We start from the raw sequence: 66,534 nt of genomic DNA on the forward strand, positions 1-66,534 counted from the left end.
AGGTGCCACAGGACCCTCTGTTGCTTTCTACTATTAACCAGTGAATTTAGCGTATTAAGCTTAGGTTGCGTGTTTTGTTTGATTTGCTCAGGAATCTGCTTTGATCTGTTTGCTATCCCTTATAATCTCTTGACATTTACCTTTTGTAGTTAATAAACTTGGTTTTGGTTTATTCTAAAAACCAGTTTGTGCAATTCATAACTGGCGGGGGGGGGGAGCTATGCATATCTTCCTCCACATTGAGGGAGGGAGAGAATGTCATGAGCTTACGTTGTATAGGACTATTGGGGCTGGCAGGTGTGGTGGCAGAGTGGGATCTACAAGGCACCATATCCCAATGACTGCTGCTGGGCTGGGCAGAGAACCAGACCCAGCAACAGCACTTCTATTCCTTTGTCAAATGGCATCTCGGCAGCCTGGGGGCGGGGGGGGGGGGGGAGCTGGATCAATGTTCACATTGGACTCCCTGACCCCATCAGTACCCAGGCTGGGCTGGGGAAGCTAATGATCCAACCAACAGACCAAATTCATTGATGAATCCTGGTCATGTGCCACTTGCGGCACGTTGTGCAGACGCTAAGAAGCAGCAGCAGCAGCCTCAAATGTTAGATAGCGGCTTTCTCCAGCCTCCGGGTCAGATGCCACCCCTACCTGCAGGACTAGCCTAGTGCTGGCCACCAGAACCAGCACCACTCACCCCAATGGGCCTGAGGATGATCCTAAGGTCGCCATCAAGAGCCCATCAGTGCTCAGCAGCTCCCAGGCCAGTGGGCTGAACTCATGCCAAACTCGTTTTTTTTTGGCGGTATAAAACAGCTGCCGTTTAAGGATGATATAGGGGTTCTATCCGCACTTCTTTGGGAGCATTTGCATAACGCATTCATGGCTCCACCACTCAGGAGTAGCATGGCCATCCCAAATGCAGGCAGATAAAACCCCTCTCTCAGGCATTCCCTAAATATGTATAGATAGGAAACACTGCTGTCCAGATGTCGGATTTCTCCCCCATGCTCTGAATTCGGTGCATGGTATATGTGGTTAGCTGCATACCCTGCAGTCCTTAAACCTGCAGAGTTTTAGAAGCTCTCTCCTGCAATGCTTCTAAACTCTGCAGGCTCCTGGTACCAGCAATCCCTGTTCCTCCAACCCCTGGATTATCCCAGTGACCCCTGGTATGGGTTGTGCTGTGTGTCCTCTATTGGCTGCATCATAGGAAAGCACAATGCCTACCCATGATGCCTCCTAGTGCAATACTCTCCCACAAGGAAAAACTGCCCCCTGGCCCCACATGGCAATCACCTCTGGCTCATTGTTATCCCCGTTTTATTGGAGTTCTCTAACCCTGCTGCTTTCTCTGTGTGTGGCAGGCTTCTCCGAGGAAGACGAGGCACAGGGATGAAAGGAAGAAACCGAAAGGTAAGCAGCCCCTGACCCCACAGCTGCGGTGGCAGACTCGGGCCCCACGCAAAGCAGAGAAATAGGGTCTATTCCCCCTCCTGCCTCCCCTCTTCCTGCGAAGGCACAGTCATGCCCACAGTCGTGCAGAGGCCCCGGCTGGGGCTCCGTTCACAGGCTGCCCCTGAAATCTGGGGCTCTGGGGCGCTAGGAAGCAGAGGGTGCCCAAGCAGCTCAACGTCTCCTTTGTCTCACCTCTGGCAGGTTTTGGACCCTGTGAGGACGAGTTCGAGGAGGCTTGTGCATCCCTAGAGGCATGGTAAGCAATGCCCCCCTCCATAAATCTGCAGTGGGTCAGTCCCCTCCTCTCGCGTCATGCAGCTCAACCCCCCCGCAGCCCCCCGGGGCAGTAGCCCTAGTAATCCCTCCCCTGCCCAGACCTATAGACCAGGCAAGCAACTATTCTCCTTAGAATCATGCAATTCTTTCCCACTCAGCAGAAGTTGCCATCTCTAATCCACCTCCATGCATCATACAATGGGTCATTCCCTCCTTGAGCATCATGCGGCTCATTTAGCCTGGGAGGGGGGCGGTAGATTGTGTCGACTGGACTGGACCATCCTCCCCTCCCAAGAGGGCGAGAAAATGTTTTATGGTAGCAGCCCCGTGCACACCAGGGAGGTGAGGTGGAGAGTTCAGGAGGAAGGCTGGCTTTTCTGGTACGGTGAGTAGGATCCGGCAGCACCTGTGTAATGGTACCATCCCCACCTCCAATCCCCCAGTGGGATTTGAACCCTGGACCTTCAGCTCTGCAGCACAAAGCACCCCTTAGAGCCTGCACTCAGCTACCTGCTCTCGCTGTTCCACAGCCTCGGCAAGCTCCTGGAGCAGCTCCCCTTGGCTCACACCCTCAGGATCGCTGAGAGGAGGCTAGAGTACGTGGCCAGACACCTGGATGAAGTTCTGATACCGTAAGGCAACAGCACAGGGGGCACCAGACTGGGGGCTGGGTGGGAGGGGATAGTGCATGGAGAGAGGAGGGAGCAGGGAAAACCAGACACTCCAGGATCCTAAAATAACAGGGGAAAAGTCACTTAGGCTACGTCTACACTATGGGGGGGGAACGATTTCAGATATGCAAATTCAGCTACGGGACTAGCGTAGCTGAATTCGACGTATCTGATCCGACTTACCCCGTTGTGATGACAGCGGCAAATCGACCGCCGCAGCTCCCCCGTCGACAGCGCTTACTCCTACCTGGGCTGGTGGAGTACGTGCGTCGATTCGGGGATCGATTATCGCGTCCCGACGAGATGCGATAAATCGATCCCCGAGAGATCGATTTCTACCCGCTGATCCGGGCGGGTAGTGAAGACAAGCCTAAAAGGCTTTAGCTTCCAAGGTGAGATACCAGTGACAGTGAGGTGAGGGATTCTCAGAAATTAAATGCAGAGACCACAAGCTGGGTTGTGAGTAGGATCAAATCCTTCTGTCCGGCAATATCTCCCAGCAGGCGACTGTCTAGAACCTGCCCCTGCTCCCTGCTGTGTTTGAAAGAAACAGCAATCAGATGAGCCCCTGGGGCGGGGTGTCCACCCCACACAGGACTGGAAGGGGCTAAGGTGGCCAGGCAGACCCATTAACTCCACAGGTGCCCCTGGAGGAAGAGCCAGGGAGCAGGGAATTGATGGCAAGCAGGCTCAGCTGGGCAGGAATAGGCGGGGCCCATAAAGCCAGGAAGCTGGCAACAGACAGGGGCTGCTGCTGGGAAACGGCAGCCCCTCCCTGGGCAGAGGGGGACGTGTTTGGAGCTGGTGCACCCAGAGCAAGGAGGGGAACCAGGAGTGGCAGGAAGCAGTCCAGGGAAGTAGCAGGGAAGGCTGGGAGAGGAAAGCCCAGAACTGCTGGGTTGAGGGTCCCTGGCCTGGAATCTGCTTTAAAGTTCTTTTTTGACCCCTGTTTATGGTCTTGGCCTTCACAACATGCTCTGGCAAGGGTTACACACACGCTCACATCTTCCTCACCCAAACCAATTTTTGTTAGCTAATCTTTCTATTAAAATAGCACTAGGTCCCCAATCATGCTCAAGGCCCCATTGTGCTAGGTGCTGCACATGTGCGTGTGACGAAGGGGTTATCGTTATAGATCAAATGAGTGCCAGCTCCCCCTCTCAGTCCTTCGTCAGCCAGTTGATGTCCTTGTGTCAGAGTGTGGTGTGCCATGCATGCCTAGGCACTGCCCCATTGCACTACAGTTGGAAGGCTGTGCCCAAGCCCCGCCTTTGCTCAGCAGGGCCATGTCCCATCTGTCCCTGTCTGCTCTCTCCCACAGGCCGAGTGTGACGACATCTGCGGCCAGCCAGTTCTCCTCTATGGAATCCATCCCCTCTTCCCTCTGGAGTCACAGCTCCTTTTCCCTGGGAGAAGCCTCCGTGACTCGGTCAGAGCCCCTCTGCCGCACAAGGGAGATCATGCCTGCCGCGGGCTGGGAAGGATCCACTCATCCCATCCAAGCCCAGCCTCTCCCCAGGCCTCCTGCCCACAGCAGACAAGACCGGCGAGAGCAGATCACCCCCCAGAAACCCCACATGGCTCTTCTGCCTCCAGCTCCACAAACAAAACCCCTGAGATCCGACACCAGCCCTCAGCGTGCCCAGGAGATCCAGGAACCATGTGGTTCCTGCCCCTTGGGATCCCTGCCTCAAAAGACCGACAGAATCATGGCATCCCCTGATGTCATCCTGGCCAGGCTTGTGCCCACGGCAGTGGTCAAGCTGCAGGAGCACGTGGCTCAGAAATGCTCTGAGATCCAAATGCAGGCGTTTCCTAAAATGGTGAGAGAGTCTCACAGAAATGCTCCCCTCGTGAGAGAGACTGCCCTGCCTGGGCCACTCAGCCCCCCTAGGGAGCCAGGCAAGCCCAGGACAGCGGCATTGCCAATGATGGGACAAAAGCCTGCCCACCGCACCGAACTCCACATAACGCGTGAGCATCTCGTCATGCAGCGGGGGCTGCTCACCCTGGACACAGAGCCCTCGGCAAAGCTGCCTCACGCCGTCCCAGCCAGGGGAGCTGGGGTGGAGTTCAGTGAGATGGAGACCGATTTCCTGCTCAGTGAGGTCAGGGAGAAGTTGGACTGGCACACTGCTGAGCTGCATGGTCTTCAAGACAATACGGCTCCGCACGGGTTCATTGGAACTGTGAATTCAAAGCTCTCCAGGGACCAGCCACCAATCAGAGTCTGCAAGAAGTGCAATAAGGTTCGACAGAAGAGACCAGCTGGCTCTGCAGGTGCTGACTTGCCCAGAATTCCACAGCAATGGACTCCAGGAGACTCTACAGCATCATCCAACCTCAACAAGATGCCAGTGGTGTGGCTCCTTCCAGCAGACGGGAGCAAGACGCAGGATGGAATGGGGAAAATGGCTCCCACCAAGCAACCAAAGATGGTGTCCATTGCTACGAGTACAACAGGGCTTTCGCAAGCTTGGGAGAAAGCAACTGGGAGTCCTGACGGTTCTCCTCCAAAGCCAGCAAAGTCCTCCAGAGCTAGGACACCATCCCCTTCAAGGAGCAAAGATCCAGTTCTCAAACGGATCTTAATGTGTCTCAAGAAAACCTTCTCCAAGCTAAAAAACAAAGCGAAGTCCCAAATGTTCAAGGACCCTCGTTCAAGAAGACTTGATACTAAATTTACAAAGCCACCCTTTTGGAAGGCAAGGGCCTCCAAGGGTGTCTTATAGTAGTATAAAGCCCTACTGTCAACCCTGCCCCTTGACCCCTTAAGTCCCACCCATGGGGGTATTACTTCCGGTCATGTGTCCGCCTTGACCGCGGAAGCAAAGTGTGTCATGTGACCCCTATAAAAACTCCTCCAACTGCCCTCTACCAATCAGGATGGGTTTCGCCCGCATAGGACTGCCCCGAGAGGAGATTTGACCAATATGGGGGAGTTCCAGGGTGGGTGACCCATCCGGAAAGGGTTCATGTGACCCCTCTAAGAACTCCTCCCACCACCTTCTACGACTCACGATGGGTTTTGGTTGCATAGGACCGCCCCGAGAGCAGATTTGACCAATCGGGGATGTTCCAGGGCGGGGTGACCGGTCCGGAAGTGAACAACGTGACCTCTCTAAGAACTCCTCCCACCGCCCTCTACCAATCATGATGGGTTTTGGTTATATAGCACTGTCCCGAGAGCAGATTTGACGAATCGGGGTGTTCTAGAGCAGGGTGACCCATCCGGAAAAGGTTCATGTGACCCCTCTAAGAACTCCTCCCACCGCCTTCTACCAATCATGATAGGTTTCGGTCGCATAGCACCGCCCCGAGAGCAGATTTGACCAATCGGGGATGTTCCAGGGCGGGGTGACCCGTCCGCAAGTGGATAATGTGACCTCTCTAAGAACTCCTCCCACCGCCCTCTACCAATCGTGATGGGTTTCGGTCATATAGGACTGCCCCGAGAGCAGATTTGACCAATCGGGGGTGTTCTAGGGCGGGGTGACCCATCCGGAAAAGGTTCATGTGACCCCTCTAAGAACTCCTCCCACCGCCTTCTACCAATCACGATGGGTTTCGGTCATATAGGACTGCCCCGAGAGCAGATTTGACCAATCGGGGATGTTCCAGGGCGGGGTGACCCGTCCGGAAGTGGATAATGTGACCTCTCTAAGAACTCCTCCCACCGCCCTCTACCAATCCTGATGGGTTTCGGTCATATAGGACTGCCCCGAGAGCAGATTTGACCAATCGGGGATGTTCCAGGGCAGGGTGACCCGTCCGGAAGTGGATAATGTGACCTCTCTAAGAACTCCTCCCACCGCCCTCTACCAATCGTGATGGGTTTCGGTCATATAGGACTGCCCCGAGAGCAGATTTGACCAATCGGGAGTGTTCTAGGGCGGGGTGACCCGCCCAGAAGAGGGTCATGTGACCCCTCTAAAAACTCCTCCCAGCGCCCTCTGCCAATCAGAGTGCAGCACCATTACCCCATAAGTCCCACTGCTGGGGCAGAGGAGGCCATCTTTTACCAGGAACGCGTGCTTTAGAAATCGTGGAAACATGGACTCCTTCACCACGCCCGTGAGAACTTCGGACTTTGTTTTAGCCCTGAGGGCCTTTGACCATCCGCGGAGAAAGCGCTACATCAGCGACAGTTCCGAGGAGGAGGAGGGAGCGACCGAGGAGGGCCCTTTGGCAGAGCCCTTGATGGATACGCCAGAACCCGAAACCCAACTGCTTGTGAGACACCCCGATGAGTGTGGTGGCCTCTTGTCGTCCACCCCCTGGAGGAGGAAGGCAGACACAGCTCAGGGGATTCACCGGAGGACAAGGTGAATGGAAAAGACGTCGCTCAGGTAAATGAATTATTAAGAAGTGATGGCTGATGATGGGGTATAATGGGGTTAGGAACCAGCGGGTTTGTGTAAATTTAAAAACAAGCAGTGGGAATTTACACTGTTTCTTTTCTGAAAATCTCTCGACAGCTCGACGATGCCTTTCTAGAGGAGCAGGAGGCCCTGGACAGCGTTGCATCAAGCAGCGAAGATGAACTGGGCCCACCTTGGTTCTGCTCAACGCCGATACAAATTGTTGAAGAGGACTCCGAGGATGATGGCTATGAGGAGTTTAGGAGGAGGCTTGGCATGGAACTAACTGAGCCAGTGCCACGTCGTGAGCGTTAAAAAAGTCCTGCGGACTATTGTATGTGTTGATGTTTATGCTGTCCTTAATCACTGCCTTAGGGAAAAGCTTTTTGAAGATTGTGAGGGCTGTGTCATAGATGCACCAGCCCAACGGCACCATGACTGTGTGACTTGGACTTCAGTGGATATAAACTGCAAGCTCCGGGGCCTGTGTGCTGAGCTGTGTTTGGAAATACTATTAAACACTGTTATTGCCATAGGTTATGCTATGCAATGTCTGTGCCTAACCCAAGAACATTTAGCGCTGACTATTTTGAAACAAAGAGTTAGGATGGTATAAAAACCTCAGGGAGCTTGGAGCCTGTCTCTTCCAACAGAAACGCTCTTGAATTGCTGCTGGACTGCAAGAGGAGGTATGCGCCCTGTTTTGAACTCTGAAAATAGATATTCTATAATGCCATTCTTTGGCCATGCCGTCTTAGTAAATAATGGTGCCTGGCTTTATTGCAGTGTGTTCTGTTTAGCATGGAACCAGGAACTTTAAGCTGCATTTCACCACCTGGCCAAGGTAAAAACCATTTTAACTATAGATGTGCTTAATACTGTTAAATTAAAAAAAATAAAAAAACCTTCAGGTATTACACAGGTTGTATAGGGATTTGGGGGTAATCCTAACTTAACATTTTTGCTTGTTCTTTAACCTGAAGGCCCAAACACACATGGCAGGGGTGGGGGCGGGGTGGTGGTGGACAGAACAACCATGTGCCTTTTAAATGCATGTGGGTTTATTGAAAAGTATTTTCAATGGATTTTAAAAGCAGTTTGGATTTATTTTGCAAAATGAGATGTCTTTTTAAAAATGTTTGTGGGTTTGTTTTTTAAATCGGTAGAAATAAACTCGAAACCTGTGTTTGTTGTACAGCCTGAAATGGATTATTTTGTGTTAAAGCTGTGACTTTTCAAATGGAAAAACACCCTAACGAATATTTTATTTTTTTAAGTTTACAAGACAGTTTCATGTGTTTTATAATGTTGTTTGCTTCACAGTACGGTCAAAACACGAGAGGGTAAACAAGCTCAGAAGAAAAAGGAAAGAGACAGCTGAAAAGGAAAATTCACCAGCATCAATGACTAATGGATGGATGAAGCCCGGTAAATATATTTTGCTTATTTGTTTGGTTGTTTCATGAGGTTTTGTATTTTAAGTAAATCCATAGGTGTGGGTGAGAAAGATGGTAAAGTTCAGTTTTGTAAAATGTCTTTTCTCCCCCCTCATAGGCACGGGCAGCTTTCCTGACAATGCTGTAGTCGAAGCTACAGGGACACCTCCACCAGAACCGCCAAAGAACCAGGAATCTGCGTTGAGACCTTTAACAACGCTAACACAAAACAGCACAAGCAGGAGCGCCGCCAGCTTTTCTGCCGCCCTAGGCGGCGGAAGGTCCTGCCGCTGAAATACCGCCGCAGTCGCCGCCCCCCCAAATTGTAGCGCCCTAGGCGACCACCTAGGTCGCCTAATGGGTTGCGCCGGCCCTGAGCACAAGAGTGCAGATGAAGCATCAGGGCAGTCCAAACCTCATATACGTCAAACCCAAGGACAAAACAAAAGACTCTGGTAAAGACCAACCACGCAAACACAACTCCAGTTCCTCAGCGGCCACCACCACACCAAGCCCTGAGAAAACTGAGCAAAAACACACACATTCACAAACCCGGAGCACGCGCTCTAGGGGTTGTGAATAAAAAACCAAGGACTGACAGACCATTCTCCCAACACCATAAGCTCGTCACAGCTCCCCCATATTCTAGTATTTGGGAAAAGTATGATGCTTCATTCAGAAAACTGATGAAGATTTGGGGAAAATATGAGGCTTTGTTCAGAATACTGGTGGCTGCTATATTGTCAGGGGTCTAAAAGAAAGGAGAGCTGGAAACCACGTCAAAAATGCAAAAGCTCTGGTGGGTGACTTTTTGAAAAATACTTCCATTTTTCCAAAAGGTGGCTCTGAGCAGGTGTGACTAGCCGTGGAAAGGGGCCTGGGTAAAAAGGGCACCCTCAAGGGTACACATCAGCTCAGGTGTAAACAAAACGGGGGACAGCTCTTGGTGGACAAACAAATGGCGGCCAAAAAGTTCCAGGCCAGGGTCTCAGTAAAAATTTTAAAAAAGGCTAAAGAGGTAATGAGGAAAAAAAACAAAAAGAGATGCCCCCTACTGGAGGCTCTCAAACTGGCTTGTCTGAAAATGGGGAGGTGGAACCCGACTCTCACGCAGAGTCTGATTTAGAAAATTCCCCAGAGGGCTCTCTAGAAGGTCCCCGTCTCCTCCTGATAACCCTTACGGAGGCCCCTCGAAGTCTGACTCTCAAAGAGCATCTGATGTAGAAGATGCCGCTGACGGTCCCATAGAGGAACCCCCAAGTAACCCTGAAAATGCAGAGCTGTATATGGAGAGAGTGAGAAGTTGGCAACGTGAATTACCTAGATTTGGGGGGTCGGTGTATTGTGAGGAATTTCGTTTTGTCAATCCTGAGGGAATAAATTCAGCTCAGCAGGTTGTTGAAGCCATACACAGGGGAATACAGTTAGTTCTGGATGACGTTAATGGTGATGATGATGATTATGTTCAGTTACGTTTAGAGCCGAAATTTAACTAACCCTTTGTTTTCAGTCAGAAGAACTAGGGATGAGCTGTCTGATGAGGATTTCTTAACTCAGGCCTCAAAGCTGCTACAGAGCAATAGAGAGTTGCATCTCGATGGGACGTTGCGCCTCGTTGTGACAGTTGTAAAAAACAGGGCTGGGGGCGCTCGTAGAGGTTTAAATTCTATCCGCGGTAGTCAAATCCTCCATAAAAAGAGACAATGCTTAGTAGACCTGATTTACACCGGTACCAATCTGTGTTTTGCGGGTGGGCTCTTGGCCGTTATGTCCGACCGTAAACCTACGGACGCAGAATTGTTAGCGGGGGCGAGAAAGTTGCAGGAGAAACTGGGGGGGTCAGATCAAAAAAAGGTTCTGCTCAGTGACGTAGCAACGTTTGAACAGCATTTAGGAGTCAATATACAGGTGGTGCTGTATGCGGCGAAAGGTGGATGGGGCTTTTTTAAAACGGGGGGCCCAGTGTACCCCAAGACTTTTTTCCATCCTGTTGCACCATGATCATTACTATGGGGTTCCGGATGTGAAAAAGTTGTTTGGTGTAAAAAATTATTGTGAGTTTTGCCACACGCCGTACAGTCACAACTACTCTTGCAGGTATCATTGCCGCCTCTGTTTGAGTGTAACGTGCTTGGACAGCATGGGCGTGCAGCTGAGGTGTCCTAGCTGTAGACTGTATTATCGAGCCAAAGAGTGTTTAGACGGACACGTCGACTGTGCATCGAAAAAACAAGTCGAATGCCTGTCTAAAACTTTGTGTGAGAAGTGTCAGTCTTATGTGGACAAGCGGCACAGGTGTAAAGGGAGGCGCTGTAAGCAGTGTCAGGGTTTGATGGCTGGCGATGTAGACAGTCACCTGTGTTTTATGGACAGCCTTAGAAAGCCCAAATCGTCAGAAAAGTATCTTTTTTTATGATTTTGAATGCACGCAGGAGACTGGGTTGCACATGCCCAATTACATTTTTGTTATGTCCCTAAAGCCGGGAAAATCCTGGGAATTTAAGGGCGACGAGTGTCTCTCTATGTTTGTTGAGACCTTTATTGGCAAAGAGTTCTGGGACTACACGTTCCTAGCACACAGTTCCAAAGGTTAGGATGCGTACTTCATCGTTAGACAGTTACTGAAGGAAAAGATGTGCCTAGAACTGGTCACTCAGGGTACCTCTTGGGGCCAGATTCACCAAAGGGCTTAAGTGCCTAACTGCTGCTTTAGGCACCTAACTGCCAGAATCAGGCCACACTGGGATTGCCAACTGTGACGTTATTGACATAAACTAGGATCGTCTAGATCATTGTTGCAACCAAGGTCCTGTAGTGGCACCCAAATCTTGTATAAAGGGGGTCAAATGGGGTGTCTAGGACAAGGTTATGGTTTACTGGTTATGATTATGCTGTCTATATGTGTGTATCAGTTTTGTAGTTAAAGTTATGATTATTGGCTCTATACTGTCTGTATGGCAAACTTATGCTATGCTTCTGGGTGACATCCCAGACAAGCTGAGATTAGTTCTGCCTAGCCTGCTTGATGGCCCATTAAGGACCATCAGCTGTACAATGGATCCATTGAGAGAAGGCAGATACGCCTTGTAACTCAGCGAAGTATGCAAGAACTGGCCCATGTGACTCCAGACTCCATTTGGCTGTAAGGAGGTAACAAGGAGGTGTTCTTACTCCTGGAAAAGACTATATAAGGCTGATGCCTCATCTCCATCTGGTCTTCAATCCTGCTTCACACCTCTGGAGGAACTTTGCTACAAGCTGAAGCTTTGAACAAAGGACTGAGGACCCATCCCAGCGGGGGATGTATTCCAGAGACTTGATTTAAACCTGCAGTTTATTCCATCGCTGCTGCAAGCCTGAACCAAGAACTTTGCCATTACTGTATGGAATTGATTCCATTTAACCAATTCTAACTCTCATCTCTATCTTTTTCCTTTTATGAATAAACCTTTAGATTTTAGATTCTAAAGGATTGGCAACAGCGTGATTTGTGGGTAAGATCTGATTTGTATATTGACCTGGGTCTGGGGCTTGGTCCTTTGGGATCAGGAGAACCTTTTTCTTTTACTGGGGTATTGGTTTTCATAACCATTTGTCCCCATAACGAGTGGCACTGGTGGTAATACTGGGAAACTGGGGTGTCTAAGGAGATTGCTTGTGAGACTTGCGGTTAGCCAGGGGGTGAGACCGAAGTCCTAGTCTGGCTGGTTTGGTTTGCCTTAGAGGTGGAAAAAACCCCAGCCTTGGGCTGTAACTGCCCTGTTTGAGCAATTTGTCCTGAGTTGGCACTCTCAGTTGGGTTCCACCAGAACCGCATTGTCACAGTGGCGTAGTCGTGCTTGGATCCACAGAACCAGGTCAATCAAGCTTTGGGTCAGAACCCCACGCTATCCAAATTTGAATTTTGGGATTGAGAGTTTGTTGGTTAAAGAGCTGCTGCAATGGGTGAGCAAAGAGCATATACTTTTACCAAGTATGTGCATCACAGAAACCTGAGCATTATGTTTATAGTTCAAAACGTATTTTGTCAGGGGGAAAAGAGTCACATGATTAACCTAAACGCAAAAACCCCAGGGATAAATTACAAATCGCTACGCTCGCTCGGCAAATGTACCCCTGCAAAGCTGAATTCTTTCTAGAAGCTTTTGAGGATGCTACCAAAAGACCTTATGGCTACCTGGTGGTGGATTTAAATGCTTCCACACCAGAAGCTTATAGACTAAGAACTGGTGTTTTCCCTCCAGACTGGCTGGTGGTTTATACTTTGAAAAGAACAACAGCCGGGTATAAAAAGAGATGAACTATTGGCAGGCCCCTTTGTAACAGCTGGGGTTGCTGACCGAAAACATGTCTAGCTGTGTAAAGAGAAACCTGGGCCTTTTAAAATTACTTAGCAAATTGTCCCCGCAGCAAAGGAGGGCTAGACTATGTTCGGCCTCTGACGATTTAGTAGCGGCCATCTCAGAAATAGCGCTCAAGCTCCCAACTTCCCTGGGGGTGTAATAGATTTTCTTTAACAGAGCTGCCTAGACATGACTTTTACTGGTACCGTCTTTTACTAACACAAATATGAAAGGGGACACATTCATATTGACACATTTAAATAAATACGTTTTATTAATCGCCTGGTTTAACACGACCTTTTACAGCCGCCTGTAAAAATGGACTCCATAAGGGAGTCTGAGCTGGTTCATTCTTCCATTTTCTCCTTTTCCAGATGTTCGTCTTGATATCTGTGTCTCATATCCTGCATCAGCTGTTTTTGCTTATGTCTATTTACTCCCACGGGGCTACCGATGTGTAAGTTCTCAAAGGCCTCTAGAAAAGCATCGTCGAGCTGTTGAGAGATTTTCAGAAAAGAAAGTAAGCATCCCACTGCTTGTTTTTAGATTCACACAACCTGCTGGTTCCTAACCCCATTACACCCCATGATCAACTGTCACTTCTTAATCATTCATTTACCTGAGCGACGTCTTTTCCATTCAACTTGTCCTCCGGTGACTCCCCCGAGCTGTGTTTGTCTTCCTCCTCCATTGGGGTGGACGACAAGAGGCCACCACGCTCATCGGAGTGTCTCACAAGCAGTTGGGTTTCGGGTTCCGGCGTATCCATCAACGGCTGGGCCAAAGGGCTCCCCTTGGTCGCTCCCTCCTCCTCCTCGGAACTGTCGCTGATGTAGCGCTTTCTCCACGGATGGTCAAAGGCCCTCGGGGCTAAAACAAAGTCCGAAGTTCTCACCGGGATGGTGAAGGATTCCATGTTTCCATGATTTCTAAAGCATGCGTTCTTGGTAAAAGATGGCCTCTTCTGCCCCAGCGCTGGGACTTATGGGGTGATGGTGCTGCACTCTGATCGGCAGAGGGGGCTGGGAGGAGTTTTTAAAGGGGTCACACGACCCTCTTCTGGGCGGGTCACCCCGCCCTGGAACACCCCCGATTGGTCAAATCTGCTCTCGGTGCAGTCCTATGCGACCGAAACCCATCACAGTTGGTAGAGGGCGGTGGGAGGAGTTCTTAGAGAGGTCACATTATCCACTTCCGGATGGGTCACCCCGCCCCGGGACACCCCCGATTGGTCAAATCTGCTCTCAAGGCAGTCCTATGTGGCTGAAACCCCTCCTGATTGGTAGAGGGAAGTGGGAGGAGTTCTTAGAGGGGTCACATGACACACTTTGCTTCTGGTCATGTGTCCGCCTTGAACCCAGAAGTAATAACCCCCATGGGTGGGACTTCAAGTGACAGGTGGTCGGGGCTTAAGGGGTCAAGTGGTAGAGTTTAAGGGGCCAAGGGGAGGTGTTATGGTTTGATTGACAGTAGGGTCCTTATACTACTTCCGTTCTCCATACTACTGAATCCCACCCTGCCAGCATGCCCACTAACAGAAGGGGCCCACAAATTCCACCATCTCCCTAGCATCCTGCGGACACCATCAACACAGCTCCGTGTCAAGGCATCACCCATCCTCCGTGGCCTGCCACACCCCTGCTAGTCCAGTCCAAACAATGCACCTGGAGGGTGATGGGCTTGAACACACAACTCTCAGTCCTGACGTGCAACTGCCCTCTGCTCTGCCCCTCTCCACTGAGCTCTGCTGCTGCATCCCGCTCTGCTCTGCTCGGCTCTGCAGCACCCTTGGCGACTCTAGACCTGCGCAGGGGACAGATCATCTTGCCGAACTGCCTGGTATTTTTTATGATGAGAACGTACCTCAGGACTGTTGCCCTCAAACCCAAGTCACACATACGCCTGCTCAGGCTATAATCAATCCAGTCTCAGTTCCACCCGCGTCATTCAGTTTTCTCCCTCGAGTGGAAGAGTTTCTTCCTGTAATTGAAGATTTGTGGTCCATGGATTAACTATGGAGTTAAATTAACTGCAGATAATTTAAATCACCCACTTACATTTTCTGGTCCTCTGAATATCCCGACAGAAACCCGGAGCGGATAGGAATGGCTTTTGCTACATTTCATCCCAGGGTTTATCAGTTTTATTGTTTTTAGACTGTTTGGCATTTTCCTGCCATTAATCAAGTTCCTCTCGAACCCACTGCTCTGCAGATCCATTCATAATGCTCCATGGATGGATACACAGGCGGCATCACACTCGTTAGCCACCCACTTACCTGTGGCAGTTGGAAATGGGGCCCATGACCCTGAGCTCCGGAAATGCAGCCCTTGAGGAGGGAAAGGAGCAGCTCCTCCGCTATTCAGAGGAAAACAATAAAATCTAATAGATACTTAATCTGGTCTGATGTGCTTTGTGCAACAGAGGACAGCAGTGCATGTCCATACACAGTCCCCTGGAGATGTAGGGCTGGGGATCATAGCTTGACATGGCTGACTATGAATGGATTGCAATTAGGACTGGGTGGGGTCTTGTTACAAGATTTGCTCATTACTTTGGGGTATGCTCATTTATTCGGGTTACTCTTATGGGGAAGGGTTTCTGTAATTCTATCAGTGTACTGTTTGTGTCATTTGTGTTTTTATATGGAGCTCTACTTCTCCCTTCTGCAAGTCCCCTCCCAATGGAGCTATCCTGCAGGACCTAGGTTCCCCAGGGCTGGGTTTCTCCAGCCCCAGAACCGGATGAACACACCCACACCCACACATACATTAACAAAGCAAGTCTGAGCAGACCGGGTCAATCAGCACTGTCAAGCTGACCCCTTATATGTCTCTGGACTCACTGGGCTGGATGAAGCAGCACTTTCAAGCTGTCCCCCCTTATATGCCCCTGGGCTCCATGGACTGGGTCAAGCAGCACTTTTGAGCTGTTACCCTTATGTGTCCCAGATTCAGCACGTCCCTATCCCCAATCTCACAACACAATTGCACTGGCAGTAACCTATTTGATGAGCAAACCCCACAGTATTTTGGGCATTGCAGGGTGTGACAGGTGGGATCACAGAAACCCCCTTGGGAGCTGCCACCTAATATACCAATTCTACCCCTGCTCCTCTTGTCCCTGCCAGCTCAGGACTCCAGCACCCTGTCTTGCTGAGCCAGACACTCCCGTCTGCTCCAACACAGACCCAGGGTCTGAATCACTTGTCCCAGAGCTGCAAGTTTACCTGAAAACAGCTCACAGAAGTGTGCTTGTCTTTAGCACTCAGATGCCCAACTCCCAATGGGGCCTAAACCCAGATAAATCCGTTTTACCCTGCATAAGGCTTATGCAGGGCAAACTCATAAATTGTTCGCCCTCTATTACACTGATAGAGAGATATGCACAGTTGTTTGCTTCCCCAGGTATTAATACATACTCTGAGTAAATTACTAAATTAAAAGTGATTTTATTAAATACAGAAAATAGGATTTAAGTGGTTCCAAGTAGTAACAGACAGAACAAAGTAAGTCACCAAGTAAAATAAAATAAAATGCGCAAATCTATGTCTAATCAAACTGAATACAGATAATCTCACCCTCAGAGATGCTTCAGTAAGCTTTTTCTCAGACTGGACACCTTCCAGGCCTGGGCACAATTCTTTCTCCTGGTACAGCTCTTGTTGCAGCTCAGGTGATAGCTAGGGAATTCTTCATGATGGCTCCTCTCCCCTCTGTTCTCTTCCACCCCTTTATATATCTTTTGCATAAGGCGGGAACCCTTTGTCCCTCTGGGTTTCCACCCCCCCTCACTGGAAAAGCACCAGGTTAAAGATGGATTCCAGTTCAGGTGACATGATCACATGTCACTGCAAGACTTCATTGCCCACTTGCCAGCACACACATATACAGGAAGACTAACAGGTAAACACAGCCATCTGCAGACAATGGTCCTTGTTAATGGGAGTCGTCAAGATTCCAAACCATCATTAATGGCCCATACTTTACATAATTACAATAGGCCCTCAGAGTTATGTTTTATATTTCTAGTTTTAGATACAAGAGTGGTACATTTCTACAAATAGGATGATCACACTCAGTAGATTATGAGCTTTGTAATGATACCTTACAAGAGACCTTTTGCACGAAGTATATCCCAGTTGCATTATATTCACTTATTATCAAATCATTATAAAACTATCCCAGTTACATTATATTCACTTATTATCATGTTTCTATAAAACCATATTGTCAAGGCTGGATCCCCACTTTGAACTTTAGGGTACAAATGTAGGGGCCTGCATGAAAACTTCTAAACTTAACTACCAGCTTAGCTCTGGTTCCGCTGCCACCATTTCCCAATTAGATTCCCTTCCTGGGAAGCCCTGAGAAACCTTTCACCAATTCCCTGGTGAGTACAGATCCAAACCTCTTGGATCTTAAAACAAGGAGAAATTAACCATCCCCCCTCCTTCCTCCCACCAACTCCTGGTGAATCAAGATCCAAACCCCTTGGATCTTAAAAACAAGGAAAAATCAATCAGGTTCTTAAAAAGAAGGCTTTTAATTAAAGAAAAAAAGTAAAAATCATCTCTGTAAAATCACTATGGAAATTAACCTTACAGGGTAATCAAACTTAAAGAGCTCAGAGGACTCCCCTCTAGTCTCAGGTTCAAAGTACAGCAAACAAAGATAAACACTTTAGTAAAAGGTACATTTACAAGTTGATAAAAACAAAGGAAAACTAACACGCCTTGCCTGGCTATTTACTTACAAGTTTGAAATAGGAGAGACTTGTTTAGAAAGATGTGGAGAACCTGGATTGATGTCTGGTCCCTCTCAGTCCCAAGAACGAACACACTCCCAAACAAAGAACACAAAACAAAAGCCTCCCCCTCCCCCAAGATTTGAAAGTATCTTGTCCCCTTATTGGTCCTTTAGGTCAGATGCCAGCCAGGTTACCTGAGCTTCTTAACCCTTTACAGGGAAAAGGATTTTGGAGTCTCTGGCCAGGAGGGATTTTATAGTACTGTACACAGGACAGCTGTTACCCTTCCCTTTATAGTTATGACACATATAGACTGCACAACGTCACACAGGGATCTTTAGCTTAGGTAAAAGAAGCGTTACTGTAGAGTGAATGGGGGAAGCTAAAAACACAAACGAGTAAAGTTCAGCAAGAGAGAAAGAAGCAACCAACTTAACCATAAAAGTTATTTCTTGAATAATAGTGATAACTACACAAGGAGGGCTAAACCAACATAACATACATGATTAAAGGTTAATACCTAAGGTAGAAAGGAAAACCGAGAGAGAGAAAGAGGGGGAATCTCACCCACTCTATGAGGCTTGAACTGGTCGGGGTTCCCAGATGATGGTGGTAGCTGAGGGTCCTGAATGCTGGAGACAGGCAGAGCCCCCAGCACGATCAGTCAGGAGAAGATGGAGTTCCAGTGGAAGTGATGCATCGTTTGGATCTAAGCATCAGAACCCTGACTGGAGGGTGAGTAGGGATTTTTGTAGAGAAAATACAATTATTCAAGGGAGAACACTAGATTTGTTTATAGGTAAGCTGATGACTCAAGGGTTTTCTTTAGGCTAGACAATAGGAGCTGATCACTTTTGGCTATGGGTGGTGTTTTCTTCCAGGGAGCTCACAATGCAACTAGGCTGCTTCAGAACAGATTGTTAAGCATAAGGAGTTAAGTTGCAAGAAACCATTACAAATTAGATGGGCAATTAACACGCTACAGTCCCAGGACAAAGGAGAGCTAGTGGGTTACAGACTGTTGTAAGGAGACATAAAACCGGTATCTCTGTTGAGTCCACCATTTTGGTTGTCTACCAAAGTTTTCAGTTTAAGCTTCCAGGCTCGTCTTTTGAAGGTGCTGTGCAGGTTTCCTTCCTAAACCATCAGCATAAACGTGACTGAGAACTAGTGCACACTCAGAAATCACTGAGTAATACTGGAACTCTATTTGCATTCATTGGTCCCTATTGTATTCAAGTGATGTTCATGGCTCAGAATTCTTCACCGGGCCAAAAGGCTGCCAGCTGCCACCCCGTTAATCTGACTGCAGCCTGTCTTGATGGACGTTCTCCGGGGAAGGCCTTTTGACAGAGTCTCTATCCAGTGGGTAGCAGGTGATCCACTGTGAGCTACGACCTGCTCAGAACTCAAGCTAAACAGGTCTGGGCCTGGTTAGTGCTTGGATGAGAGACCTCCCACGAAGACTTAGGATGCTGCCTGGAGTGGTAGGCGGGCCTGGTTGCTGAGGCACTACTGAAATGATCCTCCAGCATCGTGCAGCGGGCACCGGGCTGCTAAACATGCCGTTTTCTATTTGATACATAAACCTAGGTCCTGACAGCTCATGGTAATTACACATCCCACGGCCCTTGCCACAAGGGTAGAGGTGCAAAGCCTGGCTCCAAATTCCAAACCCAATCACACTCCTCCCCCCTTGTTGTTCCCGCCGGAGGGGGCATTCTGCACTTCTTGTCCTTAGCTATTGCCGGCCGTCACTAAACAGTTGCTGAGTCCCGCCACTGCGGTGGTGGGCGAAATGACTCTTACAGTTACATAGGACCCAACCGAGGCGTGACCGAGTCTCTGCGGCAGAGCCCACGGATTGAGGAGGGGCGAATCCCCCTAGAAAAGCCACACAGGGCTTACGTAATCATGCAACTCCTCCCCATTTCCAGGGGCACCGTCAGATTCCAGCCGGCCCAGGTGCTACCTAGGGCACGCAGGGGCTGGGGAATAGCATCATGCAGACGCTGAGTAAGGAAGTCAGGAAAGAACTGCCCAAGGTCCATGTGATGCCTCCGGGGGGACCCACAGACACACTGCCACCCCCAAGCGTCTCCCTGGAGTCACCAGCTCCCATTCCACTGGACACTCACAGCGATCACAGATCCACTGCTTCCAAAGAAACATCACCCCAATCTCAGTGACACCTCAGGTCACCGCTCCGCTCCCCACACGGCACTTAGAGACGTTTACAGTGAACTCACCAATTGGCGTGTTTCCCGAAGCACAGAGATCCTACATGATCGCAAGCAGAAGAATGGAAAACCAGTGGGTACGTATAAAATCATGACACGCATTCCAGAGACTAGACTTAATTAACAAGATACTCTGGGGGCTAATAAAGTTTGCTCACCAGCGCGATACAGACTGGCTCGCCGTGACCCCTCTTTCAGGGGACAGAACACGCCGTCAGCTTGTCTAGGGGAAGCAGACGGGCACGCACATCCAGGGACCTTTTACTTCATCACCGGCATTTGGCCCAAAGTCACCCCGGGGGAGATTTCCCAGAGTGCCTCAGGGACCGCTGGGAAAGGGAGGCGCCAATCCGTCTCTCAATCAGCAGCACCAGCTGAGGGCGGGGCGGGGAGCGACAGCCTTTCCAGAACATTCTGAGATCCACGGCAAAGTGCTTTACACCAGTGGCTCTCGACCTTTCCCGACTCCTGTGCCCCTTGCAGGAGGCTGATTTGTCTTGCGCACCCCCAAGTTTCACCTCACTTCAAAACGACTGGCTTACAAACTCCAACACAAACGTGTCCCCACCCACTGCTCCTGGAAAATGGCTGACTTTCTCATTTTTACCATCCAATTATACAATACATCAATTGCAACATAACTCTTGGACTTGCGTTTCAGTATAGTACATAGAGCAGTATAAACAATTCCTTGTCTGTATGAAATGTTAGTTTGTACTGACTTCGCTAGGGCTTTGCATGTAGCCTGTTGTAAAACTAGGCAAATCTCTAGACGAGTGGCTGTACCCCTGGAAGAGCTGTGTGCACCCCCCAAGGTACGAGTACCCCGGGTTGAGAACCGCTGCTTTACAACACGGATTTTCTGCCTAAGGGCCAGCGCTCTGGGGCTCTCCCCGATCTGTCCCACTCCCACCTAAAGGCCTTATGTTGCAGTTGGACAGTGCTCCATTCCCAGCCTATGTACTGCGCTCACAGGGAACGCCGCCAAGTGTCACAAGGGCCCAGGGCACACGGCTTTCTCAGCGCCCCTAGCTAGGGGCAATGTGTGACCAACTGGGACTGTTCTTAATGTGTTCTTTGAATGCTGAGGGGGAAGTTTGGCTGGGACAGTCTGCATTGGGGGATGGGAGACTGGCCTTGAGGGACAATACCTGAGCATGTAACATGAGAACCCAGGAAGGGGGTTGGAGGCGAGATGACACCTCTGCCCGGGAAATGGAAAAAAGGCTGAGTGAGAGACGCTGGAGGGAGTTAGAGTTTTGGAGCTGGCTGGTGAAATGGAGGGGGGCCCAGACGGGGCTCTGCCCCCCACCCCGGGGCTGTGGTGTCTTTGGGTCCCCTAGATGGACCAAACTAAGGGGGTCCTGTTGTCTGTATCTGCAAGACCTGTCTTGGATTGTGTTCCTGTCGTCTAAATAAACCTTCTGCTTTACTGGCTGGCTGAGAGTCATGGTGAATCGCAGGAAGCCGGGGGTGCAGGGCCTTGTGTCCCCCACACTCCGTGACACAATGCAAGACCGATGTTGCTGCAGCACCTCGGGACAGGTACGTCCGTATGATCTGGCCGTTCGGCCCCACTCTGACAACTAAAGCTGCGTTTATGGGTGGCCTCACCAGAGTGGTTCAAAGCAGCCAGAGGGAACCGGGGAATCTGCTCACAGCTGCTAAGTACCAGTACCAGTCAGAGGAATACTAACCTATCTGGGGGGTTATCTGCAGGACCAAAGAGGACCACACGAGCCAGTCAAAGAATAGGGAAAAAGGTGAAATGTCCACAAAACATTCCGGAACACGAAAACACAAACACACACACACACACACACACACACACACACACACACACACACACACACACACTCACACACCATTTTTCATTGAAAGGTTCTCACCAGCACCATAAACAAACTCCAAGCTCTGGGCACAATGAGGCTGAGCAGAAAATGGACTAGCTGCCTTAACTCCGAAGCTACTGTCTGGAAGAGATTTAAATTGGGCCCTTCGTGAGATTTTCCTGCCATTTCATCGCCCTGAGACTTCGTTACATTTTCTCAATTGGCGCTGAGCCAAAAGGCCTTTCTCCAAGCGGCGGTCCCATCCCAGGGTGCCCAAATAAGAGGCAAATGTTTTGATTATAAAGTCTCCACAGTGGATTCTAAAACATGCAAGCGAGTAAGTTTCAAAAACAGAAATTCCCCCTTTAAAGGTTGTTTAGAGCGGAGCAGAGTGATGGAATTACAGTCCATACAAATACTGGATGTGCCACAGACAACGAATACGGAACACCCCCATTAACCGTGTGAGGTATTTTTGCAATCCTCAGCATGTATTCTATTAGAAATGCCTGTAAACTGTAAATCTTGATCAAACGGGAGTGCTGACATTTCATTCTTGGTCATCCGTACGCTCGTTTATCTTTTCCCTCTTTCTTACCCCTGTCGCACACGGGCAGCTAATCATTCAATGAAAATGGGTTAATGTTATGGGTAACGGAGAGTGGCTGTAACAGATTCACACTCCTTGCCTGCCAGCGCTGAGACTGTCAGAAAAAGGCCCGCGCAAGAAGATGTTTGATTTCCCGGCCATCCCGTAACACCCTGCATCTGGCTGCTAGTGACCCGTCTGCACCACGCCATGCTCTGGGACGGGGAGGCCATGCATGACCCCGAACGGCATGCAGGCTGCACCAGAACATCGCTGTGTCGTAAGCCAGCCTGGAGAGCCGAAGAGAGGAAATGTATAAACGCTCCTATAGGGCGAGCATGTAAAATCCAATAACTCATTAGCCCTGCATGGCGGAGCGATTGGGTGCGGCGAGTAGTATTCCTTCAAGCTGATTTCAAAGGCAAACACAATATCAATAAATTATTAAAGATTTTCTAAAGCCAGCCTTCAGAAAACCAATTAGCAGTGAGTTACAGTCTATTTCAAAGTGTACAGGGATAGCCCCGGGCTGGGTTTAATATCCTTTCTTGCAGAACTGGTGAAGAACCCAAACTAGCCTCTATCAGGTCCCTTGTGTATTTTACTGCTGAACGGAAAAGTAAGTAAATAAATAAAAAAAAGCCCAACAAATGAAGTTCAGCTTTTTTCCTGAAAGACTTGATTTGCCGTACTCGGCTGAGCAGAACGGCCGTGCTTCGCGGAAATCCATGTCACCCGAAATACAACGAGAAGAGCAGGGAGGAGCCCCAGATTTATTCTCCCTGAGAAAAACACACACACACACACACACACACACACACACACACACACACACACACACACACAGACTAGGTTGGGATCCATGAAAGTGTCGCTCAGACATTTGTTAAATGCTTTTACTGGCACTGCTGTTAAAGCAACAAACCGGAAACTAATGCACTTGCTTTTAATTTTAAAAAGTACAGTTTGATGACCAAGTCCTTACGGGGCAGTCTCGCCCCCTCCTCTGTGGGCACACAGAGCCAGCACAGCCCCAAGGAGTGGGCACAAGTCTACACACCAACACGCAAGTGGGGGGCACCCACTGTACATTGCAGAGCCCAGTTCCACAGATGCCCAGGGCATCGCCACATCATAGACTAAGGCCTGACGGGCCCATCGTGATCATGTAGCCTGACCTCCTGCACACTGCAGGCCACAGAACTTCACCCACGCACTCCTATCATAGACCCACAACCTCTGGCTGAGTCACCGATGTCCTCAAATCATGATTTAAAGCCTTCAAGTTACAGAGAATTCACCATTTACACTAGTTTAAACCTGCCAGTGACCCGTGCCCCATGCTGCAGAGGAAGGCAAAAAAACCTAACAATCCCGGGTCTCTGCCAATCAGACCCTGGGGGAAATTCCTTCCTGAGCCCAAATTGGTGATCAGTTAGACCCTGAGCATGTGGGCAAGACCCACCAGCCAGCCCCCTGGGAAAGAATTCACTGTAGCAACTCAGAGCTCGACCCATCTAGTGTCCCATCACTGAGCCGTTGGGGATATTTGCTGCTAGCAGTTGCAGATCGGTTACATGCCATTGTAGGCAGCCCCATCGTACCAGTCACTCCATGAACTTATCAAGCTCAGTCTTGAAGCCAGTTCGGTTTTTTGCCCCCCACTGCTCCCCTTGGGAGGCTGTTCAAGAATTTCACTCCTCTGCTGATTAGAAATGTCACCTAATCACAAGCCTACACTTGTTGATGGTCGGTTTATAGACACGTGTTCTTGTGTCCACATTGGCCCTTAACTTAACTCCTCTCCCTCCCAGGTATGTCTCCCTTGATGGATTCATAGAGAGCAGTCGTATCTCCCCTCAGCCTTCACTTGCTTAGGCTAAACAAGCCAAGCTCTTTGAGTCCCCTTTCATCAGACAGGTTTTCCATTCCTCAGATCATCCTAGTCACCCTTCTCTGCACCTGTTCCAGTTTGAGTTCATCTTTCTTACACATGGCTAGGACCCTACCAAATTCACGGCCCATTTTGGTCAATTTCATAGTCATAGGATTTTTTAAATCGTACATTTCACGGTTTCAGTGGGAGAGTCGCAAAGCCATTGCAGGGGGTTACGGTATTGCTACCCTTCCTTCTGTGCTGCTGCCTTCAGAGCTGGGCAGCCGGAAGGCAGCTGCTGGCCAGGCACCCACCTCTGAAGGCAGCACCACGGCCAGCAGCAGCGCAGAAGTAAGGGAGGCAATACCACACCACGCCAGGCCACGCTCACTTCTGCACTGCTGCTGGCGTCAGCGCTGCCTTCAGAGCTGGGCTCCCAGCCAGCAGCCGCCTCTCTCTGGCCGCCCAGCTCTGGGAACTCTGTCTCCCCTACAATAGCCAGATTTCACGGGGGAGATCAGATATCATGGCCCAGGACGCGTTTTTCATGGCCGTGAATTTGGTAGGGCCTTGCACGTGGCAGACCAGCATTGCGCTCTGTGTACCAGAGGAGGTCTCACCACTGCTCACCACCAAGGGCTGTGAGAGCCATGAAGGTCACACCAACCGTGGGCCCCACTCGCTGTGTTCTGTTACCTGTGGGGATCTTTAGTGCCACGCTGAGGAACTCCTGCCAGGCACACACCACTTGGGCCCACCCGTGCGGAGATCACAGAGCGCGGCGTTTCCAGCCAGCGGTGGGAATGTCCGGAGTGCCGGGCTCTGACTCCCTCTTACGGCCGATGGAACCAGAGCAGGGAAGTCAGTTCCCTGCACTGCTCTGGATGCCGGCAACGACAACAGGATGGGGCAGAAGGGCCAGATCCTGGGGCTTTGGGCTAAAGCTGCCCTAAGGATGGATCAGTCCCTGAACACGCGTGTCCGCAGCTGCTGTACAGACACCACAGCGGCTCCTACAGCCAGTGCAGTGAGCGTGGACAAGGCATCCCTCTACCACCGCTTCCCCTGGCTACCTAGCTCCATTGGGGGGCTTTTGGCAACAGGGACAGATTAGATCAGCTCCTCTGTCGAGCACTAGGACCCAGCCCAATGAAGAGTGGCCCCAGGACCGGGCAGGTACGAGGACGGCTTAACGCCACCTTTGCCCACACGCTCCTCCATGTGACAAACGCTCGTCCCTGCGGCCAAGGACCTGCCTCAAAGGAGCTGCAACTCGGGTGCTGACTGACAGTCAGATCTGCGATCATGTGTTTTAAAGCGATGGACAGGAGATACGGAGGAGCATTCCTCAGAGAACGTGGAGCAGGGGAAGAAGCTCTGCGTTTTCACACTCCTGGGTCACAGCATATCTGGCGCGTGGCAGCAGGAGAGCAAATCACCGCCCTGTTTCATTAAGGTTTTATCACGAGGCACAACCATTAGGTAGGCATGGCTAGGAGCTGCTCCGTCCCACGCGGCTCAAGGAGGGGACTGGGAGTGGCTGGCTCATTACAGAAGCAGCTTTTCCTCTCCTGGAATTGACACCTCCTCATCCATTATTGGGAGTGGACTACATGCACCCTGATTGAATTGGCCCGGTCAACACTGGTTCTCCACTTGCGAAGTAACTCCCTGCTCTCTGTGTCAGTATATAATGCCTGCATCTGTAACTTTCACTCTATGCTTCTGAAGAAGTGAGGTTTTTACCCACAAAAGCTTATGCCCAATTTTTTTAAATGGAGATATCCCACCTCCTAGAATGGGAAGGGACCTTGAAAGGTCATTGAGTCCAGCCCCCTGCCTTCACTAGCAGGACCAAGTACTGATTTTGCACCAGATCCCCTAAGTGGCCCTCTCAAGGATTGAACTCACAACCCTGGGTTTAGCAGGCCAATGCTCCAACCACTGAGCTAGCTCTCCCTCCCTCCCCTAATAAAAAGGTGCCCCAGACTCCTTGTTATTCCAGAAGGATGTTCTCAATGAAAGAGACGTCAGAAAAAAGCCTCAAGAATGATTCAAAGGTTAGAAACCTGCCTCTTAGTGAGAGACTCCCCGAGCTCAATCTCTTTCGCTTAATGAAGAGAAGGTTACGGGGTGACTCGGTCACCGTCTCTAAGTACCTACATGGGGTGCTGGGTGTTAGGATAGAGATATTCAGGCCTGTCTGCAAAGGCCTATACTTTACGAATTTAGGTGTATTCTGATCACTTAGCTAGTTATCGAGGTAGAAAAAAAGTGATTTTAATTCTTTTTTTTATGTGCAAGGGACAGTCTGAGGCTCTGTTCTTAGGCTAAGTGAGGCCTTCGGCTAAGCAGCAGAGACAGCCCTAAGCTGAGAAGTGACCGGTCCCATCCTCACATCCCAGACTAGTCCCATGGAAATAAGGTGCTATTGGCTGTTAGGAATCCAATCCTGTCCTGATATTCCTGTCACCTCCAGAGAAAGGGAAGAGCCCAGAAGATGTAAAAGGAAACTTAGTTTGATAGCATCCTGTCTGGCAAGAACTCACTTATCAATAGCTGGGGTGTAAAATTCTTGCTTCTGTATTGTTTTGAATGTTTATTTGCATGGTCTGTTTGGTTCTGTAATTGTTTCTGTCTGCTGTATAATTAATTTTGTTGGGTTTGTTAAGGTGGTGGGATATAATTGGTTAAAGAACCATGTTACAGTATGCTAGAATTGGTTAGTTAAATTTCAGTAACATGATTGGTTAAGGTATAGCTAAGCACAACTCAAGTTTTACTATATAGTCTGCAGTCAATCAGGAAGTAAGGGGGGGCCGAATGGGAACAGGGAATGGGGGTGGGGAAATTGGAATCATGTTTTGCTAAGGGGGGAATAGGAACAGTGAATGGGAACAGGGATGGCTCTGTGGTGTCAGAGCTGGGAAGGGGGACACTGAGGAAGGAAACTGGAATCATGCTTGCTGGAAGTTCACCCCAATAAACATGGAATTGTTTGCACCTTTGGACTTCGGGTATTGTTGCTCTCTGTTCATACGAGAAGGACCAGGGAAGTGAGAGGGTGAAGGAATAAGCCCCCTAACAGCTTGGTGCCGTGACTCAGATGCATCGCATCGGATAGGTGAGTGGCAGCCTGTAAGCCCCGCCCGCCCCCAACAGTCCGCACAGCTCTGCTTGGAGCGGTTATAGCGAACTCTCGTGATGGTAGTTGCGGGTTCTGGCAAGCCAGGGAAAAGGATTTTTTGGATAAATGGATAAGGAAGAACCAGGGCCCATACCAGGAGCAGCGGTCAGCCTGGGATGAGATTAAAAAGGAAATGGATGCAGTGTTAGGGGACCCAGAGGGATGGGGGTGGCTGAGGAGCCCCCCCTCCTTTGGTATCTGGGTAGTGGAAGAACGTCCCTGCCCATGGGGACTGGATGCCCTCCAGGGAAAGGAGGCACTTCAGCCCACTTGTGAGAGGTTTGAAGTGAGGGCAGCATTATGGGAAGCTGCCAGTAAACTTTCAAGGTTGGTGCTGTTTCAGCAAGGGCTGCTGAAGGGGTGTAGAGTAGTTCGGGTGGTTAAAGATGATTTGGCCCATCAGGGTTTAGAGTCAGAAGCAGAGTTAACAGACCAGCTTTAGAGACAAGAGCTGGGACTTGGTCCTGGGGAATTGGAGGAAAAAAGAAAAGGTTTCAACCTGAAAAATGGCCGGGTTTGCAGGAGCAGGTAACGACCCCCACTCTTCTCCCAGAGCCAGGCTGAGAACCTGGGGGGAAGGGTTCCCAACTGTTCCAACCCGGGGAGTCTACTCTTGGTTCAGCACTAACTATATCCTTTTCTTCTTTTCCTTCTTCTTTCTCTCAGTTTACTTAATTTGCTGCTGGGAGCCTGTACTTTAAACTGCCCTGACCGGCTTCATTGGTTTCTTTCCACCTCTACCCGCTCCTCTCCCCCGGCCTGTCCACACTTTTGTTTTTCTGAAGTTTTAGTGGAGGGGACTTTGGATACTTATGTGAAATGTTTTTGGTGGTTTGTTTGGTTTGGGACAAAGTGCGACGGAGGTCTGCTGTGGTCCACTGGAATTTTTGGAGGAACAGATCCATGGGCAACCATGGAGACAAATGTTTTACTGCCCTTTGAACAGTCTCAGGGTAAAGACAGCACAGGTTAAGGCGGCTGTGTGGCAATAATTGTACTTGGTGGCTGAGTTGTTAAAAACAAAGTGCACTACCTTCAAAAACTAAATGTAGGAGTAAGTAATTTAAAAAAGTAAGTAAAAAGTTACAAATACCTTTTGCAAAAATTAATAATACAGGGTTTGGAGGAAAGGAAACATTTGGGAGTTGTGAAAATGGTACAGGTAACAGTTGTGGTGTTACAAGAAGCAAGTTTTTGGTTTAATAATAAAACCCAGTTCTATAAATGTAAGTGTATGTGCAACTCTGTGCAATCACATTGGATGGAAGCTTGGTAATTCAATTATCCCGGGGGTCAGGAAGAGTGGCTACTACCACCACGATGCGTCTGTCCCCAGAAGCCTTTACAGCTATTCGGAGAAAAAATGGGCCCTTTTCCCACAAAAATGGTCTATAGGGGACTGCTGCAGGCAGCAGGCGGAGAAATAATCTAATCAAATTATTTAACTATTGGGTAATGTGATCAAAATCACTAAAGGAATGTCAGGGGTTTCTATTGGAACTTAACTTGACTGCCCCTGGCTGTCTCTGGTTGTACAAGATGGGAGTGTAATCGGGGTACAGTTGTGTAAAAAAAAAAAACTAATCACAGTGCAAAAAATGTTAGGCAAAAATAGTTTTGTGCATGCATAGGAAAAGGAAAAGGGGAGCAATGATGGGAACACTGAGCCTTGGGTGGGCTCTGGGGCATTGGACTGTCGCTTTGGTGGGGGTGCATGAAAACTCTGTGGGCAAGGGAAGGTAGTTACACCTTGTGTAAAATTAATATGGCTAATATAATGTTATGAAATTAAACTATTTCCCAGGACATGTGCAGTGTATATTGGAAAAGAGGTAAAAGAAATGCAAACAAAACGTGGTACTTAATTAAAATCCTATTAGGGCGCCAAAAGAAGCCACAATAAATTGTGCTTTCTTTTTCAAATCTCTGTGTGTTTTAAAGCAGGAGATGAAAGTGAGAAGTAATGAGAACTCTGGTGGAAGTGAAATGTGTCCCTTTTAAGACAAGCCAAGAAAGCCTCTGTGTAAATGCAAATTACGTAACTGATGGGGGAAGAAGAAAACTACCCATAAGTAGCAGCACAAAAAATTTGGAAATAATAAATCCATCTGGCCAGCAAACAAGCTACTAGAAGACTCAGATTCTGGCCCTCCAGAAGAGGGAGGTGAAAAAACAAGTCAAGCCTGAAAATAAAGGGGACAGGTTAACCCTAAGGGCTGTGGGTGGGTGGGTCGGGGGGTGTACAAAGCCAAAATCTAAAGCTGTCTCTCAGCTATTACCTGAAAATAAACGTAAAGCTTGCTACAGCAAAAAAACCATTGCAAACCTGGTCTGTTGTACAAGAGGGGAAACTGAGGCACGCCACCTCATAAATTTCATAAATGACCAGTGAGTGGAGTAATTCACTAGCCTGACTATAAAACAAAATAAGAACAGCTTAAAGGGAATTCTTCTGTTTTTTCTGCAATTAGCAAGGAAATTTGTAAAAGGAATTGGTATTATTATTAAGCAATAATCTGTCCCACCAAAGGGGGTAAAAAATGTTTCTTTTGTTTTTCAGACACTCTACAAGCATGCTGGCGCCAGCGAAAGAATAACCCAGAATACTATGAATCTGTGTTTTGCGTTGTTTGTCTGTGGTGTGTGTCTTGTTGCTAGCATGACGTGGGTGGGGGATGGCTTCAAAAGGCTGACAGGGGTGGAAAATGTGTACGAAAACGCAAAATGCTCAACGAGGAGGCCAGCACCTGTGTAACAGCTACCATGGTACCTGAAAATAGAACGGCAACTAAAATTCAGCTTGCTAAAAGTTTACCCCAATAAACATCAAATTGTTTGCGCCTTTGAACTTCGGGTATTGTTGCTCTGTTCATGCGAGAAGAACCAGGAAAGTCAAAGGGTAAAAACATAAGCCCCCTAACACGGGGGAGGGGCTGGAGGGAGCTGTGGGTCTTGCTCACCTCTGATGCGTGCAGTCCCTTTGTGATGTCAGGACCCGCCTGGTCCTGGCCCTTTATGATGCGTCACTGGAACAAACAGCCTCTCGGGAGAGATCCAGTGGCAGCACCAGCAGGGAGCCCAGTGTCCAGACTGTCCTCCCCAGCACGAGGATGGGGATCACACACAGCTGGCTCCGTGCCTGCTGGGACAGCCCCTGGGTGTTGTACACCTGCGTCCTTCTGGTCCTGGTCACCTGGATGGCCATGGCGACCCAGCACAGTTTCTCCAGGAGTAGCAGGATGGTAGGAGGACACCCCCCCCAACCCCTCTGCAGCCATCCTACACTCTCAGGAGAGCTTGCCTGGACACAGCCCCATGGAAGGAAGGAAGGGAGGGAGGGTGGCCAGAGGCCCCCTGTTCTGACCAGGCCCGATTGGGCTGGCAGGACACATCCACAGAGAGAGACAGGGCCACAGACCGAGCTCGTGGCTCCATTCATTGGTTGTTCCTTACTGCCCCGACCACCCCAGCTAGTGATGATAGAACATTTGCTGCTACCTAATATAAAACATACCTGTGGCATTTTGTCCCTACTGGGATCACTCCATATATGGTGATCCAGTAAGAAGAGGCTCTGTTCTTGAATCCTCCAGTTTTCATGAACACTTTAAATTCAGCAAAATCACAAAGAACAAAATGTCTGAAAAGAGCATGCAAATACAGACTTGTTCTGCTCAGATTAAAATGCAGAGCAGCCTCTAATTGGCATTTACAGGTATATTACAGGTTAAAATATTTATTATAAGATCAAATGAATAATTCATTACCTCCAAGCAACAAGTAGGATAGAAAAACCAGGAGTACTTGTGGCACCTTAGAGACTAACAAATTTATTTGAGCATAAGCTTTCGTGGGCTACAGCCCTCTTCTTCGGATGCATAGAATGGAACATAATATTGAGGAGATATATATACACATACAGAGACAGGTGGGAGTTGTCTTACCAACTCTGAGAGGCCAATTAAGTAAGAGAAAAAACTGGGCTATCTTGATTATCACTTCTAAAGTCCCAGTACAGACCACTGGGGGACACCACTATTTACCTCTCTCCATTCTGAGAAACGGATTATTTCTTCCTATACTTTGTTTTCTATCTTTTAACCAGTTACTGATCCATGAGAGGACCCTCCCTCTTATCCCAGGACAGCTTACTTTGCTTAAGAGCCTTTGGGGAGGGACCTTGTCAAAGGCTTTCTGAAAATCCCAGTATGTCAGTGCACTGCAAGGCCTTCAGTGGCTTTTAAACTTTCCCAATGAGACATCGGAGACATGGTCCAGTTATCTTGTGTTCAGGCCTAACAAGAACCTGCTGTGAGAAACTCGTTTTAACAATGATGCCCCTGGGCCAGCACAGGTCACAGGTCAAAATGTGTCACTTCAACAACTATGGCATTGGGAGAGCCAAAATAACCACCACACACCACAGGAATGTACTGACTATGACCCCTTACTTCAAATGCACTGTGGCCTAGTGGATAGAGCACTAGACGGAACTCAGGAGACTTAAGTGCTAGTCCTGTCTCTGCTACTGTCTTGCTGGGTGACCTTGGGTAAGTCACTGTTCTTCTCTGTGCCTCAGTTTCCCATCTCTAAAAGGGGGCTAATGCTACAGACCTCCTTTGTAAAGTGCTTTGAGATCCACTGACTGAAAGTGTTAGATAAGAGGTAAGGATCTTTATTATCTCATGATATAGGGTGGTTTTCTTAAAGCTCCCACTGCTGGAGTCAAGTGATTTATCTGAGAATCTCGGCTTTTTATTTGATTTGATTTCATTTCATTTTATTTGTTAGCACATTTTAAGCCCTCATGGTTGCAAAGAGAAGCTGGAAAATGTCAATTGAGTGCACCCTAGCGGCTCAGACACCAGAAGGCAAATGAAGAGTTCCCCAGATGAATTTTTTTTTAAGATATCGTTATTTTGAAGTCAATCTCATGATTTTGGTGGGGCCCAGCTCATGGTTTTGGAATGCTTGGGCAGGCGATACCATGAAAGTTTTTCTGCACTTGTAACACTAGATTATCACTTCAGGCTGGGAGATTCTGCTTCACAAGTAGGGAAAAACGTCCCTTGCTTAGGGGCTTGAGAGTCATAAAGCTTTGAAAAGACCCAGGGTTTTCCTGGGAAATCTGATGCCCTCTCTCCTGCCTAGTTCTGAGCTCAGCAGCTCAGCCCCCTTGGGCTGTTGCCACAACCTATCTCCTGATGTAAGCACAGCATTGACAGCTCACAGGCTAGCGGGAGATTGCAGGAGGGCAGCCCCATTCTGACCTAGAGACGACATCAGCGCCTGCCAGATGCCAGAGCAGCAACCTGCCCTCAGGTGTAGCCTGGACATAAATATAAAATTGCTGCTGATAAAAATGTGCTGATGACACAAAGATTGGCAGAATGGGAAATAACGACGAGGACAGGGCAGTCATACAGAGAGTTCTGGAGAGTTTGTTTGGCAAATGGGGCCCATTCAAACAAACTGTGATTTCATACAGCCCAACACAGAGTTCTACATCTAGGAACAAGGAGGGCATATTCAGCTTTGGACTGAATGATCTTTAGTTTTGTATCATCTGCAAATCTGGCCACTTCACTGTTTCCCCCCTTTTCTAGATCATTTATGAATATGTTGAACAACTCTGGTCCCAGTACAGATCCTTGGGGGACGTTGCTATTTATCTCTCTTCCAAAAACTCACCATTTATTCCTACCTTTTGTTTCCCATCTTTAAAACCAGTTACTGGTCCATGAGAAGACCTTCCCTCTTATCCCCTGGCAACTTACTTTGCTTAAGAACCTTTGGGGAGGGATCTTCTTAAAGGCTTTCTGAAAGTTCAGGTACACGATATCCACTGGATCACCCTTGTCCACATGCTTCTTCACCGCTGTGACATTACGCCCTATATTCTTCATAGAAATATTGTTCTATGAATATGGCATAACTAAGGTATGTTTTATGCAAGATGGGTCATGTGAGATATCATTGGAAAGGTTCTGATTTACTGAATGTGATTATCCTATTTGTATGGATGTAACATTTCTGTATCTGAAGTTAGGAATACGGGCTCTGTATCAATAACAAAAGTGCTTGCACCAGGGGAATGCCCACCAAACAGTAGGCAATCAGCCTGGATGGGCCATTAGGACTTTGAAGATACTAAACTTCCTCCTTCCTGAGAAGTTTCCTGGGATGCTGCTTTGACACTGCAGGGTCATGTGATCATGTCACCTGGTACTGGACATCATTTTGGAGTGGTGGTATTTTTCCACTAGGAGGGAGTTGGGGGTGGGGGTCAAACTGGGAGACAAAGGATTCCTGTCATATCCAAATCCTATTGAAGGCTTGGAAGTGAGTTAATCTAGGTTCTTCTCCACCACCTCCCTGCCCAAAAAGGAAGACTGCTGAAAACACCTGGAGAAACAAAGGAACTAAACTGTGGGGGAGGAGGGTGGGGGCTGAGCCCAGGGGGGAAAGATCTAGCCTGTGAAAGGAATACCTGGATATTTAAGCTGCAATCAGTGCAGTTTACCTTCAAGAAACTTTGCAACCTGCACAAAACAACATTTAGGGTGAGAATGTGCTACTATGAACCAAGTATCAGAAGAAGTGAGGTTCTTACCCACGAAAGCTTATGCTCCCAATACTTCTGTTAGTCTTAAAGGTGCCACAGGACCCTCTGTTGCTTTCTACTATTAACCAGTTAATTTAGCGTATTAAGCTTAGGTTGCGTGTTTTGTTTGATTTGCTCAGGAATCTGCTTTGATCTGTTTGCTATCCCTTATAATCTCTTGACATTTACCTTTTGTAGTTAATAAACTTGGTTTGGGTTTATTCTAAAAACCAGTTTGTGCAATTCATAACTGGCGGGGGGGGGGAGCTATGCATATCTTCCTCCACATTGAGGGAGGGAGAGAATGTCATGAGCTTACGTTGTATAGGGCTATTGGGGCTGGCAGGTGTGGTGGCAGAGTGGGATCTACAAGGCACCATATCCCAATGACTGCTGCTGGGCTGGGCAGAGACCCAGACCCAGCAACAGCACTTCTATTCCTTTGTCAAATGGCATCTCGGCAGCCTCGGGGGGGGGGGGGAGGGGAGAGCTGGATCAATGTTCACATTGGACTCCCTGACCCCATCAGTACCCAGGCTGGGCTGGGGAAGCTAATGATCCAACCAACAGACCAAATTCATTGATGAATCCTGGTCATGTGCCACTTGGGGCACGTTGTGCAGACGCTAAGAAGCAGCAGCAGCAGCCTCAAGTGTTAGATAGCGGCTTTCTCCAGCCTCCAGGTCAGATGCCACCCCTACCTGCAGGACTAGCCTAGTGCTGGCCACCAGAACCAGCACCACTCACCCAAATGGGCCTGAGGATGATCCTAAGGTCGCCATCAAGAGCCCATCAGTGCTCAGCAGCTCCCAGGCCAGTGGGCTGAACTCATGCCAAACTGGGTTTTTTGGGGTATAAAACAGCTGCCGTTTAAGGATGATATAGGGGTTCTATCCGCACTTGTTTTCGAGGATTTGCATAACGCATTCATGGCTTCACCCTCAGGAGTAGCATGGCCATCCCAAATGCATGCAGATAAAACCCCTCTCTCATGCATTCCCTAAATATGTATAGATAGGAAACACTGCTGTCCAGATGTCGGATTTCTCCCCCAAGCTCTGAATTCGGTGCATGGTATATGTGGTTAGTTGCATACCCTGCAGTCCTTAAACCTGCAGAGTTTTAGAAGCTCTCTCCTGCAATGCTTCTAAACTCTGCAGGCTCCTGGTACCAGAAATCCCTGTTCCTCCAACCCCTGGATTATCCCAGTGACCCCTGGTATGGGTTGTGCTGTGTGTCCTATATTGGCTGCATCATAGGAAAGCACAATGCCTACCCACGATGCCTCCTAGTGCAATACTCTCCCACAAGGAAAAACTGCCCCCTGGCCCCACATGGCAATCACCTCTGGCTCATTGTTATCCCCGTTTTATTGGAGTTCTCCTATAACCCTGCTGCTTTCTCTGTGTGTGGCAGGCTTCTCCGAGAAAGACGAGGCACAGCGATGAAAGGAAGAAACCGAAAGGTAAGCAGCCCCTGACCTCACAGCTGCAGTGGCAGACTCGGGCCCCATGCAAAGCAGAGAAATAGGGTCTATTCCCCCTCCTGCCTCCCCTCTTCCTGTGAAGGCACAGTCATGCCCACAGTCGTGCAGAGCACTGGCTGGGGCCCCTGAAATCTGGGGCTCTGGGGCGCTAGGAAGCAGAGGGTGCCCAAGCAGCTCAACGTCTCCTTTATGTCTCACTTCTGGCAGGTTTTGGACGCTGTGAGGACGAGTTGGAGGAGGCTTGTGCATCCCTAGAGGCATGGTAAGCAATGCCCCCCTCCATAAATCTGCAGTGGGTCAGTCCCCTCCTCTCGTGTCATGCAGCTCAACCCCCCCCAGGGGCAGTAGCCCTAGTAATCCCTCCCCTGCCCCGACCTATAGACCAGGCAAGCAACTATTCTCCTTAGAATCATGCAATTCATTCCCACTCAGCAGAAGTTGCCATCTCTAATCCACCCCCATGCATCATACAATGGGTCATTCCCTCCTTGAGCATCATGCGGCTCATTTAACCTGGGAGGGGGGCGGTAGATTGTGTCGACTGGACTGGACCATCCTCCCCTCCCAAGAGGGCGAGAAAATGTTTGATGGGAGCAGCCCCGTGCACACCAGGGAGGTGAGGTGGAGAGTTCAGGAGGAAGGCTGGCTTTTCTGGTACGGTGAGTAGGATCCGGCAGCACCTGTGTAATGGTCCCACCCCCAGCACGGGTTCCCAGCGGGATTTGAACCCTGGACCTTCAGCTCTGCAGCATAAAGCACCCCTTAGAGCCTGTACTCAGCTACCTGCTCTCGCTGTTCCACAGCCTCGGCAAGCTCCTGGAGCAGCTCCCCTTGGCTCACACCCTCAGGATCGCTGAGAGGAGGCTAGAGTACGTGGCCAGACACCTGGATGAAGTTCTGATACCGTAAGGCAACAGCACAGGGGGCACCAGACTGGGGGCTGGGTGGGAGGGGATAGTGCATGGAGAGAGGAGGGAGCAGGGAAAACCAGACACTCCAGGATCCTAAAATAACAGGGGAAAAGTCACTTAGGCTATGTCTACACTACGGGGGCGGGGGATCGATTTCAGATACGCAAATTCAGCTACGGGACTAGCGTAGCTGAATTCGACGTATCTGATCCGACTTACCCCGTTGTGATGACAGCGGCAAATTGACCGCCGCGGCTCCCCCGTCGACAGCGCTTACTCCTACCTGGGCTGGTGGAGTACGTGCGTCGATTCGGGGTTCGATTATCGCGACCCGACGAGACCCGATAAATCGATCCCCGAGAGATCGATTTCTACCCGCCGATCCGGGCAGGTAGTGAAGACAAGCCTAAAAGGCTTCAGCTTCCAAGGTGAGATACCAGTGACAGTGAGGTGAGGGATTCTCAGAAATTAAATGCAGAGACCACAAGCTGGGTTGTGAGTAGGATCAAATCCTTCTGTCCGGCAAGATCTCCCAGCAGGCGACTGTCTAGAACCTGCCCCTGCTCCCTGCGGTGTTTGAAAGAAACAGCAATCAGATGAGCCCCTGGGACGGGGTGTCCACCCCACCCAGGACTGGAAGGGGCTAAGGTGGCCAGGCAGACCCATTAACTCCACAGGTGCCCCTGGAGGAAGAGCCAGGGAGCAGGGAATTGATGGCAAGCACGCTCAGCTGGGCAGGAATAGGCGGGGCCCATAAAGCCAGGAAGCTGCCAACAGACAGGGGCTGCTGCTGGGAAAGGGCAGCCCCTCCCTGGGCAGAGGGGGACGTGTTTGGAGCTGGTGCACCCAGAGCAAGGAGGGGAACCAGGAGTGGCAGGAAGCAGTCCAGGGAAGTAGCAGGGAAGGCTGGGAGAGGAAAGCCCAGAACTGCTGGGTTGAGGGTCCCTGGCCTGGAATCTGCTGTAAAGTTCTTTTTTGACCCCTGTTTATGGTCTTGGCCTTCACAACATGCTCTGGCCAGGGTTACACACACGCTCACATCTTCCTCACCCAAACCAATTTTTGTTAGCTAATCTTTCTATTAAAATAGCACTAGGTCCCCAATCATGCTTAAGGCCCCATTGTGCTAGGTGCTGCACATGTGCGTGTGACGAAGGGGTTATCGTTATAGATCAAATGAGTGCCAGCTCCCCCTCTCAGTCCTTCGTCAGCCAGTTGATGTCCTTGTGTCAGAGTGTGGTGTGCCATGCATGTCTAGGCACTGCCCCATTGCACTACAGTTGGAAGGCTGTGCCCAAGCCCCGCCTTTGCTCAGCAGGGCCATGTCCCATCTGTCCCTGTCTGCTCTCTCCCACAGGCCGAGTGTGATGACATCTGCGGCCAGCCAGTTCTCCTCTATGGAATCCATCCCCTCTTCCCTCTGGAGTCACAGCTCCTTTTCCCTGGGAGAAGCCTCCGTGACTCGGTCAGAGCCCCTCTGCCGCACAAGGGAGATCATGCCTGTCGCGGGCTGGGAAGGATCCACTCATCCCATCCAAGCCCAGCCTCTCCCCAGGCCTCCTGCCCACAGCAGACAAGAACAGCGAGAGCAGATCACCCCCCAGAAACCCCACATGGCTCTTCTGCCTCCAGCTCCACAAACAAAACCCCTGAGATCCGACACCAGCCCTCAGCGTGCCCAGGAGATCCAGGAACCATGTGGTTCCTGCACCTTGGGATCCCTGCCTCAAAAGGCCGACAGGATCATGGCATCCCCTGATGCCATCCTGGCCAGGCTTGTGCCCACGGCAGTGGTCAAGCTGCAGGATCACTTGGCTCAGAAATGCTCAGAGATCCAAATTCAGGCGTTTCCTAAGATGGTGAGAGAGTCTCACAGAAATGCTCCCCTCGTGAGAGAGACTGCCCTGCCTGGGCCACTCTGCCCCCCTAGGGAGCCAGGCAAGCCCAGGACAGCGGCATTGCCAATGATGGGACAACAGCCTGCCCACCCCATCCAACACCACATAAGGCGTGAGCATCTCGTCATGCAGCGGGGGCTGCTCACCCTGGACCCAGAACCCCCAGCAAAGCTGCCTCACGCCGTCCCAGCCAGGGGAGCTGGGGTGGAGTTCAGTGAGATGGAGACCGATTTCCTGCTCGATGAGGTCAGGGAGAAGTTGGACTGGCACACGCAGCGGAAGAAGCTGCAGCAGGAGTGGGGTTTGCCGGATGCCGTGTGGAAATCCCGGCGGGCTTTCCTACCCCCGGTTCCCAAGCTGTCCTCCCTGAAGGCAAAGCCCGAGGTTGAGGTGGTTCCCATCCTTGAGGAGCTGCTCTTCCTTGGGAGGGACGTTAAAAAGCAGCTGGAGTTCCACATTACAAAGATGCAAGTGCAGCAAAGATTGGAACTGCCCATGAGGATCCAGGATTCCCTGAGGAGGTTCATGTCTCCTTCCCCAGAGGAGAGAGGCCGGCTCTCTCACCCTACCTGCGGGGGCATCGTGACTCCGTACCGGTCACCCTTTCAGGTGCGTTCCAAGGAGGCTCGGTCTATTCAGTTCCCTCTAAGGGCCCCCAGTCAGAGGTGGCTGGAGGATGTACATGCCCTACCCACCGACAGAAGGCAGCAAATGGCCAGGTCTTACTCCTGGAACCATCCTGGAGCAGCAGCATCGAAAGGGCAAGAAACGCCAGACCAACTATCTGCTGAGCTGCATGGTCTTCGAGACATCACGGCTCCACATGGGTTCGATGGAACTGTGAATTCAAAGCTCTCCAGGGACCAGTCACCAATCAGAGTTTGCAAGAAGTGCGATAAGGTTCGACGGAAGAGACCAGCTGGCTCTGCAGGTGCTGACTTGCCCAGAATTCCACAGCGATGGACTCCAGGAGACTCTACAGCATCATCCAACCACAACAAGATGCCAGTGGTGTGGCTCCTTCCAGCAGACGGGAGCAAGACGCAGGATGGAATGGGGAAAATGGCTCCCACCAAGCAACCAAAGATGGTGTCCATTGCTACGAGTACAACAGGGCTTTCGCAAGCTGGGGAGAAAGCAACTGGGAGTCCTGACGGTTCTCCTCCAAAGCCAGCAAAGGTTTCCAGAGCTAGGACACCATCCCCTTCAAGGAGCAAAGATCCAGTTCTCAAACGGATCTTAATGTGTCTCAAGAAAACCTTCGCCAAACTTCAAAACAAAGTGAAGTCCCAAATGTCCAAGGACTCTCGTTCAAGAAGACCTGGTACTAAATTTACAAAGCCACCCTTTTGGAAGGCAAGGGCTTCAAAGGGTGTCTTGTAGTAGTATAAAGCCCTACTGTCAACCCTGCCCCTTGACCCCTTAAGCCCCGACCACCTGTCACCGGAAGTCCCACCCATGGGGGTATTACTTCCGGGGTCAAGGCGGACACATGACCAGAAGCAAAGTGTGTCATGTGACCTCTATAAGAACTCCTCCCACTGCCCTCTAACAATCAGGATGGGTTTCGCCTGCATAGGCCTGCCCCGAGAGGAGATTTGACCAATATGGGGGAGTTCCAGGGCAGGGTGACCCATCCGGAAAGGGTTCATGTGACCCCTCTAAGAACTCCTCCCACTGCCCTCTACCAATCAGGATGGGTTTCACCTGCATAGGCCTGCCCCGAGAGGAGATTTGACCAATATGGGGGAGTTCCAGGGCAGGTGACCCATCCGGAAAGGGTTCATGTGACCCCTCTAAGAACTCCTCCCACCGCCCTCTACCAATCAGGATGGGTTTCGCCTGCATAGGTCTGCCCCAAGAGGAGATTTGACCAATATGGGGGAGTTCCAGGGCGGGGTGACCCATCCGGAAAGGGTTCATGTTTCCCCTCTAAGAACTCCTCCCACCGCCCTCTACCAATCAGGATTGGTTTAGCCTGCATAGGCCTGCCCCGAGAGGAGATTTGACCAATATGGGGGAGTTCCAGGGTGGGGTGACCCATCCGGAAAGGGTTCATGTGACCCCTCTCAGAACTCCTCCCACCGCCCTCTACCAATCAGGATGGGTTTCGCCTGCATAGGTCTGCCCCAAGAGGAGATTTGACCAATATGGGGGAGTTCCAGGGCGGGGTGACCCATCCGGAAAGGGTTCATGTTTCCCCTCTAAGAACTCCCCCCACCGCCCTCTACCAATCAGGATTGGTTTAGCCCGCATAGGCCTGCCCCGAGAGGAGATTTGACCAATATGGGGGAGTTCCAGGGCGGGGTGACCCATCCGGAAAGGGTTCATGTGACTCCTCTAAGAAGTCCTCCCACCGCCCTCTACCAATCAGGATGGGTTTCGCCCGCAGAGGCCTGCCCCGAGAGGAGATTTGACCAATATGGGGGAGTTCCGGGTGGGATGACCCATCCGGAAAGGGTTCATGTGACCCCTCTAAGAACTCCTCCCACCGCCCTCTACCAATCACGATGGGTTTCAGTTGCATAGGATTGCTCCGAGAGCAGATTTGACCAATCAGGGATGTTCCAGGGTGGGGAGACCCATCCAGAAGTGGATAATGTGACCTCTCTAAGAACTCCTCCCACCACCCTCTACCAATCGCGATGGGTTTCAGTCGTATAGGACCGCCCCGAGAGCAGATTTGACCAATCGGGGGTGTTCTAGGGTGGGGTGACCCGCCCAGAAGAGGGTCATGTGACCCCTCTAAAAACTCCTCCCAGTGCCCTCTGCCAATCAGAGTGCAGCACCATCACCCCATAAGTCCCAGTGCTGGGGCAGAAGAGGCCATCTCTTACCAGGAACACGTGCTTTTAGAAATCGTGGAAACATGGACTCCTTCACCACCCCCGTGAGAACTTCGGACTTTGTTTTAGACCTGAGGGCCTTTGACCATCCGAGGAGAAAGCGCTACATCAGCGACAGTTCCAAGGAGGAGGAGGGAGCGACCGAGGAGGGCCCTTTGGCCCAGCCGTTGATGGATACACCAGAACCCGAAACCCAACAGCTTGTGAGACACCCCGATGAGTGTGGTGGCCTCTTGTCATCCACCTCCTGGAGGAGGAAGGCGGACACAGCTCAGGGGAATCACCGGAGGACGAGGTGAATGGACAAGACGTCGCTCAGGTAAATGAATTATTAAGAAGTGATGGTTGATGATGGGGTTTAATGGGGTTAGGAACCGGGGGGTGGAGGGGTTTGTGTAAATTTAAAAACAAGCAGTGGGAATTTACACTGTTTCTTTTCTGAAAATCTCTCGACAGCTCGACGATGGCTTTCTAGAGGAGCAGGAGGCCCTGGACAGCGTTGCATCAAGCAGCGAAGATGAACTGGGCCCACCTTGGTTTTGCTCAACGCCGATACAAATTGTTGAAGAGGACTCCGAGGATGATGGCTATGAGGAGTTTAGGAGGAGGCTTAGCATGGAACTAACTGAGCCAGTGCCACGTCGTGAGCTTAAAAAAAGTCCTGCGGACTATTGTACGCGTTGCTGTTTATGCTGTCCTTAATCACTGCCTTAGGGAAAAGCTTTTTGAAGATTGTGAGGGCTGTGTCATAGATGCGCCAGCCCAACGGCACCATGACTGTGTGACTTGGACTTCAGTGGCTATAAACTGCAAACTCGGGGGCCTGTGTGCTGAGCTGTGTTTGGAAATCCTATTAAACACTGTTATTGCCATAGGTTATGCTATGCAATGTCTGTGCCTAACCCAAGAACATTTAGCGCCGGGGGGACCTTGATAAAAAACAAGCCCCAAGACATTCATTGAGATCTGCAAAGGGCCCCCACTTGGAATGGGCACTGTAAGAGGCCCTACAGAAAAATATATTTGAACTAAAAGAAAAAGAAAAGAAAAGCAGCCCAGTTGTGCAGACAACTTATTCCCCCAGCCCAGCCCACAAAAGGGAATGCTGGGGAGGGGTGAGCCCATCAACCTGCTGACTATTTTGAAACAAAGAGTTAGGATGGTATAAAAACCTCAGGGAGCTTGGAGCCTGTCTCTTCCAACAGAAACGCTCTTGAATTGCTGCTGGACTGCAAGAGGAGGTATGCGCCCTGTTTTGAACTCTGAAAATAGATATTCTATAATGCCATTCTTTGGCCATGCCGTCTTAGTAAATAATGGTGCCTGGCTTTATTGCAGTGTGATCTGTTTAGCATGGAACCAGGAACTTTAAGCTGCATTTCACCACCAGGCCAAGGTAAAAACCATTTTAACTATAGATGTGCTTAATACTGTTAAATTAAAAAAAAAAAAAAAAACCTTCAGCTATTACACAGGTTGTATAGGGATTTGGGGGTAATCCTAACTTAACATTTTTGCTTGTTCTTTAACCTGAAGGCCCAAACACACATGGCAGGGGTGGGGGCGGGGTGGTGGTGGACAGAACAACCATGTGCCTTTTAAATGCATGTGGGTTTATTGAAAAGTATTTTCAATGGATTTTAAAAGCAGTTTGGTTTTTATTTTGCAAAATGAGATGTCTTTTTAAAAAATGTTTGTAGGTTTGTTTTTTAAAGCGGTAGAAATAAACTCAAAACCTGTGTTTGTTGTACAGCCTGAAATGGATGATTTTGTTTTAAAGCTGTAACTTTTCAAATAGAAAAACACCCTAACGAATATTTTATTTTTTTAAGTTTACAAGACAGTTTCATGTGTTTTATTATAATGTTGTTTGCTTCATAGTACGGTCAAAACACGAGAGGGTAAACAAGCTCAAAAGAAAAAGGAAAGAGACAGCTGAAAAGGAAAATTCACCAGCATCAATGACTGATGGATGGATTAAGCCCAGTAAATATATTTTGCTTATTTGTTTGGTTGTTTCATGAGGTTTTGTATTTTAAGTAAATCCATAGGTGTGGGTGAGAAAGATGGTAAAGTTCAGTTTCGTAAAATGTCTTTTCTCCCCCCTCAGAGGCACGGGCAGCTTTCCTGACAATGCTGTAGTCGAAGCTACAGGGACACCTCCGCCAGAACCGCCAAAGAACCAGGAATCTGCTTTGAGACCTTTAACAACGCTAACACAAAACAGCACAAGCAGGAGCGCCGCCAGCTTTTCTGCCGCCCTAGATGGCGGAAGGTTCCTCCCCGAAATGCCGCCCCCCACAGAGGCGGCGGAAGGTCCCGCCGCTGAAATACCGCCGCGGTTGCCTAATGGGTTGCGCCGGCCCTGAGCACAAGGGTGCAGATGAAGTATCAGGGCAGTCCAAACCTCATATACGTCAAACCCAAGGACAAAACAAAAGACTCTGGTAAAGACCAACCACGCAAACACTACTCCAGTTCCTCAGCGGCCACCACCACACCAAGCCCTGAGAAAACTGAGCAAAAACACACACATTCACAAACCCGGAGCACGCGTTCTAGGGGTTGTGAATAAAAAACCAAGGACTGACAGACCATTCTCCCAACACCATAAGCTCATCACAGCTCCCCCATATTCTAGTATTTGGGAAAAGTATGATGCTTCATTCAGAAAACTGATGAAGATTTGGGGAAAATATGAGGCTTTGTTCAGAATACTGGTGGCTGCTATATCCTCAGGGGTCTAAAAGAAAGGAGAGCTGGAAACCACATCAAAAATGCAAAAGCTCTGGCGGGTGACTTTTTGAAAAATGCTTCAATTTTTCCAAAAGGGGGCTCTGAGCAGGCGTGACTAGCCGTGGAAAGGGGCCTGGGTAAAAACGGCACCCTCAAGGGTACACATCAGCTCAGGTGTAAACAAAAGTGGGGACAGCTCTTGGTGGACAAACAAATGGCGGCCAAAAAGTTCCAGGCCAGGGTCTCAGTAAAATTTTTTAAAAAGGCTAAAGAGGTAATGAGGAAAAAAACCAAAAAGAGATGCCCCCTACTGGAGGCTCTCAAACTGGCTTGTCTGAAAATGGGGAGGTGGAACCTGACTCTCACGCGGAGTCTGGTTTAGAAAACACCCCAGAGGGCTCTCTAGAAGGTCCCCGTCTGCTCCTGATAACCCTCACGGAGGCCCCTCGGAGTCTGACTCTCAAATAGCATCTGATGTAGAAGATGCCGCTGACGGTCCCGTAGAGGAACCCCCAAGTAACCCTGAAAATGCAGAGGTGTATATGGAGAGAGTGAGACGTTGGCAACGTGAATTACCTAGATTTGGGGGGTCGGTGTATTGTGAGGAATTTCGTTTTGTCAATCCTGAGAGAATAAATTCAGCTCAGCAGGTTGTTGAAGCCATACACAGGGGAATACAGTTAGTTCTGGATGACGTTAATGGTGATGATGATGATTATGTTCAGTTACGTTTAGAGCCGAAATGTAACTAACCCTTTGTTTTCAGTCAGAAGAACTAGGCATGAGCTGTCTGCTGAGGAGTTCTTAACTCAGGCCTCAAAGCTGCTATAGAGCAATAGAGAGTTGCATCTCGATGGGACGTTTTGCCTCGTTGTGACAGTTGTAAAAAACAGGGGTGGGGGCGCTCGTAGAGTTTTAAATTCTATCCGCGGTAGTCAAATCCTCCATAAAAAGAGACAATGCTTAGTAGACCTGATTTACACCGGTACCAATCTGTGTTTTGCGGGTGGGCTCTTGGCCGTTATGTCCGACCGTAAACCTACGGACGCGGAATTGTTAGCAGGGGCGAGAAAGTTGCAGGAGAAACTGGGGGGGTCAGATCAAAAAAAGGTTCTGCTCAGTGACGTAGCAACGTTTGAACAGCATTTAGGAGTCAATATACAGGTGGTGCTGTATGCGGCGAAAGGTGGATGGGGCTTTTTTAAAACGGAGGGCCCAGTGTACCCCAAGACTTTTTTCATCCCGTTGCACGATGAGCATTACTATGGGGTTCTGGATGTGAAAAAGTTCTTCGGTGTGAAAAATTATTGTGAGTTTTGCCACACGCCGTACAGTCACGACCACTCTTGCAGGTATCGTTGCCGCCTCTGTTTGAGCGTAACATGCTTGGACAGCACGGGCGTGCAGCTGAGGTGTCCTAGCTGTAGACTGTATTGTCGATCCATAGAGTGTTTAGATGGACACGTCGACTGTGTATCGAAAAAACAAGTCGAATGCCTGTCTAAAACTTTGTGTGATAAGTGTCAGTCTTATGTGGACAAGCAGCCCAGGTGTAAAGGGAGGCGATGTAAGCTTGTGAAATCGAAAAAGCTTTTACCAAGTATGTGCATCACAGAAACCTGAGCATTATGTTTATAGTTCAAAACGTATTTTGTCAGGGGGGAAAGAGTCACATGATTAACCTAAACGCAAAAACCCCAGGGATAAATTACAAATCGCTACGCTCGCTCGGCAAATGTACCCCGGCAAAGCTGAATTCTTTCTAGAAGCTTTTGAGGATGCTACCAAAAGACCTTATGGCTACCTGGTGGTGGATTTCAATGCTTCCACACCAGAAGCTTATAGACTAAGAACTGGTGTTTTCCCTCCAGACTGGCTGGTGGTTTATACTTTGAAAAGAACAACAGCCGGGTATAAAAAGAGATGAACTATTGGCAGGCCCCTTTGTAACAGCTGGGGTTGCTGACCGAAAACATGTCTAGCTGTGTAAAGAGAAACCTGGTCCTTTTAAAATTACTTAGCAAATCGTCCCCGCAGCAAAGGAGGGCTAGACTATGTTCGGCCTCCGACGATTTAGTAGTGGCCATCTCAGAAATAGCGCTCAAGCTCCCAACTTCCCTGGGGGTGTAATAGATTTTCTTTAACAGAGCTGCCTAGACATGACTTTTACTGGTACCGCCTTTTACTAACACAAATATGAAAGGGGACACATTCACATTGACACATTTCAATAAATACGTTTTATTAATCGCCTGGTTTAACACGACCTTTTACAGCCGCCTGTAAAAATGGACTCCATAAGGGAGTCTGAGCTGGTTCATTCTTCCATTTTGTCCTTTTCCAGATTTTCGTCTTGATATCTGTGTCTCATATCATGCATCAGCTGTTTTTGCTTATGTCAATTTACTCCCATGGGGCTACCGATGTGTAAGTTCTCAAAGGCCTCTAGAAAGGCATCGTCGAGCTGTTGAGAGATTTTCAGAAAAGAAAGTAAGCACCCCACTGCTTGTTTTTAGATTTACACAACCCGCTGGTTCCTAACCCCATTACACCCCATCATCAACTGTCACTTCTTAATCATTCATTTACCTGAGCGACGTCTTTTCCATTCAACTTGTCCTCCGGTGACTCCCCCGAGCTGTGTTTGTCTTCCTCCTCCATGGGGATGGACGACAAGAGGCCACCACGCTCATCGGGGTGTCTCACAAGCAGTTGGGTTTCGGGTTCCGGCGTATCCATCAACGGCTGGGCCAAAGGGCTCCCCTATGTCGCTCCCTCCTCCTCCTCAGAACTGTCGCTGATGTAGCGCTTTCTCCGCGGATGGTCAAAGGGCCTCGGGGCTAAAACAAAGTCCGAGGTTCTCACGGGGATGGTGAAGGACTCCATGTTTCCACGATTTCTAAAGCACGCGTTCTTGGTAAAAGATGGCCTCTTCTGCCCCGGCGCTGGGACTTATGGGGTGATGTTGCTGCACTCTGATTGGCAGAGTGTGCTGGGAGGAGTTTTTAAAGGGGTCACACGACCCTCTTCTGGGCGGGTCACCCCGCCCTGGAACACCCCCGATTGGTCAAATCTGCTCTCGGGGCGGTCCTGTGCGACCAAAACCCATCACGATTGGTAGAGGGCGGTGGGAGGAGTTCTTAGAGAGGTCACATTATCCACTTCCGGATGGGTCATCCCACCCTGGGACACCCCCGATTGGTCAAATCTGCTCTCGGGGCAGTCCTATGTGGCTGACACCCCTCCTGATTGGTAGAGGGAAGTGGGATGAGTTCTTAGAGGGGTCACATGACACACTTTGCTTCTGGTCATGTGTCTGCCTTGAACCCAGAAGTAATACCCCCCATGGGTGGGACTTCAGGTGACAGGTGGTCGGGGCTTAAGGAGTCAAGGGGTGGGATTTAAGGGGCCAAGGGGAGGTGTTACGGTTTCATTGACAGTAGGGTCTTTATACTACTGAATCCCACCCTGCCGGCATGCCCACTAACAGAAGGGGCCCACAAATTCCACCATCTCCCTAGCATCCAGCGGGCACCATCAACACAGCTCTGTGTCAAGGCATCACCCATCCTCCGTGGCCTGCCACGCCCCTGCTAGTCCAGTCCAAACAATGCACCTGGAGGGTGATGGACTTGAACACACAACTCTCAGTCCTGATGTGCAACTGCCCTCTGCTCTGCCCCTCTCCGCTGAGCTCTGCTGCTGCATCCCGCTCTGCTCGGCTCTGCAGCACCCTTGGCGACTCTAGACCTGTGCAGGGGCCAGATCATCTTGCCGAACTGCCTGGTATTTTTTATGATGAGAACGAACCGCAGGACTGTTGCCCTCAAACCCAAGTCACACATACACCTGCTCAGGCTATAATCAATCCAGTCTCAGTTCCACCCGCGTCATTCGCCTTTCTCTCTTGAGTGGAAGAGTTTCTTCCAGTAATTGAAGATTTGTGGTCCATGGATTAACTATGGAGTTAAATTAACCGCAGATAATTTAAATCACCCACGTACATTTTCTCGTCCTCTGAATATCCCGACAGAAACCCGGAGCGGATAGGAATGGCTTTTGCTACATTTCATCCCAGGGTTTATCAGTTTTATTGGTTTTAGACTGTTTGGCATTTTCCTGCCATTAATCAAGTTCCTCTCGAACCCACTGCTCTGCAGATCCATTCATAATGCTCCATGGATGGATACACAGGCGGCATCACACTCGTTAGCCACCCACTTACCTGTGGCAGTTGGAAATGGGGCCCATGACCCTGAGCTCCAGAAATGCAGCCCTTGAGGAGGGAAAGGAGCAGCTCCTCCGCTATTCAGAGGAAAACAATAGAATCTAATAGATACTTAATCTGGTCTGATGTGCTTTGTTCAACAGAGGACAGCAGTGCATGTCCATACACAGTCCCCTGGAGATGTAGGGCTGGGGATCATTGCTTGACATGGCTGACTATGAATGGATTGCAATTAGGACTGGGTGGATTGGGTCTTGTTACCAGATGTGCCCATTACTTTGGGGTATGCTCATTTATTCGGGTTACTCTTCTGGGGAAGGGGATTCTGTAATTCTATCAGTGTAGTGTTTGTGTCATTTGTGTTTTTATATGGAGCTCTACTTCTCCCTTCTGCAAGTCCCCTCCCAATGGAGCTATCCTGCAGGACCTAGGTTCCCCAGGGCTGGGTTTCTCCAGCCCCAGAACCGGATGAACACACCCACACCCCACATACATTAACAGAGCAAGTCTGAGCGGACCGGGTCAATCAGCACTGTCAAGCTGACCCCTTATATGTCTCTGGACTCACTGGGCTGGATGAAGCAGCACTTTCAAGCTGTCCCCCCTTATATGCCCCTGGGCTCCATGGACTGGGTCAAGCAGCACTTTCAAGCTGTTACCCTTATGTGTCCCAGATTCAGCACGTCCCTATCCCCAATCTCACAACACAATTGTACTGGCAGTAACTACTTGATGAGCAAACCCCACAGTATTTTGGGTGTTGCAGGGTGTGACGGGTTGGATCACAGAAACCCCCTTGGGAGCTGCCACCTAATATTCCCTGCCAGCTCAGGACTCCAGCACCCTGTCTTGCTGAGCCAGACACTCCCGTCTGCTCCAACACAGACCCAGGGTCTGAATCACTTGTCCCAGAGCTGCAAGTTTACCTGAAAACAGCTCACAGAAGTGTGCTTGTCTTTAGCACTCAGATGCCCAACTCCCAATGGGGTCTAAACCCAGATAAATCCGTTTTAACCTGCATAAGGCTTATGCAGGGCAAACTCATCAATTGTTCGCCCTCTATAACACTGATAGAGAGATATGCACAGTTGTTTGCTCCCCCAGGTATTAATACATACTCTGAGTAAATTACTAAATAAAAAGTGATTTTATTAAATACAGACAGTAGGATTTAAGTGGTTCCAAGTAGTAACAGACAGAACAAAGTAAGTCACCAAGCACAATAAAATAAAATGCGCAAATCTATGTCTAATCAAACTGAATACAGATAATCTCACCCTCAGAGATGCTTCAGTAAGCTTTTTCTCAGACTGGACCCCTTCCAGGCCTGGGCACAATTCTTTCTCCTGGTACAGCTCTTGTTGCAGCTCAGATGGTAGCTAGGGGATTCTTCATGATGGCTCCTCTCCCCTCTGTTCTCTTCCACCCCTTTATATATCTTTTGCATAAGGCAGGAACCCTTTGTCCTTCTGGGTTTCCACCCCCCCCCTCACTGGAAAAGCACCAGGTTAAAGATGGATTCCAGTTCAGGTGACATGATCACATGTCACTGCAAGACTTCATTGCCCACTTGCCAGCACACACATATACAGGAAGACTAACAGGTAAACACAGCCATCTACAGACAATGGTCCTTGTTAATGGGAGTCGTCAAGATTCCAAACCATCATTAATGGCCCATACTTTACATAATTACAATAGGCCCTCAGAGTTATGTTTTATATTTCTAGCTTTAGATACAAGAGTGGTACATTTCTACAAATAGAATGATCACACTCAGTAGATTATGAGCTTTGTAATGATACCTTACAAGAGACCTTTTGCACGAAGCATATCCTAGTTGCATTATATTCACTTATTATCAAATCATTATAAAACTATCCCAGTTACATTATATTCACTTATTATCATGTTTTTATAAAACCATATAGACTGCACAACGTCACACAGGGATCTTTAGCTTAGGTAAAAGAAGCGTTGCTGTAGAGTGAATGGGGGAAGCCAAAAACACAAACGAGTAAAGTTCAGCAAGAGAGAGAGAAGCAACCAACTTAACCATAAAAGTTATTTATTGAATAATAGTGATAACTACACAAGGAGAGCTAAACCAACATAACATACATGATTAAAGGTTAATACCTAAGGTAGAAAGGAAAACCGAGAGAGAGAAAGAGGGGGGATCTCACCCACTCCATGAGGCTTGAACTGGTCGGGGTTCCCAGAAGATGATGGTAGCTGAGGGTCCTGAATGCTGGAGACAGGCAGAGCCCCCAGCACGATCAGTCAGGAGAAGATGGAGTTCCAGTGGAACTGATGCATAGTTTGGATCTAAGCATCAGAACTCTGACTAGAGGGTGAGTAGGGATTTTTGTAGAGAAATGACAATGGTTGAAGGGAGAACACTGGATTTGTTTCTAGGTAAGCTGATGACTCAAGGGTTTTCTTTAGACTAGACAATAGGAGCTGATCCCTCTTGGCTATGGGTGGTGTTTTCTTCCAGGGAGCTCACAATGCAACTAGGCTGCTTCAGTATTTGGATATCAATTAAGGATTCATTACTAGAATTGGTCTGATAATTGCTGAGCTGGGAGAGGTCTTCATCTTGTCACCCTTGTCAGGAGGGGTCTTCGACTTCACAACATCCTCTGGCAAAGAGTTTCACAGGTTGACTGGGCATTGTGTGCAAAAATACTTCCTTTTGTTTGTTTTCAACCTGCTGCCTATTCATTTCATTTCATAACCACTAGTTCTTGTGTTATGAGAAGGAGTAAATAACACTTCCTTATTTACTTTTTCCACGTCAATCATGATTTTATAGATCTCTTTCATATCCCCCGTAGTTGTCTCTTTTCCAAGCTGAAAAGTCCCAGTCCTATTAATGTCTCCTCAGATGGAAGCTGTTCCATACCCTGAATCATTTTTTTTTGCCCTTTTCTGAACCTTTTCCAATTCCAATAGACCTTTTTTGAGGTGGGGCGACCACATCTCCATGCAGTATTCAAGATGTGGTTGTATCATGGATTTATATAGAGGAATATGATATTTTCTGTCGTTATCTATCCTTTTCCTAATGATTCCCAACATTGTTAGCTTTTTTTGACTGCCGCTGCAGATTGAGTGGATGTTTTCAGAGAACTATCCACTATGACTCCCAGATCTCTTTCTTGAGTGGTAACAGCTAATTCAAACCCCATCATTTATATGGATAGTTTGGATTAGTCTTTTCCATCTTGTATGGGTCGCGTTCCCTGGAGGCCTCACTCCCCTGAAGGCAAGGGAACTAAACCACTGAGAATCTGACCCCGCTGTTGGGTGTGTCACGGATTGAGTGAGACGTGGCTGATTTTTCACCCTCTGTCTCTTTGTTTAATGGTGGCTCAGGTCCCCTTTGCAGAAGGAGGAGGAGCTGGACATTGGAGTCTCTCCAGGGCAGGGACCGTGTCTCCCTGTAGATGCGAGTTCAGCACGTGGCACAATGGGAGTGTGACCGGGTGTGCCACTCATGGGGTGTTCCTTTGACACCTCCTGCTGGTCACTCCGTGGATTAGCTCCAAGGTCAACACCCTTTCCATGGTTGCATGCCGTCACACAGTCTGTTCTCTTCAGGCTGCAGCTCCTCTCTTGTTCCGGGAACCACATCCTCCTCTTTGTGACTCAGCCCCCTGGTCAGGTCACTCAGGATTTCCCCCCCTGCTGGAGTACAGTCCTTCAATTCTCTCTCACTCCTGCAGTGACCCTGGCAGTCTTCCTGTTCACTGCCCCACTGGTCTATGCCTCACCCTCGGTGGCTGGTAGGGGAACCCGGGCCTGCTCTCTACTCCGGGTTCCAGTCCAGGGATCCTCAGCTAGGGTGACCAGATCGCAAGAGTGAAATATCAGGACACATTGGGCGAGCGGGGCAGGGGAAGGGGAGAGGACGACAATGACAGACACAGATGCACAGAGCCATGAGAGGGGGCCCTAGGAAGCTGCGAGAGGGGTTGTACGGCCCCTGCTGCAGCCCGCACCACAAGCCACAGGGCAAGGACACCTATTGAATTCAATGAGAATTTTGCATGTGAATTGATGTACCTAGTTCTGAGATTATAAAGCCAGAAGGGATCCGGTGATCACCTGGTCTCATCGCCTGTATAGCACAGATATAGAACTTTCCCAAAATAACTCCTAGAGGATAGCTTTTAGAAAAACACCATAACCCTTAGTATATTGTTAATTGTTAATTACTCTCACCATTGAAAAGGTATGCCTTATACCCAGTCTGAATTTGTCTAGCTGCAACTTCCAACCGTTGGCTCACGCTCTACCTTTCTCTGCTAGACTGAAGTGCCCATTAACAACTCTTTGTTCCCCATGTAGATACTTACAGTCTGTAACCAAGTCACTTCTTAACCTTCTCTTTGTTAAGCTAAATAGATTGAGGTCCTTGAGTCGATCACTATAAGGCATGTTTTATAATCCTTTAATCAGTCTTGTGACTCTTCTCTGAACACTCTCCAATTTATCAATATCCTGCTTAAATTGTGCACCCCAGAACTGGACACAGTATTCCAGCAGTGGTTGCACCAGTGCCAAATACAGAGATAAAATAACCTCTCTGCTCCTACTTGAGATTCCCCTGTTTAGGCATCTGGTCACCCTATTTCTGTAGGCATTTCCCCAGGTTTTTTTGTAAAAATCAAAACTGAACTGCCCCAGAAATTATGGCCTGTGGAATCATTGTGAAACTCGCATGGCTCCAACCCTGCCGATGAACCTTTAGATCCACTGCACAGACTTCTGCCACTTGAGCTAATGGAGTAAGTGATGGCAGAGGCAGTAGGTTGTCATCCTATATGTGATAGAACAGCTCTATAGGGGGATGAGACACCCTTTTTTGCCAGTGGGTTTCACAGATATCTGCTGACAGAAGAGGAACTGTGAAACTCAGGAATCCTGGGTCTATTCCAGGCTCCTGAATGGAGTGGTCTCTAGTAGTCAAAGACCCTTCTTCCCCGTCCCCTCCAGTCTATGTCTATCCTATTGCTGTCTAACCCACCCCAGCTCCTCATCTGATTTCAACTGCCCCCCACTACCACTCTGGATTCCTTGTCCCACTTTCCTGGTCCTGTCTCACTCTCCTCTCTCCCAGCCCCCATCCCTCAGATGGGATGTTCGTTCCAGACTGGCAAAATTATAAGGCTTCCCAACATTTCAACACTTCCCATTCTAAATTTTCGGTTGCTTAACTATAGGCTAGCTCTGCCTACAACAAAGCCTATTCAGAACCTCTGATTAAAGGGATTATAAGTGTAGCAACCTCCATCATAGCTAGTCACCAAAGATTGAACCCGAGCCATCCAGACTTAAAAGCATGAGCTTCTACTACTTGAGTTCAAGATATAACTCCCTTAGCTGGTAGCTGTACAGTTATCCTCTAAAAATCCAGCAGAGGAGGGCACAAAACACAGGTTGGACAGTGAATTACAAAAGTGCCAAATATTATTATTAGACCTGCAATACTTTTCACAATGAACATCAGCCGGGGGTAAACTGGGAGTTGAAGAAAATTTGGAACAAAATTTTAGAATAACATTCAGTGCTGTGGTTTAAAAGAAAAAAAAACTGTTAAAACTCATAACTTAGCAGTATTCAGTGTTTGAGAAAAAAACAAAAAAAACCCCAACTTTTAGGAGCTCTGGGATACAAGTTAAGAATGTTGAAACAGGAAGATGTTCTGCTTAGTTACCACTTGGGCAAGGCGGCGTGCTATGGAATACACGTGGGCGAGGCGGCGTGCTATGGAATACACGTGGGCGAGGCGGCGTGCCATGGAATACACGTGGGCGAGGCGGCGTGCCATGGAATACACGTGGGCGAGGCGGCGTGCTATGGAATACACGTGGGCGAGGCGGCGTGCTACGGAATACACGTGGGCGAGGCGGCGTGCTATGGAATACACGTGGGCGAGGCGGCGTGCTATGGAATACACGTGGGCGAGGCGGCGTGCTATGGAATACTTGCAAGATTTCACTGGAATGTTTTACAATATAGAGCAGCGCAATGCTGATTCCATTGATATTGTTGAGCAATTCAGGCTGATTTTATTTCAGCCACATCTTAATAGTTTTGGATACTATAGATCACAATTTTCAGCTCAGTTGGTCTGAACAGGCAGAGCTTTAAAATTGCTATGCTCTAAAGTGTATATTAACTACAATTTTATAAACCTGCATGTCAGAGAACTGTGTGCCACTACTACTAGACAGTGGCACAAGGCAATTCAGTGTGAATCACAGAAATGTAGGACTGGAAGGGACATCAACAGGTCATCTAGTCAAACCCCTGCACTGAGGCAGGACTGAGTAATAACAACACTAGACCATCCTTGACAGGTGTTTGTCTAACTTCTTAAAAAACTCCAATGACTGCTATTCCATAACCTCTCTAGGTAATTTGTCCAGTGCTTAACTACCTCTACAGTTAGGAAGTTTTTCCTAATGTCTAACCTAAATCTCCCTTGGTACAATTTAAGCCCATTGCTTCTTTTTCCTGCATGTCCTGAGTGGGACGGGGGTGAGTCCAGGCAGTGGGATTGGGGGGAGGGAGGTCGAGGAAGTCGGTGGGTGTGTGGGGATGGACCAGGGGAAGCAGGGTGGAGGAACTGAGGGGGACTGGACTGGGAGAGTCAGGGGGGCTGAGGGGGATGGGACAGGACTGGGATGGGGGGAGCAGGGTAGGGGCTGAGGGGGGCATGAATGGGACAGGGTAGAGAGCTGTGTAGAGTGGGGCGGGGCCGGGGAGACAATGGGGCTGGGCTGGGGAGAGGGACAGGGTCTGGAGGGGATGAGACGGAGGGGAGCAGGACTGGAATGGGGGGGAAGTTGAGGGGGGTGGGATGACGGGAGAGGCTGAAGAAGAGATTTGGGGTAGGGCAGGGACTGAGGGCAGTGGGTTTGGGGTGGGAGATACAGGTGGAACTGCGGGGGAGGCTGAGGGAACAGGGTCAGGGTGTGGGCTGAGGGCAGTGGGTCGGGTCTACACTGGCACCTCTCAGCATTGCTGTGCCGGGCGGCAGACCTGCGCCAGCGCTACCCTGGCGATGGAAGAGTCCTCAGTGGAAATGCAGACTTCATGTCACAGACCCTCCTCGTCACGTCAAACCTGATGCTGCTCTGGTCAGTCGCTAGGCTCTTGTCACTTTCAAACCCATGCAGGGTATCTGGCTCGTTTTCAGTTCTCAGGTTAAGAAAAGCCTCTGCATTTTGTGAGGGCTTCAGCATTCACATTCCTACTTCACAAACTGTCTGCTTGACACATTGCTCCCAGGGCATTCATTTTCATTCATTATCGGCAGGTCCATCAGATTAACGAGCAACACAGGGGGAAGGAACACAATGGTGTCAAGGATTTTTAATTTTTCAAACCACTTTGGCCTCAACAGGGATAACAGCAAATCTGGAAAGAGCAGATGGGTGCCAGGATGGGTTTGGGTATTTATTTATTTAGTTATTTAAGTGAAAATGTTTGGGTCTGAGCAAAGGCTGCAAACTTCCCTTTGGAAACCTCTGCTGATCTTTTGCCCCAGGGGCTAATGACAGCCTGGAATCCGGGACAGATTTCCACATCCATGCAGGGTGAGATAATGGGGGGAGGGGAAGGAATGTGGGGGAGGCAGAGGGAACAGGGTCAGGGTGGGGGCTGAGGGCAGTGGATTGAGGGTGGGGGGGCACAGGAGGGACACTGCGGGGGAGGCAGAGGGAACAGGGTCGGGGTGGGGGCTGAGGGCAGTGGATTGAGGGTGGGAGGCACAGGGGTGACTGCAGGGGAGGCAGAGGGAACATGGTCAGGGGGGCTGAGGGCAGTGGATTGAGGATGGGGGCACAGGGGGGACTGTGGGGGAGGCTGATGGAACAGGGTCAGGGTGGGGGCTGAGGGGAGCCCCCCCAGAGGGACCTCCCAGGGGGCCAGGTGAGCCCAGCAGTGCTTACCTGGAGTGGCTCCCAGGAAGCATCCAACAGGCAGGTCCCTTCCAGTCCCTCTGGCCCCTTCCTAGGGTCGGGTCGAGGGGAGGAGGGCTGGGGCAGGCTCCCTGCCCGAGTCTACAAGCCCCACCCCGCTGCAGCACGCAGGGGAGCAAGACCTCCTCGCTGCCGCTCTGTGGGCCGGGGTAGGGTCAGGGCTGTGCTCTGCAGGCTCCTGCCGGCCAGACAGGGGGCCCCATGGGCTGGCGCCCCCATGCGGGGAGCTCAGCTGCGCACTGCCCCAGGGCCCCAGGAGGGAAGGTGAGTGGCGCCGGCGGCACCGGCTTGCCGCAGTCTCCCTCATATAGGGTGACCAGACGTCCCGACCAATGTAAGGTTGAGACGTGGGACAAGTCCCCTAAAATCGGGACTGTCCCGATAATATCGGGATGTCTGGTCACCCTATCCTCAGCCCAGCAGTTCTTGACTTTCCTCTCTTAGTCCTCACGGCTCCTTCCCTGGACTGTTTCCTACCACTCCTGGTTCTCCTCCACCCCCCTTCCTCTGGGAGTACAAGCTCCAAATACTCCTTCCTCCTCCCAGGGAGGGACTGCAGCCTATGCATCTCTGCAGCCTCCAAACACGGCCCCCTCTGCCCAGCAGCAGCCCTGTCTGTTGCCAGCTTTCTGGCTTCATAGGCCTGGCCTATTCCTGCCCAGCTGAGCCTGCTTGCCATCAATTCCCTGCTCCCTGGCTCTTCCTCCAGGTGTAGCCTATGGCGTTAATAGGCCTGCCTGGGCACCTTACCCCCTTCCAGTCCTGTGTGGTGTGGACACCCCGTCACAGGGTGCATGATCCTGGCTGGTGCGTTTGGGCACCGCTCTAATGTCCATTAATAGGGGGCAGGGCCAGATTCTCCAAAGCTGCCCCGGATCTCTCCAGCCAGCTTTGCTTTCCCCCAGCCCCTTTCACCCTAGAGCCCGAGTTGAAACTAGCTTCTTTGTGTGACATCCTCCTTTGGGTACCTGGCCTGCCAGGAGTTACTCAGCCAATCCCTGCTTCCCTGACAAGAGGCTGCCCAATCAGGAAAGGCCATTGGCTCGGCAGATCAGCTGGTTTGGGGGTGATGTCATGGCAAGATCCTGGCATGTTGGGCTTCCTGGTAGAAGCCTTTAACAGCATTAAGTGAGTAGCACTGGGAGCGACAGCCCAGGCGCTGGGCGTTGGGGCTACGTAGCAAAGGAAGGCAAATTATCCCCTGGGAGCGAAGCAGTGAGGAGCTCAGGGAGGGAGGCCAGCGGGGGGGTCTGTTGCTTTGGTGGGTTTGAACCCTGGGATCCCAGGTGGGTTGTGGCTGGCATTGGGTTAGCAGGACAATCCCATGGGGAGGGGGTTTTACAAAACCCATTGGCACCGTTTGCCGTCTTTCTATTCCGTGTCTCCTAAAAGCCCGGGCTGGGGCTGAAAGCGCCACGATCCCCCCATGCAGAGTGGCTCCCCGTCACTGGGTGTGTCCAGCTGCAGGCTCCCTCTTTGTCTGTCCGTCCTGTCTGACTCCCACGTGCTGGCTCGCCCTCACCCCTTGGGAGGGCCCACTTTGCTTTGCTGCTTGGCGAGGTGCAGGCTCCGGTGCCTGTAGCAGCATCCAGGAGTGGGAGCCACTGGACCACTCCAAGAGAGACGCCCAGCTCCACCCCAACAGCTGGGCGCCAGCTCCTTCCTCTTCCTCATCATCCAGAGCTCATCTGTGCTTGGAGCAGGGCTGCCTGTGCCCCGCTGGTGGGTGCATCCACCCAGCAGGGAGAAAGTGCAGTGAGTCCAAATCTAAATGCACTGGTTGGTTCTTTCCTTTCAAAAGTGGGGGCCAGTCTTTACTCTGGGGCTAGATCCTGCATGTTTGGTGTTTTCTTTCCTACTAATCTGTCTAGCCATAACTTGGATTGCATGGGGGTTTCTCTCTCTCTCTCTCTCTCTTTCTCTGTCTTTCTTTCCTTCTCAACCCCACAATAGGTGCATTGGGCCTGATTCTGATCTCCAGCTGGTGTAAATGAGGAGTAGCCCCACTGAAGTGAGTTTGCGTGGGGGTAAAGTCAGTGTACATGGGATCAGGATCAGGCCCGCTGCGTTCAAGGCTCGCGGGCTGTACCCAGAGCACAGGCGGGTCTCTGATCCCACTTCCCATCTGGCTGCAAATCGCTGCCTCCCTGTCCACGCACCCCACCCACCTTTGGGGGGGAAACTCCATTAGCCCCGACTGGGGCTAGTTAGGGTCACTCCCTGTTCCAGAACATGCCCCGAGGATGTCGCCTTTGGGGGCAGCCCCACCTGAGAGCCAGCTGGGGCAGGACAGGATTGCAGGGGCCTGGCCCGGGGGTTCCCAGGTGGGACGTCCCAGAGACGGAGCGTTCCAAAGAGGCTTCCCCTGCCTTGCTAGCAGGGCCAGCTCTAGGTTTTTTACCGCCCCAAGCAAAAAAAAATTTTGGCTGCCCCCCGTCCCAGCCCTGGGCTCCTCGCCACACCCCCCTGCCACCCCAGCTCTGGGCTTCTCCCTACCCCCCCACCATTGCCCCCCACACACACACCTCCTGCCACCCCAGCCCTGGGCTCTCCCCCCCGACACCTGTACCCTCCTTCCACCCCAGCCCTGGGTCACTGGTAACTCGCTCCCAGGGCAGGTCATTCAGCAGGAATTGTAGGTGTGCACAGAACACAGACAGGATTGGTTCCCATATGGTTACAGAACTGCAGTGAAGTGGAACAATTTTCAGCTTGTGTGATTGGAGGATATCTGGATGCAGATTATAAGACTGTCCTACATAAATGAGGAAAAGTTGAGGTGCCTTTATTATTCTTTTGTTCCCTCTTTCTTTCTATGGGGAATTTGCCAGTGTAATATCACTGTCTTCCTTTTAAAAAAACAAACAAACAAACAAACAAAAGGCAATGGTTGTTGAAAATAGCAATTCCAGTCCTAATAACCACTGGGAAGCATTTTTTGCTCAATTTTATCCTACTTTTTCTATAGCATGTTACAGTGGATCAGTATATTTGATTTGGGAGAAATGAAGTAACAGCCGCCCAAACTGAGTTTGAGCCCTCCTGAATTTTGAGGTGTTCAAATCTGGAAGGGAGGTGCCGGGGGGAGGGGGGGACCTGTGGCTCCGCGGGGGAGCACGGCAGCATGTATGCAGCAGCGTGTCTGGTGCTGCGCGAAGCCAGACACGCTGGTCTGAGTGGCACGGTAAGGGGGCTGGGGGGTTGGAGAAGGGGTAGGGGGTTCCGGGGGGCAGTCAAGGGACAGGGAGCAAGGGGGGTTGGATGGGGCGGAGGTTTGGGGGGGCAGTCGGTAGCGGGGAGAAGGGGGGTTAGATGGGTCAGGGGTTCGGGGGGGGCAGTTGGGGGACAGGCAGCAGTTGGATAGGCATGGGAGTCCCAGGGGTTTGTCAGGGGACAGGTAGGGAGTGAGGTCCTAGGGGGGAAGTTGGGGGGTGTCTCAGGAGGGGGCAGTTGGGGACAAGGAGAAGGGAGGTTTAGATAGGGGGTGGGTTCCCGGAAGGGGGCAATCAGGGGACAAGGACCAGTGGGGTTTAGATAGGGGGTGGGGTCCTGGGGGGCAGTTGGGGCAGGGGTCCCAGGAGGGGGTGATCAGGGGACAGGGAGCAGGAGGATTGGATGGGTTGGGGTTTCTGTGGGGGGCAGTCAGAGGAAGTGGATGGGGGCAGGGTGGGGCTACTCTCCCCCCCCGTGGAGTGTCCTGTTTTTTTAATGTTAAAATATGGACTCCCTGCCCTTCCCAGTGCAGCTCTCCATTCACTGCAGGCTGCAGCATGAGGTCTCAGCTTCCTCCCTCCCTCCCCCTCTTTCCTGTTGGTAGTGGCCAAGGGAATGCTGGGAAATGTAGTTCTTTCCCTGCTCCAGGGCTGGCTCTATAGGCAGGGAGCGAACCAAGGAACTACAGCTCCCAGGGCCCCTGTTGGTTCTCAGCTCCCAAGCTGGATCCCCCGGCTGCCACCCCTGCAAATGGGCTGCCCCAAGCACCTGTTTGCTTTGCTGGTGCCTAGAGCCGCCCCTGCTCCCACCCCAGCTAGCTCCTAACAAACCAGGCATGGGACAGGCACTTGCTTCATTTGCTAAACTTCCCAGACAGAGCTGCTCCATTCCACCTCCCTGGCATTGTGAGGCTCTCTGTTTACACACCAGGATGCTCCAGGCTTTTGAAACATCACAGCCCCAGAGATTTGGCTCTGCCTGGGGTCTCGGGCATGTCCTGCACCCTGGGATATGGCCTGAGAGCACACAGAGCTGCAGCAGCAGGATAACCGGGTCCTGCAGCCTTCTTGCAGAAGTGATGACTGTTTCTTTTTCTGGGGAGACTCTGGACCCTCTGCCCTGCAAGAGGGGATTTGGGGAGGAGGTATGTGGTATTTATCTTCAAGGAATACGGAAGTAAAGTAGCATCTTATCAAATAAAAAGCAACAGAGGGTCCTGTGGCACCTTTGAGACTAACAGAAGTATTGGGAGCATAAGCTTTCGTGGGTAAGAACCTCACTTCTTCTTGCATCTGAAGAAGTGAGGTTCTTATCCACGAAAGCTTATGCTCCCAGTACTTCTGTTAGTCTCAAAAGTGCCACAGGACCCTCTGTTGCTTTTTAAAGATTCAGACTAACACGGCTACCCCTCTGATCTTATCAAATGGATCACTTGATGATTTGCTTATTCTGTTCGTTCCCTCTGAAGCACCTGGCATTGGCCACTGTCGGAAGACAGGACACTGGGCTAGATGACCATTGGTCTGACCCAGAATGGGCATTTTTATGTTCTTAAATGTTGACCTTAGATATCACCCATCTCTGTAGCAGCCCCCATCTAGTGCAGGACAGACTCATGCAGTCTGGGAACTTACATACTACCCACTGTGATAGACCCAGGCCAGTTGGGTATGGCAGAAGGCAGATATACTGGCCACTGGATTAACAGTTTTCTATTCCCTGACGGACCAGAGCAGGGGCTGCTCCAGGCTAATGAGAACACCTGACTCCAATTAACCTGCAAAGAGTCAGGTGAGGCCATTAAGCTAATGTGACCACCTGACTCTAATTAAGTCCCGCTGATACTACTATAAAAAGGGCTCACTCCAGCCAGCCAGAGGAGAGCTAGGGAAGAGGAAGTGTGGGTGAAGGACTGGTTAATGAAGACACCCTCAAGTTATTGATAAGGGAGTCCTAAGGTAAGGGAGAAGCAGGGGAGCTGTGGGGAAGTGGCCCAGGGAAATGTAGCAACTCTGGCAGTGAAAGGTTGGCTGCCAATAGCTGCTACCATTAGGGTCTCTGGGCCGGAACCCGGAGTAGAGGATGGGCCTGGGTTCCCCCCAACCCACCACTACAGGAACATCTCCTGGGAGGGGAAGTCAGGTCCCTGTCAGGACAGGAGGCTCAACTGTTCTAAAACAAGCCCTAGGGACAACAGAGACTGGGAATTCTCTCACCAACCTCCTTGCTGGCTACTGATGAAAAGGGCTCAGTAGACTGTAACCCTGGCCCTAGAGAGAGAAGGGCTATGTAGAGGGTCACAGAGAGCCACTGAGGCTAGCACAGACTGCCTAGAAGCGCAGGACCCCTGGGGACAAGGTCAGAGCTCTGCCACACCACCTTTTGACTTGATCATGGTATTTTTGTACCCCAGGGAGAAGCCTTGTAATAGCAGTGGGCTCTGACCCTTGCAGACAAAGACAAAATGGGACCCAAATGCTGGAACTTGAACAGTAATTCGCACCCAAGAGTTCTAAAAGAGTTGTCTGAGGAGCCTGATGGACCATCAATGTCGATATTTTTTTTTTTTTTCAGTCAGTCTTGGAACACTGGGGAAGTTTCAGAAGACTGGAAAAAAGCTAATGTTGTGCCAATATTTAAAAAGGGTACATGGGATGACCTGGCTAATAATAGACCTGTCATTCTCACACTGATCCCAGGCAAGATAATGTAGCAGCTGATACAGAACTTGATTAATAAAGAATGATCAATGGTAATATAATTATTGCCTGTGAACATGGTGTATGGAAAATAGATCCTATCAAACTAACAATTTATTTTTTTATAAGATTACAAGTTTGTTTGATAAATGTCATAGTGTTAATGTAATAAACTTCTCTAAGGCTTTTAGCTTGGTTACCACATGACATTTTGATTAAATAATTAGAATGATTAAAGGCTGGCTAAATGATAGGTCTTAAAATGTAATTGTAAATGGGAATAATCATTGGGTGGGTGGGTTTCTGGTGGGGTGCTGCAGGGGTCGGTTCTAGGCCCTATGCTAGTTAACAATTTTTTTCAATTATGTAGTCTGGTAGAAAACATAAAATCACAACTGACAAAGTTTGCAGCTGACCCACAAATTGGGGGAGTGGCAAATGGTGAAGAGGCGCAATCACTGATACAGAGTGATCTGGATTGTTTTAACATGGCTAAATGTAAATGCACACATCTAGGACCAAAGAATGTAGGCCGTAATTACAAGACAGGCAGGGGCAGCGAGTTTTGTATGGGCCCGCGGTGCTCAGGCTCCAGCAAATTCAGGGCCCAGGGGCTCAGCTCCACCAATGTTTGGGGCTAGGTCTCTTCCCTGGCCCCGCTTGCCACTCCCCCGAGCGTCCCTGCCCGCACTGGGCAGCGGGCGGCTGCTCCCTGCAGCTCCGCACTGCACTCTCTCACAAGCTGCTGCCGGCTACAAGGGATTGGCGCTGGGGGCAGGCTGAGGCAGCTACTGCACCTGCAGAGGGAGGAGGTGCATGGCAGCCCCCCCCCCCCCCCCCCAACCCTGGCAGGTAACTCCTACTCAACTCCGGGGTGAGGAGCAGGAGCCAGAGGGGGCTGGGGTGAGTGTCGTGCCGGGTAGGGCCCACCCCACTCTACTCCACCCGGAACTCACTGCTGCTGGCGGGGAGAGGGCTGGGGGGAGTCCTCCTCTCTGCCTCCCAGGGCAGCCTGCCTGCTGCACCCCAAACTCCTCATCCCTAGCCCAGCCCCATGCCCTGCACCCTATGCCATACCCCAACCCTCTGTCCCAGCCCAGAGCCTGCACCCAAACTCCCTCCCAGAGCCCACATTCAGCACCCAAACCCCCTCCTGTACCTCCTCCTGCACCCCAACCCCTGTCCCAGCCCAGAGCCCCCACCCAGTACCCAAACTCCCTCCCAGAGCCTGCACCCCAAACCCCCTCCTGCACCCAAACTCTCTCCCAGAGCCTGCACCCAGCACCCAATCCCCCTCTTGTACCTCCTCCTGCACCCCAACCCCTGTCCCAGCCCAGAGCCTGCACCCAGCACCCAAACTCCCTCCCACAGCCTGCACCCCAAACCCCCTCCTGCCCCCAAACTCTCTCCCAGAGCCCGCACCCAGCACCCAATCCCCCTCCTGTACCTCCTCCTGCACCCCAACCCCTGTCCCAGCCTAGAGCCTGCACCCAAACTCCCTCCCAGAGCCCGCACCCCAAACCTCCTCTCAGAGCCTTAGGCAGGTGAGGAGAGGGGCGGGACTTGGGCCCATTCTGGGCACCACCAAAAATTATACAAACCTGCCACCCCTGAGGACAGGGGACTATATTCTGGGCAGCTTGAGACTGAAAAGGATTTGAGGTTTGTGGTGGATAATCAGCTGAACATGAGCTCCCAGGGCAATGCTGTGGCCAAAAGGGCTAATGCAATTCTGGGATGCATAAAACAGGGCAATCTTGAGCAGAAGTGGAGGGGTTATTTTACCTCTGGGTTTAGTACTGGTGCAACCACTGCTGGAATCCTACGTCAAGGTTTAGTGTCCACAATTCAAGACGGATGTTCATAAATTGGAGGGAATTCAGAGAAGAGCCAAGAGAATGATTAAAGGAAACATGCCTTATAATGATAGATTTAAGGAGGGGCTCAATCTATGTAGTTTAACAAAGAGAAGGTTGATCAGTAATAGCTAGATGGGGAAGAAATATTTGATAATGGGCTTCTCAATCTAGCCGAGAAAGGTCTAACGTTATCCAAGGGCTGGAAGGTGAAGCTAGACAAATTCAGACCAGAAATAGGGTGAAAATGTTTAGCAGGGAGGATAATTAACCATGGGGCCAATTTACTGAGGGTGGTGGTGCAGTAACTCCTTGTTTAACGTTGTAGTTATGTTCCTGAAAAATACGACTTTAAGTGACATGATGTTAAGCGAATCCAATTTCCACATAAGAATTAATTAAAAGTGTGTGTGGGGGGGGGGGGGGGGATTTAGGTTCCAGGGAAATTTTTTTTGCCAGACAAAAGACTATATTTTATATATATACACAGTATAAGTTTTGAACAATTGAATACTGTACACAGCAGTGATGATTGTGAAGCTTGGTTGAGGTGGTGAAGTCAGAGGGTGGGATATTTCCCAAGGAATGCCTTGCTAAATGATGAACTAGCACTCGGCTGAGCCTCAAGGGTTAACACGTTGTTGTTAATGTAGCCTCACACTCTACAAGGCAGCACGAATGGAGGAAGGGGAGACAGCATGGCAGAGAGAGACAGAGATGTGCGTGTCCGTGACATGCATTGCCCCTTTAAGTACTCTGACCCCACTCTAAGTACATTGCCTTTTTAAGTAGATCAGCAAGTTGAGACAGCCGCTGCTGCCAGCAAGCTCCCTCCGTCCTGAGCCCTGTGGGTCCCCCCACTGCTCCGTGTAGATGGCCTGATGGGTAAAGGAGTGGGGGGGCAGAGGGACACCCTGACATTAGCACCCCCTCCCCCTCCCGCACAGCAAGCAGGGGGCTCCTGGGAGCAACTCAAGGCAGAGGACAGGCTCAGCACATGGCAGTGGGGGGTGGGACGGCTGAACTGCCCGGCCATTGATAGTCTGCTGGGCAGCTGCCGCACAGGGAACTTAGGGGAGCTGATGGGGGGGCTGCCGGTCCACCCTGGTTCCAAGCCCCCACCAGCTAGCTCCAACGGGCTGCTCCTTCTGCAAGCAGTGGACAAAGCAGGTGGCTGCCAAACAAGGTTATAAGGGAGGATTGCGCAATTTTAAACAAGCAATGTGCCAGCAATGTAACAATGTTAACTGGGACAAGGCTCAGTGAGGAGTTACTGTAGATTCTCCATCGCTGACAATGTTTCAATCGGGATTGGCTGTTTTTCTGACAGATCTGCTCTAGGAGTTATTGTGGGGCAGCTCTCTGGCTGGTGCTAGGCAGGAGGGCAGACTACGATCAGAGTGGTCCCTTCTGGCCTTGGACTCTCTGAACCTAAACAAGGAGGAGTCCTTGTGGCACCGCAGAGACTAACACATTTATTTAGGCATAAGCTTTTGTGGGCTAGAACCCACTTCATCAGCTGCATGGAGTAGAAAATACAGTATAAATACAGAGCACATGACAAGATGGGAGTTGTGTTTTGTGCTCCCATCTTTTCATGTGCTCTGTATTTATACCTCTACTGTATTTTCCACTCCATGCAGCTGATGAAGTGGGTTCTAGCCCACAAAAGCTTATGCCTAAATAAATGTTAGTCTCTAAGGTGCCACAAGGACGACTCCTTGTTTTTGCTGATACAGACTAACACGGCTCCGCTCTGAAATCTGAACCTAAACACATTCATACTTGGAAACGAGGTGCAGATTTTTAACAGTGCAGGGAAGTAACCACTGGAAAAATGTACCTAGGAAGGGCAGTGGATTCTCCATCTCCTGAACTCTTTAAATCAAGACTGGATCTAGATGCCAGCTCACAGAGAGGTGATGGACTGGATGCAGGAATCACTGGGTGAGGGTCTGTGAGATGCAGGGGGTCAGACTACACGATTAACAGTCCCTTCTGGTCTTGAAATGTCTGACTTGTGGGAAGATGCTGCAAACCACGGGGGCAGTCAGCGAGAGTGATAGATAATCTTGTTCCATCCTGGAGGGTTCAGCAGCACTTTAGTCGGTGTGTACCAGACAGCTCCTGTCAGAACAGAAATGCAGCCACCTCTGGGGTGGAACATAGCAGCGGTATAACTGCCCAGCAGTGCTGCATGGCTATGCTGGAGAGGGAATGAAAAACAAAGCTGGCATTGAATGGAAGCTGTGAGGGAGATTCAGAAAGGCTGGCCAGACCAGACTCTGGCTGGCTCCTTGCTCTTGTGCCAAATACCATGGGCTAGTTGGTGAGCGTGGGCATTCGGGCCCTCACTTCCCCCAGCAGGGGCGCACCCCCACCTGAGCCAACAGTGCCCCCACGGGCAGGGGGAGAGCTGAGGTGGGGAAGGGCCACAGGGAGTCCAAGGGGAGGAGATGAGGGGTGTCCAGGGAGAAGGATTAGAGCTGGGTGGTCAGTGAGGGGGAGCAGGTGGAGGATGGGACACAGGGGAGGGTCAGGGCTGAGACTTGAGAGGGGAAGGGGTGCGTATGTGAGGGGTACTGGGGGGAGGAGCAAGATGAAGGCGAGGGGGGGTTGCTGGGTGTGCGGGGGTAAGGAGGTCAATGGATGGGTGGGGTGGGGGGACTGAGGGAGTGGGAGTGGGTGGCAATGAGGGGCTCTGAGGGGAGGGGGACTGGGAATGTGGGGGTGGGCAAGAGTGAGGGGAGGGCAGCTCTGAGGGGAAGGGGCTCTGGGCGAGGGGCTCTGGGCTATCTGAGGTGGGTGGGACTGGGGGGAGGGGTTTCTAGGGGGACGGACTCTTGTCTGTCAGATAGGTGGGAGGGGTTCTGGGAGAGGGGCCTCTGGGGAGGGGCTCTGGTCTGTCTGAGGTGGGGGGGAGGGGTCTCTGTGGGGAGGGGCTCTGGTCTGTCTGAGGTGGGGGGAGGGGTCTCTGTGGGGAGGGGCTCTGGTCTGTCTCAGGTGGGGGGAGTGGGGGGAGGGGCTCTGGTCTGTCTCAGG

The 66,534-nt window shown here is 50.2% G+C and overlaps 1 long non-coding RNA gene across 1 annotated transcript; it reads left to right on the top strand.

Moving 5' to 3' along the window:
- The first annotated feature begins 20,885 nt into the window (after positions 1-20,885).
- Positions 20,886-29,866, top strand: LOC135981998 (uncharacterized). The gene is made up of 2 exons (XR_010599196.1): positions 20,886-21,079; positions 29,579-29,866. It is a non-coding gene; the product is annotated as an uncharacterized LOC135981998 (long non-coding RNA).
- The last annotated feature ends 36,668 nt before the right edge of the window (positions 29,867-66,534 follow it).

The sequence above is a fragment of the Chrysemys picta genome, chromosome 3 (genome assembly GCF_011386835.1).
Source record: "Chrysemys picta bellii isolate R12L10 chromosome 3, ASM1138683v2, whole genome shotgun sequence".
Lineage (NCBI taxonomy): Eukaryota > Metazoa > Chordata > Testudines > Emydidae > Chrysemys > Chrysemys picta.